This window comes from Phaseolus vulgaris, chromosome 7, assembly GCF_051622355.1.
Source record: "Phaseolus vulgaris cultivar YP4 chromosome 7, ASM5162235v1, whole genome shotgun sequence".
NCBI classification, from domain to species: Eukaryota; Viridiplantae; Streptophyta; class Magnoliopsida; order Fabales; family Fabaceae; genus Phaseolus; species Phaseolus vulgaris.
The window spans coordinates 21,842,841-21,914,929 of NC_143504.1; the positions used below are offsets into that span (position 1 = coordinate 21,842,841).

General features: G+C 46.8%; 1 protein-coding gene across 1 annotated transcript; it reads left to right on the forward strand.

Annotated features, from left to right (window-relative positions):
• The first annotated feature begins 25,052 nt into the window (after window positions 1–25,052).
• LOC137817206 (uncharacterized) lies at window positions 25,053–25,505 on the forward strand. Its single transcript, XM_068620451.2, has one exon. The coding sequence runs from the start codon at window positions 25,053–25,055 to the stop codon at window positions 25,503–25,505; it is 453 nt and encodes a 150-aa protein (XP_068476552.2).
• Window positions 25,506–72,089: the final 46,584 nt, after the last annotated feature.

Genomic DNA, 72,089 nt, shown 5'->3' on the forward strand with positions numbered 1-72,089 from the left:
AAAACACAAACCAAGAATGTTGATCTTGAACCCCTCAATAACACACAACACTTCTTGCCAACACCACAACTTCAAAAACCCTTACTGAAATTGCATTACACAAATTACATAAAATTACAGTGTTCAAAAGAAAGAAATACTTAACACATGGGCTTTACAAAGTAGTAGTACAGAAGTATAGAAAATGCAGTTCCTATTTTCACACACAAGTGATGATAAAATGAAGCATAACAAATATAGGACGCACAAATGAACGTGGCGTATAGGAATGGTAGAAAGGACGAAAGAAATAATGTTTATGGTGGGAATTGAGAATGGACACGCCATTTGGAGTATGGTTTCTCCAAGATGAGTGTAGGAGGGTCGTCACTTGAGAGCTCTCAACTCAATCAAGATAAGACCTAAAGCTAGAGAACCAAGCCTCACAAAAAATGTGCACAGTTTTCCTTCTATATCAAAATTCAACCTGAAAATACAAGAAGTAAGGCACCCTATTTATAGGAGATGGTGCCTTGGTAAACAGGAAGTAAGGGTATGATGGGAAACACTAAAAAGGGGTAGCCTTAGGCATTGAATAAGTCAATGTTGCACCCTAAGTCCTATTCTTCTAGAAGATAGGTCCTAATCTTATGGTTGTGTTCAACCTGGCTCTGATACCACATGATGTAAGTTTATTGGAAGAAGACAAGGTGCAACACAATAAGTAGGCTTAAGGAAACATCAATGGAGTTTAATACCTTCCAAATGATGAACCAAACTCATGAACATGAGTGCCATATCCTTACACAACAATTGAATAGTAAAAACACAAGAACAACAAGCAAACAATGGAATTTGGTGTGGAAGCTTAAAGAAGGCAAGAACAAGACATTGAACCGATTAGAAGCACAACACAAAGCAATTGAACCGATTGAATTAAACAAGAACACAAACTACCGGATAGAAATTATCCTGCCTGTTGACCAGGACGCTGGAAACTGCCTCGTCAAAGGATCGACGTATGCACCGCTTCGAACCTCCGTTCCTCTTCGAGATCCACTTCAAGAACCTGCAAAGAAACAGAGCGGCGCCGCTGCGGCCGATCGCACTCCAACGCTCAAGTCAGTGACGGTATCACCAAATACTAAGAGAACAAGAACCGTGCAAATCCTCTCTCACAGTCAGCTCTAACTCGCAAGCGTAAAGAGTATAAACTGAACGTGCGTACCTCAGAAAGTTCGTTAAGAACTCTTATATACCTGGTAGCTTTCTCTCTCCTGGCAGTTACAGACTTGGACACGTGGCTCGCATCCAACCGTACACGTGCCATCATCTGGAGGCTCCCTGACTTGGCGCTGCTTCTACTCTCATTTTGGCTAAGTTACCTATGCATGGTACTGCCCAGTGCATAGCTAACTTGGGAGTGCGATCTCTACTGGAACTGGCGAGTTAGGGGCCTTCATACACCTTCCCTGTGGTCTCGCCGGCCGCCTTCATAATCTGCTTCTCCTTCATCTTCAGCGATGTGCTTGCTCTGGCGATCTCCAATGACTAGGTCGTCTGAATCTACATCTGGCGACTTCATCTTTAACCTGGTGATCGCCGACTCTGGTAAGCTCGAGATCGGAACACGCCAATTTAACAACTGGCGACTACGCGAGCCCCCCGACTTCCTTCCCTTCTGCCAACCTGGCGCCTTGTCGACACGCCTATACTGTGGCAGGATGCCACGTCATCACTCCCGACCACCAGGGCGGTACACAAGCCCCCCAGTCTTAAGCGAAGACTTGTCTAGCGAAAAGACTGAAAGAGCCACGTCAACACCGATCTACGTGGCACTGACGCAGAATTCCAAGCGATTGTACCTTCTGCTGCTCTGACGCTCCACCAAACCCCTCACTCATCGCTCGACACGTGGCTTCATCAACGGCTCTCTTCATTTGCCGTTTGCGCTTCCTAAATCCATTTCGAAAAACCCTTAAACCCATTTCGCTCCACTGTTCCATCACTTTCTTCGTGCCTGCAAACGCTCTAACTTCTTTCTGTGAAAACTCTCAACGCTCTCCAACGCTCCAGATCACCATCTTCCTCCATCGTCTTCCTGATCATCAAAAGGTACCTACTTTCCTTCATCTGCTGGTTTTTCTTGCATTTTCACCGATTTGCATCATCCTGTAACTGCTTGGTGCATACGCTGTGGGTTGTTTTTCCATTTATCCTTCTGCGTGACTTAGGGCTTCGTCTATCGTCGCAACGAACCTACATTCGTTCGTTTTTCACCTTCCTTCTATGATCGAGTCAGCCTCTGTAACCCCTTGATCATTTTTCCTTTCTTCTTCCTTTGCAGCTGCTACCGTGACTCGCACAAAGATTACCCCGAACCCTCCTCCTTCAGCACGAAACCTTCCTTCACAAGCACACGACCCAACACAAGTTCGTGGCGCTTCATCTTCGCAGGCTGAGAGGCCTGCGTCTTCCCAACCTGTCCTGGCCCAGGCGACTCCACCTAACGCTGGAGGAGCCCCCGTTCCCCTGCCTGACTTCAAAACTTTGTATCCCTGGGCCAACTCGACCCTTCTGAGGGAGACATCCTCCGTGAACACTGCGGGAGCAGTTTTGCGGCTGACTAAGGGGGACGAGATCTATCAATCGTTTCACAAGGAGCACGACGAGAAGATGATGGTGTTGCCTTGCCCCGCCGATCTGCCCGTGTGTGCTGATGACAAAGTAAGCGCCGACGGGCCCTTCTGCTTTGTCTATACGACTCTATTCAAGAAGGTCAAGCTCAGGTTCCCTTTCACCCGATTCGAGAGGGAACTTCTGACCGAGCTCAACATTGCTGCCGCCCAGCTTCACCCCAACAGCTGGGCGTTTGTTCGAGCTTTTCAAGTGATGTGCGACCACCTGGGGTTGCCCGCGTCGGTGGACGTGTTCTTATTCCTTTTCGAAGCCAAGCACCTAGGAGACCGCCTGTGGATCAGCTTGAACGCGATTGCTGGGAGGTCCATCTTCGCTATTTTTCAGCAATCCTACAAGGACTGGAAGGGGAAGTTCGTCCAAGTACGCGCTAATGACAAGGACGCCTCCCTTCTCGATGGCTTCCCCTTGTACTGGGTGGACAAGGGAAAGAAGGAGTCCAAGAGCTGCTTCAGGAGGCCCAGAAGTCCTGACAGCATGGGAGCATTGGACAGAGACCTCTGTCTCTTCTGGAAAAGGGTGGCGGACGCCAATATAACTTTCCTTACCACCACCTTGATATCCTTCGAATTCTATGAAGATCAGCTAGAAATTCGAATAGGTTAGGACATTTAAACTATTGCTTTGATACTGCTTCTGTTTAACTGTTTCTGGGCGTCTTGTGCGTTACGCGCAAGACTTTGGTTTTACCTTTCCTGCACATACCATCTGCTTTGCTGTTTATTACCTTATGCACTTATTTGTTTTCCTCGAGTTAACCCATGCGTTTTCGTTTCATGCAGACGACATGTTGGGCAAAAACATGCTCGCTGAACTAAAGGCGCTCGCCCGAAACCACGGGTTGGCGACAGGTTCCCAAACGGTGCCCAACTCGGTGGTGGAGACTGCCATTGTCCAAGGGCGATCACCACCCAAGGAACCCGCTCAACGCAAGAAGATGGTCCTCAAGCGACCTAAAAGGAAAGCTCCTCAGGTGATCCATGAGGAAGAAGAAGAAGATGATGAGGCCACCGAAGACGGTTTGGTCTCAAAGAGGAAGAGGGTGGCACCTTCCTCGCCGCCAGCTCCACCCCCTCTTCCAACCTCAACACCTCCGTCGACGCCTGCTCCTCCTCCATCATCACCACCGCCACAGGCTCCTGCCTCTCCAGTCCAAGCGGTCCCACTGGCCACTGCTCCACCTGCAGCTGAGGCCCAAGAGCCAAATTTCCTGGAGGACCCCCCAAGCGCTTCAACGCCATATGTGTCAGCTGGAGGGGGTCCCCCTTCAAACGCCTCAGCTGCAGAAGATGCTCCAATCGAGGATGAGGTTGCTCATACCTCTCCGATTCTGATCACCGAATCCCCAATTCCGTCGCCACGCCAGGAAGCAACTACTGAAGAACCTGCTAAGGAGGGTGGCGGCGAGAACCCACAACAAGCCCACCTGGTGCCTCTCCAAGCCGCAAACCTTCCCCTTGAGGTCACAAGGATGTGGGAGCCTCTAACTACCAAGCTGAAAACCATAGCAGAGGATATCCCAGCGATCATAACCAGGGCTGTAGAAGGCTCAACCAGGAGGCTCCAAGACGACCTCTTCAACCTCAAAACCGAAAACAGCACCATGAGAGTCGAGGTGGAGAAGTTGTCTTTCAGCCTGACGCTCGCAGAAATCGAACACTCCCGAGTGGAGGATGCAATGAATACCGAGCTCAGGCTGGCGCGCAAGGAGGCCACTGACCTTCGTCACAAAGTTCACCAACTTGCCCAAGAGAAGGTCGAGCTGGAAAGCAAAATCGTGCCTCTTCGCGCCAGGGCGGTCGACCTGGAGGCTCTCATGAAAGCTGACGCCGCTAAGGTGCAAAAACTGGAGCAGAGGTCGATCGACCGAGAGAAACTACTTGGGCAAGTAGAAAAGGCGAGCGACGATGCCATGGCTGATCTCGTCGAGGCCAACAAAGAGAAAGGAAAGATGGCTGCTGAGTTGGCCCAAGCACGAACGGAATCCAAGAAGGCTACTGAAGACCTTCTCCAGGCTCAAGAGACCAACGAACAACTCAAAAAACAGGTTGAAGAGCTGGAGCAGCAGAATAAAGAGCTGAAAGAGCAAACTGAAGACCTCAAGAAGCGGATTGAGGAACTTCAGGGGAAAATTGAAGAACTCAAGCTAAACTCTGCTCAGATTCTGGCTGCTGGATTCGAAGCTGCTCGGGAACAATTCGCTTGCCTATTCCCCGATCTGGATCTCAGCACGGTGTCGCTGAACAACGAAGTAGTAGATGGAAAAGTCGTTCCTGCTGAAGACTAATCAACTCTTCTTCGTCTACTACCTTCGTGTTTCCCCCTGTATTACTCTGTAATAAACTCGTGCATATGTGCCTTTAACAGATACTTATCTTAACGACAACGTTTGGATATTCCCTCTCCTGACTTCTTTAAGCGCTTTAACCTTCTTTGCATGTTTAAGTTTGTCGGATTTAACTTAATGATTTTGCAAACACGACTTTTGACTTAACTGCTTCGAACAACTTCAAACTTAAGCAATAATTACTTTAACCAACTTGTACTCTTAAGGCACTAACCTTATCGTAAGAATACCTTTCAAGCAACGAACTGTAACTCAGTTATCGGCTCAAACACCGCCCCACTCGACCTGCCTTATCAAACAGGTCTTTCAACCTTCTCGCCGCTGTTTGCCAAAGACTCTTGGTGATATCAGCTTCTTTCCAGCCTCCCGCTTTGGCCATTGTTTCTTTATCTGGGAGTAGAAACGCCCTTTAGGATCTTTCTTTGCCCCCCTGAACTTTAGAACAAAAGACCGGTTAACTAGGCGTTCTCTTCGAACCTACCTTAGTCACCTTCCAAACTTCTTCCACCCTCTACACCATACCTGAACTCGTTCGAGACGAGAAGGATTTTATCTTGCCTAAGCTCGCATGTAAGCGAGAAGGTCTTTAACTCGCCTGAACTCACTCATCGGCGAGAAGGTCTTTAACTGGTGCCTCAACTTGCCCAGGGTGTACATCTCCTCCCCCCTGGATGCACTGAGGACCTTTTCTCTTTCTCGCCTGTGCTCGCTCGACGGCGAGGAAGTCTTTACTTGCCTCTACATTGCCCCAGGGGTTACATCTTCTCGCCCCCAGAAACACGGAGGACTTTTCCTCTTTCTCGCCTGCACTCGCTCGACGGCGAGGAGGTCTTTACTTGCCTCAGGACGCGCGAGGGCGTTGAGGTCTTTTAACTGGTGCCTCAACTTGCCCAGGGTGTACATCTCCTCCCCCCTGGATGCACTGAGGACCTTTTCTCTTTCTCGCCTGCGCTCGCTCGACGGCAAGGAGGTCTTTACTTGCCTCTACAATGCCCCAGGGGTTACATCTTCTCGCCCCCAGAAACATGGAGGACTTTTCCTCTTTCTCGCCTGCACTCGCTTGACGGCGAGGAGGTCTTTACTTGCCTCAGGACGCGCGAGGGCGTTGAGGTCTTTTAACTGGCGCCTCAACTTGCCCAGGGTGTACATCTCCTCCCCCCTGGATGCACTGAGGACCTTTTCTCTTTCTCGCCTGCGCTCGCTCGACGGCGAGGAGGTCTTTACTTGCCTCTACATTGCCCCAGGGGTTACATCTTCTCGCCCCCAGAAACACGGAGGACATTTCCTCTTTCTCGCCTGCACTCGCTCGACGGCGAGGAGGTCTTTACTTGCCTCAGGACGCGCGAGGGCGTTGAGGTCTTTTAATTGGTGCCTCCGATCGCCGAAAGACGATGAGGACTTTAAAAACTTTAACTGATGCCTCCAATCGCCGAAGAACGATGAGGACTTAAAAACCTTTACTGATGCCTCCAATCGCCGAAAAACGATGAGGACTTAAAAAATTTTTAGAAAGCACGCGATATATCTTTACTTGCCTTAAATCACGTACAAGTGACAAGGTCTTTCTTCAAAACTTTTGGAAAATAGCAAACATGCAACCAGAAAACGCCTTATACTTCGAAAACTCTTCTTTTATTGGGTGGCCTCATTAAAAACCCTCCTTAGGGAAAAAAGAGTGCCCCCTTCAAACTGTTTCATCAGAGACATTGTAATATGACATTTGTGTTTGTCTTTACTTACAAAGCTCTTAACTATAGTACAACTTCAGGTGTGTGGCGTTCCAGGTGCGAGGAATCGCCCCTCCTTCCAGCGTCTCTAAGCGGTAGGCGCCGTTCCCGAGCGCCTCGGTTATTCTGAACGGTCCAGTCCACTTGGGTGACAGTTTATTCTCCATCTCGTACTGGTGGGCCTTCCTCATCACCAGATCGCCTTCTCTAAACTGCCTTGGCATCACCTTCGAGTTATATCTTCGTTCAATCCTTCTCTTCACGGCTTCAGCCTTTAGCCTCGCCTCTTCCCTGACCTCATCCAGCAGATCCAGGTTCAGCCTTCTCTCTTCATTCGAGTCTTCCTCTACGAAGTTCTGGAATCTCGGCGAGCTCACCTGGATCTCCACTGGAATCATGGCATCGCACCCATAGACCAAGCTGAAGGAGGTCTCATGGGTTCCTGACTGCTCGGTGGTGTGGTACACCCAAACTATACGGGGCACCTCCTCAGCCCAACTTCCCTTGGCTTTCTCAAGCCTTCTCTTCAAACCTCTCAACAACACCCGATTGGCTGACTCCACCTGGCCATTTGTCTGAGGGTGCTCGACGGATGCAAACACTTGTTGAATTCCCACTCCTTTGCAAAGCTTCTTCAACAGGTGGCTTGCAAACTGCGTCCCGTTATCCGACACCAGGCGTTTAGGCACTCCAAACCGGCACACGATGTTCTTCCATACAAAACCTTCGATCTTGTGTGCGGTGATCTGGGCCACCGGTTCTGCTTCAATCCACTTGGTGAAATACTCAATCGCCACCACCAGGTACTTCATCTGCCTGATCGCCAACGGGAAAGGTCCCAGGATGTCGATTCCCCAAGTATGAAACGGCCAAGGGCTATAGATCGACTTCAACTCCTCGGGAGGTGCCTTGTGCCAATCGGCGTGCTGTTGGCATTGTTTGCAACACTGGGCATACTTCTTGCAATCTTCTCTCATCGATGGCCAGTAGTAGCCTGCACGGAGAGTCCTTGCGGCCAGAGCTCGACCCCCAACGTGGCTTCCGCATATACCCTCGTGGAGCTCTGCCATGATCCTCGTGCACTTCTCGCCGTGTACGCATTCCAGGAGTGGGTGAGTGAACCCAAACCTGTACAGATCGCCATCAATCAATGTGTACTTGCTGGAATTTTTCTTTACCTTCTTAGCCTCAGTCGGATCCAGTGGGAGGAGGCCATCTGCCAGGCATCGCTTGTACTGGGTTATCCAGGTGTCTGGCTCCTGGATGGCACATACCTGCGCCATATTCACCTTCTCTCTTCGACAAGCTCTGATTCTCGGCGATCTCAGAGTTTCTTGTGTCAAGGACTTATGGCTTCTCGCTGCTCTCTCCGTCGACTTGCTTATCTGAAGGACCAGGTGATCTGCTACAAATGCCCTTGGCGTCTTCAGAGTTTCTTGAATCACCGTCCTCTGCCTACCCCCCTTGCCTGAGCTGGCGAGCTTAGCAAGCAAGTCAGCTCGGGCATTCTGCTCTCTGGGCACATGCACTACTTCAAAAGAGGCAAAGGAACTCTTCAATTCCTGCACATACGCCAAGTAAGCCGCCATTTGTGGATCTTTAGCTTGGAACTCGCCTGTTACTTGCCCCGTGACTAGCAGCGAGTCACTCTTAGCCATCAGCACCCTAGCTCCCATCTCCTTGGCCAGCAAAATTCCGGCGATCAGCGCCTCATACTCTGCTTGATTGTTGCTGGCTTTGAAGGTGAACCTCAGAGATTGTTCGATCAGCACGCCGTTGGGCCCTTCCAATATGACTCCAGCACCGCTGCCCTGCTGGTTCGACGATCCATCCACCGAAAGTACCCAACGGAAATCGTCTCCTTCAACCCGCGTCGCCTCTGATGAGAGCTCAACCACGAAATCTGCAAAGATTTGCCCCTTGATCGGGCCTCAGGGCTCATATTTAATATCAAATTCTGACAACTCTACCGCCCACTTCACCATCCTTCCCGCAACGTCGGGTTTCTTCAAGACCTTCTGGATGGGCAGGTCAGTCATCACTAGTATTGTGAAGCTATGGAAGTAGTGGCGCAACCTCCTCGCCGAAAACACCACAGCCAGCGCAGCCTTCTCCAGGGCCTGATATCTCGTTTCGGGGCCCTGCAACACCTTGCTCACAAAATAGATAGGCTTCTGAGCCTGATCTTGATCCTGGGCGAGCACCGCACTTACCGCCCTCTTAGTTACAGCAAAATACAACCTGAGAGGGATTCCCACCAGCGGTTTGCACAGAACCGGCGGGCTCGCCAGATACTCCTTCAGTTTGACGAAAGCTTCCTCGCACTCTTTCGTCCAAACAAACTTATTATTGCGCCGCAGACAGTGAAAATAGGGATGACCCTTTTCTCCGCTAGCTGACACGAAGAGAGATAGGGCTGCCATCCGACCTGTTAGCTGCTGGACTTCTTTCACCGTAGCTGGGCTCCTCATCGCCAAGATGGCGGCGCACTTGTCTGGATTGGCTTCTATTCCCCTTTCAGTCAAGAGGAAACCCAAAAACTTTCCAGCCTCCACGCCGAAAATGCATTTCTCCGGATTGAGCTTTAACTTGAACTTGGCGATCGTCGTAAACAATTCTTCCAAGTCTGCAACATGCTTGCTTTTTTCCTCCGAGGTCACGACCATGTCATCAACGTATGCTTGCACGTTCTTACCCAGCATTGGCGCAAGTACTCGGTCCATCAGCCTCTGGTACGTGGCCCCCGCGTTCTTCAGCCCAAACGACATCACCTTATAGCAGTAGCACGACCTCTCCGTCATGAAGGCTGTCTTCTCTTCATCCATGGGATGCATCTTGATCTGATTATATCCTGAGAAGGCATCCAGGAAACTCAGCAACTTGCACCCTGCAGCACTATCAACCAGGGCATCTATGCTTGGTAAAGGATACGAATCCTTTGGGCAAGCTTTGTTCAGGTCGGTGAAATCGACGCACATGCACCATTTCCCGTTACTCTTCTTCACCAGCACGACATTTGCCAACCATTCAGGGTACTGGACTTCCCTGATGTGGCCTGCAGCGAGGAGTTTCTGTGTTTCGTCCCTGATCGCCTGCCTCCTCTCCTCGTTAAACTTTCTTCTCCTTTGCCGCACTGGTTTCACCAAGTTGTCCATCGCCAGATGATGGCACAAGAAGTCGGGATCAATCCCGGGCATGTCCGAAGCGGACCATGCAAACGCGTCCAGATGCCGCTCAATCACCTTGGCGATCTGGTCCTGGAGCTCAACCTCCAGAGATCTTCCCAGCTTGAAGACCTTTCCTCTGATCTCCTTCTCGAGCCACTGCTCGACAGGTTTTGACCTGGATTCTCGGGCGATCACCGCCCTGGCGATTCCCTACTCCCTTGCTTCCTCAGGGCGATTCCGCTCCTCTTCCTCCTCCAGGCCAGCATTCCTCTCGCCCAGCTCAGCGTCCACCATCTCCACATCTCTTCCGGCGGCCTCCTCTGTTACCGTCGATCTGGGCTTCACACCGGGAGGTGGGGTGGTTGTTACATAACTCACTGATCTTTTGTTTTTCAGGCTATTCTCATAGCACCTTTTCGCTTCTTTCTGATCAGACTTGATCGTGATCACCACCCCTTCCATGGACGGCAACTTTACCTTCATGTGCCGAGTCGACGGAATGGCGCCTATCCTGTTAAGCGTGGGCCTTCCCAACAGGATGTTATATGCTGAAGGAGCGTTTACGATGAGGTACTTGATTTTCTCCGTCCTCGACCCAGCCTCATCAGTAAACGTGGTTCTCAGCTCTATGTACCCCCTGACCTCCACCTGGTCACCAGCGAACCCATATAGGCACCCTCCATAGGGCCTTAGCTGGTCAAGGGGCAACTCCAGCTGCGTGAAAGTCGGCCAGAACATCACGTCTGCCGAGCTTCCTTGGTCCACCAGAACTCTGTGGACCTTCCTTCCCGCCGTAATCAACGAAATGACTATGGGATCGTTGTCATGAGGCACAACGTCCCGAAGATCCTGCTTGGTGAACGTAATGTCCACTTCCGGCGAGTGGTCTTCAAACATATCCACTGTCATCACCGATCGCGCGTACCTCTTCCTCTGCGATGCGGTGCATCCACCACCTGAGAAGCCCCCTGCAATGGTGTGGATCTCCCCGTGGATAGGCATCTCGTGTTGCTGGGCTTCTCCACCTGCTGGCTGGGAACTCGACGCTCCCCCCGTCCTCCTGTCCAGCAGATAGTCATTTAGGAACCCGCTCTTAACCAGATCATCGAGCTGATATCCCAAAGACAAACACGAGTCCAAAGTGTGGACAAAACATTGGTGGAACTCACACCAGGCTTCTGGCTTTGACCCCAGCACCTTGTCGCCCACCTTCTCAGGCGCTTTCAACCTAGCAGATATGTTAGGAATGGCGATCAGGTCTGCCAGTCCCATGACAAATTTGTATTCCCGGCGTGCTGGTTGCTGGCGCGCTTGGCTCCTTCCCTTGTTCCTCCTATCGTAAGGATGGCGAGTCCTCTGGTCCTTCCTGGCCGCCGCCGCCGTCTCCAGCACCCTCTGCGGCTGGATCCTGGTCTGGGCGCGTGGCCTGGCGGGAGCCACGCTTCCTCTCTTCTCGGCGACTTCATTCTCGTCGGCGATGTGAGCCACCGCAAGTCGCCTGACTTCAGCAAACGTCGCAGGGTGAGCCCTGATCAAGGCCTCGCAGAATGGTCCTGGCTGCACGCCCTTCTTGAAGGCATAGACCAGCATTTCTTCATCCTTGGCCGGCGATCTGACCATCTGCGCTCCAAAGCGATTCAGGTAATCTCTGAGGGACTCCCCATGGTACTGCCTTATATCAAACAGATCATAAGACACCCTAGGCGGCGCCTTATTCACGATGTACTGCTCGACAAAAATCTTCGAGAACTGTTGAAAATTGGTTATGTGGCCTTTAGGGAGGCTCACGAACCACTCCATCGCCGTCCCCTGGAGCGTACTCACGAACATCTTGCAGTAGACGGCGTCTGACCCTCCTGACAGCATCATCTTCGTATGGAACGTGGTGAGATGAGCTTCAGGATCCTCCACGCCGGTGAAAACAGCCTTAACCGGAACCACGCTCGCAGGAATGGGCGTGTCAGTAATCGCCTGAACAAAAGGCATAGGGAAAACATGAGGTGGCGTCGACGGCGCCACCTCCTCAGCAGAAGAACGCCCTTGCTGTTCCCGAAGAGCTTGACGCAGCTCCTCAGTCACCTTGCTAAGCTCCTCGTTCCTGGCGCGAGAGGCAACCAGGTCCTCATGTATCCTCGCCTGCTCTACGCGTGAGGCTTCCACAGTTGCCTGCAACGAGCGCATCATCTCCGCCATCTGCGCCATGGTCATGGCGGCGTCGCCTTCAGCAGCGACAGGCGCCACGGGGCTTGAACGATTGCTTCTCATTTTTCTCATGAACTTCAGCGAATCACAGGAATGCAGCGAACAACACTTCAACCACGATCGAACCAGCGATCAATCGAAGAAAACAGTGCGAAACTGTGCAAGAAAACTCAAGAACACCGTAAGCCTTCAAAGAAAACCACAACTTCACCAGAAACCACCGCTTCCCCGCGGACAACCAGACGAACGAAAGAACTCGAACTTCCACCAAACAGATTACGTGTAAACAGCAAGAAACCACACTCCACCGATCGAAAAGACAAACGAACGGTACAAAACGCGACTTCACCGAACGAAACTCGAACAAACAGCGAACGACGGTTGCACCAGCACACAACCACGCAGAAAACTTCGAAAACTTCCAAGAACTTACGCTGTGGATGGGAGCAAGTTTTACACGGCCCCACGGTGGGCGCCTGATGATCCTGCCTGTTGACCAGGACGCTGGAAACTGCCTCGTCAAAGGATCGACGTATGCACCGCTTCGAACCTCCGTTCCTCTTCGAGATCCACTTCAAGAACCTGCAAAGAAACAGAGCGGCGCCGCTGCGGCCGATCGCGCTCGAACGCTCAAGTCAGTGACGGTATCACCAAATACTAAGAGAACAAAAACCGTGCAAATCCTCTCTCACAGTCAGCTCTAACTCGCAAGCGTAAAGAGTATAAACTGAACGTGCGTACCTCAGAAAGTTCGTTAAGAACTCTTATATACCTGGTAGCTTTCTCTCTCCTGGCAGTTACAGACTTGGACACGTGGCTCGCATCCAACCGTACACGTGCCATCATCTGGAGGCTCCCTGACTTGGCGCTGCTTCTACTCTCATTTTGGCTAAGTTACCTATGCATGGTACTGCCCAATGCATAGCTAACTTGGGAGTGCGATCTCTACTGGAACTGGCGAGTTAGGGGCCTTCATACACCTTCCCTGTGGTCTCGCCGGCCGCCTTCATAATCTGCTTCTCCTTCATCTTCGACGATGTGCTTGCTCTGGCGATCTCCAATGACTAGGTCGTCTGAATCTACATCTGGCGACTTCATCTTTAACCTGGTGATCGCCGACTCTGGTAAGCTCGAGATCGGAACACGCCAATTTAACAACTAGCGACTACGCGAGCCCCCCGACTTCCTTCCCTTCTGCCAACCTGGCGCCTTGTCGACACGCCTATACTGTGGCAGGATGCCACGTCATCACTCCCGACCACCAGGGCGGTACAGAAATGAAGAACAAGCACAATTGACTGAATAGAATTTGTAGATTAGGTGCAGAAATGGAAAAATGGAGATGAAGCTAGAAGGAACTTATGTGAATGAAGCAACGGAAGGGCAGAACATGCCACTTGGATGGTGATTGATCCAAGATAAGTACAAGATGCCACCACTTGAGAGCTTCCCCAAACTGACAAGATAAGACTAGTAGAAGGAGAACAAGTCTCACAAATCTCTCTCAATTTGAGTAGAGTAAATTTTCTTCAATTTCCAAATCCGAATTTACATGAGCATAGGACCTCTATTTATAGTGTGAGAGGGATGAAATTAAAGTGGGAAAATTCAAATGAGAAGCATTTGAATTTGGCACCAATTTCATGTCACAAGGGAGGTGTGACTTGGTTTCTTTCTTTGGTACTTCCTAAAACTACACCTACACCTTCTTTTTATGTCACATGGAAAGTGTGACTTATCTTTGTACATTAGCACCTCGTATATCTATATCTACACCTTCCTTTTATGTTCTACATAAAACCTACTCTACTTTTGTTTATTCTTTACTATTTGGACCCTTTATGTGAGCCCACTTATTTACAACATTTTGCTAATTATTTTAAGAAGACTAATAGGAAGAACATCAAGTGTTTAGGCCCTTGTCCATTCCTCCTTGTGATGAATTCATTCTTTGCTTGTTGAGATGACCCTTCAAGTACAACATCCTTGGTTATCTTCATGTATTTTTGGTTTACATCAAGATCCCATTTGGGCTGAATTTTTTGTTGAATCAAGTGTGATCAAAGGCATTGAAGAATCCAAATCCAAGTGTTTCATGGAAGGCTGAAGTTGCTGCTGTGTTTAGGATAGGATCTGGGTAGTTTATCTGTGTAATCCATTCTTTGTTGAATCTAAAGCTAAAGTGTTTTCAAATCTTTTAAGATTAAAGTGTTTTTCAAACTAAGTGAAAAACAACCTGTTGTTTTGTCGAAACAATCGATTGTTTTACTCTTAGGTGTTTTTGAAAAGGTTCAAAATTGTTTTGGTTGGTTGACTTGTTGTCAAACCAAAACAATTGATTGTTTCGTGCTTTCAATCGATTGTTTGTTTGAAAATCCTAACAGAATCCGTTTTGTTAGTTGAGTGTGCTTTAAATGATTTTCAACTGAATACGCTCATGTTTTAAATGCTTTGACCAATCTTTGAAAGCTATAAATAGTTTGTTTATGTTTTATAACAAACAAGAAAAACAGATTTGAGTTTTTCAATTGTGAGAGATTGCTTTCAAGATTTGAACATTCAATATCCAACTTTGGTTTTCTCAAGAGAGAGTGGAATAGGATTACATCTGTATTGATTTCAGTTCATTTTGTAAACAAGTGTAATTCGTTCTGCATACTTTGTATTTTATGGTGTTGTAAGCCAAGGAGTGTTGTGTGCTCTTGAGGTTGTCAAGATCAACATTGTTGGTGTGTGCTGTGCCAAAGGAAATGTGTTTCTTGAGGGGTTCAAGGTCACTTCTTTGGTGGTTTTGTGTGTAATATGTATTTGATTGCTTAGTGGATTGCCCAATGGATTCTGGGGACTGGATGTAGCTCTTGGTTTAAGAGTGAACCAGTATAAACTGTTTGTGTATCTCTTTCTTCCCTTAAACTCATTTAAATTTAGTTGTTATTGATTTTTTGGTATAAACAACCGATTGTTTCGAAGAAACAACTGATTGTTTTTCTGGTGCTTTACTGTTTTGTGCTTTATATATTGGCTAACTGAATTTCTGATTTAGTTTCATTCAAAGGATTTTGTTCTAGCTTAAAAAGTTTTCGAAAACCCCCCTTAAACAATTCACCCCCCCCCCCCCTCTCTTTTAAGGCCATATATTCTAACAATTGGAATCAAGAGCTTGGTACTTGAAAATTACTCAAGTTTGATCCTAAAATCTTTTTTCAATACCTGAAAAACTACCTTCTGGAGAGGGTGCTTCAATTAACAGACCACCTCTGTTCTGTGGTGAATTATCAATTCTGGAAAGTTAGAATGAAAATCTTTGTTGAATCTCTTGACAAAGGAATTCGGGATGCATTGAAAATGGCCTTTTTATTCCTAAATTTGAAAAAGATGGATCTTCCATTGAAAAACCTTGGTCCTAATGAACTGATGCTGAAAATAAAAAGGCTAAGTTTGATTGTATTGCCAAAAATATCATAACTTCTTCTTTGAATTCGGATGAATTTTTCAGGCTATCACAATGTTCATCGGCCAAGGAGATGTGGGACACTTTGGAAGTCACCCATGAAGGAATAAATGATGTGAAGAGAGCAAGGAAACATACTCTAATACAAGAGTATGAGATGTTCAGAATGCTTAAGGGAGAATCTATTGCTGAAGTGCAAAAGAGGTTCATTCACATCATCAACCATCTAATGAGCCTTGGGAAAACCTTTGATAAAGAATAACTAAACATCAAGATTATCAAGTGCCTTGATATATTTTGGCAACCTAAGGAGACAACAATTTCATAATCAAAAGATTTGACATCCTTGACAACAGCTTCATTGTTTGGTAAGCTTAGAGAACATGAGTTAGAAATGAATAGACTCAATGTTCAAGAAAGTGAAGACAAGCATGTGAGAAGCATTGCCTTGAAAGCTGCCAAGCACAACAACAAACAAGATTCAAGTGATGAAAGTGAAGAAGAAAACCTTAGCTTGTTGTCCAAAAAGTTTAGTGGATTCTTGAAGAGAAATCGCAACAAAGAAGCCAACAAGAAAGGTATGGCAACAAGAAAACTAGTGATTTCAATTCTAACAATTATACTTACTTTGGTTGTGGTGAACAAGGTCATATAAAAGCTGATTGCCCAAATAAAGAAAGCAATGAAAAGAAATCAAGCTACAAGGAGAAGAAGGGAAAATCAAGAAGAGCATATATTGCTTAATTGCAGATGAAAAAGCAAACATATGCTTAATTGCAGAAGGAGATGATGAGTCAAGTAGCTCAAGCAATGTAAGTTCATGTGTTTCCCTAAGTGCCGAAAATTATAGTAAATTGCTTGAAGTTTTTCAAGTAACTCATGAAGAAGCTAATCGATTGGTTCTCTCAAACCTACTGCCATAGATGTTGTATATTGCTCAAACTTTGTTTTGCAGGAACTGCTTCAGATTCAAACAAGTCCAACACAAGCAACCAGGGATTTATCTTCATCAAATAGGGGGAGATTATTGAGTCAAGTGTGATCAAAGGCTTTGAAGAATCCAAATCCAAGTGTTTGATGGAAGGCTGAAGTTGCTGCTATATTTAGGATAAGATTGTTAGAATATATGGACTTAAACGAGAGGGGGGTGAATTGTTTAAGAAAGATTTTAGTAAACTATTAACCTTAGAATGAAAATTCTTCAAAAGAACCTTGATTAAGGATTCAGTTTTTCAAAACAAACAGCAAAAGCACAAAGCTGGAAAAAACAATCGGTTAATTTAGCAAAACAATCGATTGTTTATACCAGTTTCAAAATGACAAAACTGAATTTAAAGAGATAGGGATAGAGAAATTGTACACAGTTGTTTATACTGGTTCACTCCAAACTAGAGCTACATCCAGTCTTCTCAGAAACCCTGAGGATATCCACTAAGCAATCACCACTTGATCACTTACACAACAACCAAGAGAATGACCTTGAACACCTAAAGAAACACACTCTCCTTGGCCAACACTAAGATTGCTGATCTTGAACACCTCAAGAACACACAACCAATCTCAGCAAAACACAGAAACGAATTATTCAACAGATTACAAAGATTACACTTGTTACAGATGAATATCTGAAATCAATACAAGTAGAATCCTATTCCAGCACCTTGATCAATCACAAAACTCTTAAGCAATCTCAGCACTTTGAAAAACTCTTTTGAAAAACTTTGTAAAAAAGATTCTTAATTCTCAAATCTGTTTTTCTTAATATATTCAAATATGTAGTTTGTTATCAAATCTTAACAAACTTTTAAATTGCATTAAAAGATTGGTCAAAGCATTTAATGACTGGAGCGTATTCAGTTAAAGCATTTAAAGCTCAGTCAAACACAAAACAGTTTTTCTGTTATGGTTCCAAAACAAACAATCGGTTGTTTCCTCGAATCAATCGGTTGTTTTGGTACTTAACAGTTTCAACCATTTAAAAACAGTTTTCAATCTTTCTCAAAACACCTAAGTATAAACAATCGGTTATTTCGAAAAAACAATCGGTTTTTTCAACTTAGTTTGAAAAACATTTTACTTTCATAAAGATTGAGATGCTAATTGCTTGAGATTTAATGCAAGGGTGGAATCTATTTTACACTCCTGTTTGTGATTCATTTAAGATGACATCAGAAAAACAATCGGTTGTTTTGTCGAAACAATCGGTAGTTTTTATCAGCAGTTAATAAAAACAACTTAAAATAGATATATATGAGATCATGGAAAGAGAAAATCACACAAACAGATTTATACTGGTTCACTCTTACACCAAGAGCTACATCCAGTTCCCAGAAACCACTAGGTAATCCACTATGTAATCAAAACCAGATTACAAACATCACACACCAAAGTAGTGACCTTGAACCCCTCAAGAAACACACTACCTTTGGCAAACCACACCAAGAATGTTGATCTTGAACACCTCAAGAACACACAACACTCCTTGGCAACACAACTACATAAATACAGTAATCAAGGAAGAAGGGAATAGAATACACCTAGGTATTACAAAGCTTAAAGTTCAGAATTACAACCCAATCCTATTCCACACACTTAAGAATGATCCAAAGCTCTTTCAAATCTTTGAAAAACTATTTTGATAAACTCTTTCTGTTACTCCAAGATTAGGAACGTAAAACCACCTTTATATAGACTGTACCGTCCCGTCCCCGGGCGTTGCCCAAAGTCAAAGTCAACATATGGTGGGACCCCTCAAGGGGCCCAAGGGAAGGAAGTCAACAGGTTGACTGCTTAAGGCGTCACCAGGTGTAGGCGTTGGCAAGATAAGGCGTCGCCAAGATGAGGCGTCGCCAAGATGAGGCGTCGCCAAGGTGAGGCGTCACCAAGGTGAGGCGTCGCCAGGTTAAGGCATCGACGGTGCCACCCCCCGATACCCATGGGTAGGAAAGACCGTGGAAGGGGCGACACCACGAGAGACCTCAGTACCTCAGAACAGTACTAAAGAGAAGAGAAAGGTGGCTTCCAGGCCATAGTTCTAGTACTAGTAGGGGGTAACCTGACTCGTGAAGTACCCACGCCACCGCTGGGAGACCCCTGGGACAGATACGACCCATGAGAGGGCCACGCCCAGGGGAGAACCACGTGCATGGTACGAGAGAAAGGTAGATACTCTCCCAGGGCGAGTGACTAGAGGTTGGGGCGCGTGAGTTGGCACCCAGAAAGGCTCCCCTTGCGCAGATGCACGCTTTAATGCGCTTTAAATGTTGGAGGCGTTTAAAAGGGGCTTTAGACGATTCGAGACGGGAATCCAAGTTTTGACCTAATTCTCGCAGTTTTACACACACAGAGAAGCCTAGTTGTCTTGTTTTGTGCACCCACTGTATGCATAAGCAGTTAGCGTAGAAATCACTAGTTACTCAGTTATTTGACCACCTTCAGAGCATCCATTCACGGTGTTTCGATACGGAGGTGTGTCCCTTTGATGTTTCTCGCTAGCTGACTTGATCGTCGAAGTGCAAACGGCCGTGAGGGCGCCCCTTTGTCCACTTCTTTTCAGGTACTCTCAGACGGAGCAGAACGAAGGTGCCCTAGCTCGCGAGGACAAGCCACGCACAAAGACGACCCTGGTCAACCGGCGGGAACATTTGGCACCCACCGTGGGGCCGATTTAAAACACCAGTCTCACCGCAAGAATTCAGTTCCAGTCACGGTTTTCAATCCAATTCCCTCGAGATAATACTAAGAGCCATTGTTCATTGAGAAATTGGTGCAGCTTTCACCGACTACTTTTGGTTGAGTTGTTGTTTGACCGTGTTCGTTCGAGTTCCCTTGGAGTTGCACGACAGCTAGAAGAAGTCCCAGAAACCACAGATGATGAGATCCACGAGACAAGGTACGATGCGCGCTGAGAGTGAAAAGATGACCATCTAGTAGCTTATGGGTATGATGCAGGGGTTGCAAGAAGCAATGGCAGCGTCAAAGGCTGAGCAAGATCGCATGCAGGAGGATCTCGCGGCATCTCAGGCGAGAAACGAGGAGCTCCACCGCGTGAATGAGGAGTTGCGCCGTGGGTGGCGCAAACCCACGGGACAACGCGACGTAGATGAACCCGAGCCCTTCACCCCACCAAGGGAGTTTTCTACGCCATTCTCGCAGCATATCCTAGAGGCGGTGATCCCCAACACATTCACTGGGCCTAAGGTGACGTTCACAGGGATGGAAGACCCTGAGGCGCGGCGCATCTCACCATGTTCCACACGCAGATGGATTGGTTCATTAGCCTCCTAGAAGGTCACGTCACGTCTTTCGCACAGCTTTCGTAGCTATTCAGATAGCAGTATCTAGCAAACAGGGCTCCACCCCCAGTTTCATATGACTTGTTCGACGTGAAGCAATATCAAGGCGAGACCTTGAAGGAATACATAAACCGCTTTGAGGCGCAAGTGGTGAAGGTTGGCACCACAGAAGAGCCCATGATCGTGTACGCCTTCAGAAAGGGGGTGTGCCCCGGGCCTTTCTGCGAGTCACTCATCCGCAACCGCCCCAAGACTTTTGCTGAGATAAGGCGTCGCACGGTGGAACACATCGCCTCTGAGGGTGAAGTATATGAGAAACGCACGAGTGTTGCGCCCGCGCGCTCAACCCGCCAGGGTCCACGAGCCCGCGACAGGGAGAAAGAGCCAGGAGAGGAGACGCCCCTACGAGGCAAGACGCCCCCAGCCCAGGGGTCGAGCAGAGGGAAACAGGCCAGCGAGGGAAGGAAATAGACCCCCGAGGCACAATTTTGTGGTGGAGCTAAAAGACCTCATCGTTGTGCCCAACATAGCTGACAGGTTGAGGCCACCGGTGAAGTCTGACAAGGTGCTAGGACCCCACAAAGAGTCGTGGTGCGAGTTTCATGAGGCGTTCGTGCATCATATCAACAACTTTTTAGCGCTGGGCTATTAGTTGGATGAGCTTGTGAAGAGTGGATTCTTAAAGGATTATCTAGTTGGGGGTCTGTTGCGACCACAACCTTGGCAGTACCAGAGGAGGATTAGGCGCATGAAATATCGATCCATGGAGAGGTGCACACCATTTCTGGTGGCTTCTCCGGAGGAGGGCCCACTGCCTCTCAGCGTAAGAGGTATGTGAGATCAGTGAATTCAATTGCTCAGGCGGAGTCAGACGATCAGTGGGAGTCAGACCTTGTGTTCACCAGGGCTGACCTACGAGATGTCGTCCCACACGACAATGACCCTGTGGTCATTTCAGTTGTCACAGCTGGGAGGAAGGTGCACAGGGTTCTCGTCGACCAGGGCAGTTTTGCAGATGTCATAAATTGGTCGACGTTCGATAAGTTACAATTGTCCCCTAACCTGCTGAGGCCCTACACCGGGTGTTTGTATGGGTTTAGGGAGAATCAAGTAGAGGTACGAGGCTAACTAGAGTTGAGGACGACGTTTACAGATGGAACGGCGTCACGTACCGAGAGCATTCAGTACTTAGTTGTAAACGCCAGTTCAGCCTACAACATCTTGATGGGCAAACCGGCGCTGAATCGACTAAGGGCGGTGTCCTCCACCCGCCACATGAAGATGAAGTTGCCAGATCTAACTGGCAAGGTGATTGTGATCAAATCCGATCAAGAGGAGGCTCGAAAATGCTATGAGAATAGTTTGAAGACGAAGAGAGGCGTGTTCATGGTACTTGAGCAGACGCCCCTTTCATATACGCCCATGGAGTTAGAACCCTTGGAAAAGGCGACGCCCGCGGAGTCCACGCCTATCGAGGCCACACCTGCAAGGGCGACGCCTATAGAAGATGCGCGCAGAGAAGGAAAATTCGGGGACGCCTGGCCCATGGAAGAAGCGTCATGGGAGGGGACGCCTGATGCATCCGATGGGGCGACGCCAATAGAAGAGGATCACATAAATGAGTCTCGCGCAGAGAGCGTGCGGGATAAGCAACCCCAACCAGTAGACAATGTGGTGGAAAGGCAAATAGGGGGTAAGGTGTTCAAATTGGGACGTTTGTTGAGCCTAGAAGAACAAGAGGAAGTGGCGGTCGTGATCTCACGCCACTTAGATGCGTTCGCATGGACCGCCTCGGACATGCTAGGCATCGACCCATATTTTTTGTGCCACCATCTGACCATGGACACCAGGGTTCGCCCTGTGCGACAGAGAAGGAGGAAGTTCAACGAAGAACGATGCCTCGTCGTGAAGGAAGAGACGCAAAAGTTGCTAAGCTCTGGGCATATCAGGGATATACAATACCCTGAGTGGCTGGCCAACGTAGTGCTAGTGAAGAAGGAGAATGGGAAGTGGAGGATGTGCGTTGACGTCACAGATTTGAACAAGGCGTGCCCCAAAGATTCGTACCCGCTGCCCAACATCGACGCGTTGGTGGATAGCGCCTCGGGCTGCAAGATGCTGAGTTTCTTAGATGCGTTCTCAGGTTACAATTAGATCAAGATGCATCCAAGGGATGAGAGTAAAACGACGTTCATGACGGAGACATGCAGCTACTGTTATAAGGTGATGCCAGTTGGGTTGAAGAATGCAGGGGCCACCTACCAAAGGCTAATGGACAAGGTCCTTGCACCTATGCTGGGAAGCAACATGCAGGCCTACGTAGATGACATGGTGGTGACTTCGCACGAGAGAGGGCAGCACGCAGCGGATCTGGAAGAGCTGTTTGCTACCATATCAAAGTACCGCCTCAAATTAAACCCAAAAAAGTGCATTTTTGGCGTCGAGGAAGGGAAGTTCTTGGGATTTATGCTCACTGAGAGGGGGATAGAGGCGAACCCTGATAAGTGTGCAGCTATCATCACCGTGAGGAGCCCAACCTCAGTTAAAGAAGTTCGCAATTGACTGGGAGGATGGCAGCCCTGTCAAGGTTTGTGTTTGTTGGAGGGGAGAAGGTGATGGAAGAGGCCCCAGCACCAACCCTTTGAGAGGCAACCACTAGAGTCATAGTCAAAGAGGGGTCAAGAGGACACATTTTACATGTCATAGACTCTAGTGTGTCATAGTTTTTCTTATTTTCTAGTCAAAGTAGCATAGTTTAAATATTTTTGTAAATGTGTTGAAACATGCAAAGTGGTACCTAAAATGCTAACCTAAGTTTAATTAGAGCTTCCTACTCCTAATTAAACTTAGGTCCAGGCCACAATTAGCCTAAGTGGAGCATAAGGTTCTAGAACTCCTAGCACATGAAAGAATTCTATAACCTACCTCAAATGTGCTGAATTTTGGAAGCCACCATCCCATGTGCTCCGTGTACCTCCATGTGCTCCTTCATTTGCATGTCATTTAGATTACATTTCATTTGTATCTGGCTCTTCAAATTCCAGCCCTCTAAACACTATAAATTGAGGTGCTTGGCTCATGTATTTGCAAGATTGAATAGAGTATTGTTATGCTACCAAATTTGTGCCATACACTACTCTTTGCCTAGCATCTAGGTTTTAATCTTCACTTCATCACCTTCAAAGGGGCTGGCCAAACCTCCCCAATTCCCCACTCCCATGCACCTTCAAGGCACCCATACTTCTTAGAAAGGCCTTGCTCATCTCATCCACTAAGCTTCCGCAACTTTCATCTTCAAAAGCAAAGAAGAGCTCATAGGAATGCCATCAGAAGGGCCACCCCTACTTCCAGTGCCTAAAGAGGAATAGCCGTTTTGCATGGACAGATGTGTGAAGCAACATTCCTCAAGTTGAAGGAGTACCTGGCGACGCCACCTGAGCTTTGCAAGCCACGGGCAGGCGTCCCCCTCCGATTATACTTCGCAGTAACAGAGTAGGCCATCAGCTCTGTGCTGGTCCAGGAGCAAGACCAAGTGCAGAGGCCCATCTACTTCGTAAGCAAGGCCTTGCAAGGTCCAGAGACGAGATACCAATCTCTGGAGAAGGCGGCACTAGCAGTAGTGTTCTCAGCCAGGAGGCTTCGCCATTACTTCCACAGTTTCACAGAGGTGGTGATGACGAATCTCCCCATCCAGAAAGTACTTCAGAAACCAGATGTAGCTGGGAGGATGGTTCGCTGGGCAGTGGAGCTGTTAGAATTTGACATCCAGTATGAACCCAGGGGATCCATCAAGGGGCAAGTCTAAGCAGATTTCGTGGCAGAGCTCTCACCAGGAGGAGACCCTCAAGAGGTGGATAATCTTGGAGGGGCCTAACGGAGTGTTGATCGAGCAAGCCTTACGCTTCGCCTTCAAAGCCAGCAATAACCAAGCTGAGTACGAGGCGCTGATCCCTGGAATGCTCTTGGCCAAGGAGATGGGCGCGCAAAGCCTCTTGGCGAAGAGTGACTCACAATTGGTCATAGGGCAAGTAATAGGGGAGTACCAGGCAAAGGATCCACAGATGGCTGCGTACTTGAGATACGTCGAAGTGTTGAAAGGAGCCTTCGCTACGTTCGAGCTAGTGCATGTCCCTGGAGAACAAAATGCCAGAGCTGACCTACTCGCCAAGCTGGCCAGCTCAGGCAAGGTGGGAAGGCAGAGGACAGTCATCCAAGAGACGCTCAAAACACCACGAAAGTTCGTGGCGGACAACAGGGTGGATGTCCTTCACATTAGCACGGCAAGAGGAAAACCAAGGAGCCAGCGCTCTTTGATTCAAGATACGGCGAGGGCACCCCGCATCAGCACCTACACGGCCTCGCCCAAGGGAGAGAAGGGCGTGCATGTATGCGCCTTGGAGGAAGGCGACACGTGGATGACTCCTTATAGGCGATACATTGCAGATGGAATTCTCCCAACAGAGCCTGGAGAAGGGAAGAAGATAAAGAAGAACTCTGCAAGGTACACCCTCGTTGATGGAGTGCTATTTAGGCATGGGTTCACGCAACCAATCCTGACATGTGTGAGTGGCGATGAGTGTACGAGGATCATGTCAGAGCTTAACGAGGGGATTTGCGGAAGCCACGTGGGGGGGAAGATCATTAGCTTCCAAGGTGATTTGCGCAGGGTTTTATTGGCCATCAGTGAGGGAAGATTGTGTAAGATACGCCCAGCGATGCAAGCAATGCCAAATGCATGCAGACTGGCATAAGGCACCTCCAGAGGAGCTGAGATCGATCTACAGCCCATGGCCTTTCCACACATGGGGAATTGATATTCTGGGGCCTTTCCCTCTGGCTATAAGGCAGATGAAGTATTTGATAGTCGCCATTGAGTACTTCACGTAGTGGATAGAGGCAGAACCAGTTGCACAGATCACTGCACACAAAGTACAACACTTTGTTTGGAAGAACATTGTGTGTCGTTTCGGGGTGCCAAGGCGTCTGATCTCCGACAATGGCACTCAGTTCGCGAGCCAACAGTTGGGGAAGTTGTGTGCAGAAGTGGGAATCAAGCAGGTGTTCGCATCAGTCGAATACCCCCGGACGAATGGACAGGTAGAGTCAGCAAATAGAGTTTTGCTTAGGGGATTGAAGCGAAGGCTTGAGAAGGCTAAAGGGGCGTGGGCAAAGGAAGTACCAGGGATCATGTGGGCTTACCACACCACGCCTCAATCTTCCACTATGGAGACACCATTCAGCCTAGTGTACGGGTCAGATGCCATGATCCCAGTAGAGATCCACGAGAGTTCTCCGCGTTTCCTAAGCTTTGTGGCAGAAGAATCCAATGAGGAAAGAAGGGTAAATCTAGACCTATTGGACGAGGCCAGAGAGGAAGCAGGGATAAAGGCTGAAGCTGTAAAGAGAAGAGTAGAGCATCAGTACAGCTCTAAGGTGAAGCTGCGGCAGTTCCGTGTTGGCGACCTGGTCGTGAGGAAGGCTCATCCTTACGAGTTGGAGAACAAGTTGTCTCCCAAGTGGACCAGACCCTTCAGAGTAACCGAAGCCAACGGAAACGGTTCATACAATCTAGAGACTTTAGAAGGAGGGCCCATTCCACGCAGTTGGAATGCGGCCAATTTAAAATTTTATTTCAGTTGAAAGTTATGTTTGAAAGTTATGAAACACATAATTGTAAAGGGGACACTCTTTTTCACTCTCGGGGGTTTTTTAATGAGGTCACCCAAGTAAAAATGAAAGTTCAAGTAAAGCTTTGTTTCAGTTTTTCCCTCCCACACGATGTAAGAGCAAAGATTAAGAAACGAAAGACAAAGACTCAAGGCGTCGCCTGAGGTAGGCGTCACCAAGATAAGGCGTCGCCCAGACAAGGCGTCACCAGGATAAGGCGTCGCCCAGACAAGGAGTCGCCAAGATGAGGCGTCGCCGGGACGAGGCGTCGCCAGGTGTAGGCGTCGCCAAGAGTAGGCGTCGCCAGGCGTAGGCGTCACCAAGTTGAGACATCGCCAGATAAGGGAGCTAGCGTCAAAATCAGAGCAAGTAAATGGAGCATATACTCGTGTGCAGAGATCAACCCATTAGCAAGGTACGTTCAGTATAAGTTAAAATTCGGGTGTCTAGTCCCTGAGCAGGGGTTAAGGGATTCCTTCAGGGCGCCCCCTCCTCAGGTATGAATAACTAGCCCCGGTGTCTGGTCTTTAGACACCTCGCAAGGAAGTGGCGGGGGGCGTTTCCTTCAAGTGTGGGCATCAGGCAATAAGATGTTTTGGAGCAGTGGAGAACCAGGTCACTTGGTGCAGATACACGCAGTTGAGGAGAAGAGCCATCCTTCGGGAAACCTTCTCCTTGGGCGTAATCGCCAAAACCTCTGGTCATCTTGGTGTTTAGGCGTGGGCACCAAGCGCGCAGAGATAGGGGCTAAGTTGCCTTGGTGTTTGAGACACTCCATGGACGATACGGCGCTGTTGTATAGGCCTCTCCATGGGCGTGGGCACCGAAGCGCGAATTTCGTCCCAAGTGTCTAGACACGCTGAGGACACCCAGAGCAGGTCTCTCCTCGAGCGTGGACACGCAGTACAGGTAAGATAAGCCCTCCACGCCCTCGAGCGATGTCGAGGCCATAGAAGAGATCAAGTCCTCCTTCGCCTTTTGAGTGATGTCGAGGCTAGAGAAGAGATGAAACCCCCTTTTTTCCATCTTGAAGTGATGGAAAAGCCAGCAATGCCTTTGGAAGTGAGTCCTAGAGGGCTCAAAACAAGTAAGTACAATGAAAGTTGAAGACTTTTACGAGTTCAGAAGGCAAGTAAAAACCGACGAGCAAGAAGAAAAAGAAGGATGGAAGCAAGAGTTACCAAAGATAAGAGAGTAAGAGAAGCTAAAATACTCACGCGAAGGCAAAGATAAAGTTCGAATAGGCATTTAAGCAAAATCAAGAGTTGTAATTACAGATAAAGTTCATGACAGTTACAAATTAAGCAAAAGGCAATTATATACACGTCAAATGTTTTGTCGAAGCACAAAGTAAAAGCTATTCTTCAGGGGCCTCCAGGGGCACTATTTTGCCGTCAACCACTTCGTTCAGAGGGCTACACCCAGAGACGTTAATGTTGTGGTTTGCACAGGCCGCTTGCACAAGAGCCTCTGTGAACCCATCGGCGAACCCAGTGGCAGCCTCCTCGTTCAGCTTTTCCTCAGCAACCTTGAAGTTTGCAGCCTGAGTGGTCATCTATTGTTCTTTGGAAGCCAAAGCAGCCGTCAACTCTTGGACTTTGGCTTGGAGGGTGGCGTTCTTGGCGGCTAGCTTGGAGCACTCACTGGTCTTGTCCTCGAGCGCGACCTCAATTTTCCCCAGTGTCTGCTCCCGATCCACGCACTCAAGTTTCTTTTGCTACACCATGGAGGTCTTCAGCGCTGCTTCCAGATCAGCGACCTTTACTCAGAGGGGCACCACCTGATTAAGGAGTTCAGCGTTGGCTTGCGACTCCTCATGCAACCGCTTATTAGCCTCCTCCTTCGCCTTCTGCACCACCCTCAGAGAAGTCTTGTAAGCATCCTCTTGACGCCCCCAGTGAGTGGCCAACCTCTCCTTCTCCTCTTTCAGAGACGCAACCTCTTTCTCCAGCGTTTGGAAGGCAAAGGCTTCGACGCCTTTGGCCTTGGCCTGCACATGCTAGGTGTGGGCACAAGACATGAAGGCGCCCATGTAATAGTAAATGCTTTCCTTCTGGGGCCCTTCAGCCTGGCCGCGCAGGGACATCCTACCTAGGAAACCCCTCAGCGAGTCTTGCATTGGGAGGGGGAGTTCTGGGGCAGGTGGTGGAACTATTGTGGGCTCAGCTTCAATCCCACCCTCCAGGGCCATCGGTTGAGGGGGGGAAATGGCACTTGGAGGGTCCTCCCTCAAGGATTCGGCCGCATGTGAGGAGGAAGTGACAGAGGTGACTATCTGAGGGGCATGTTGGGTTGTCCTTTGTCGCTTGAAGACTTGCCCCTCAGCAGAGTCTTCATCGTCGTCGGAAGTCACCTCCACTACCCTTTTCCCTTTGTCAAGGGGGGGCTGATGAAGTAGCAGTTTTGACCAGCGCAAGGGGCATGGCCGCGACGGGAGGGGGTGAGTTTGGAGGTTGATCAAGAAAGAGTAGTGTTGGTGGAGTTGATGGCGTTGGAAGGTGTTGGGGGCAAGAGTTGGGAGAAGTAGGGGCGGTCGCAGAAGTTGGACGTGTGGAATCTCCAACCCCTTGTGAGGAAGCCCCGCCCTTAGACTTCAGAATTTGAGCAAGCCTCAACCTTCGTTGCTTGTCCATCTTTGAACCTGCACCAAGAAGATAAATGCAGTAGGGGTTAGGCGCAAGTTAAGTACTATACAAAGAAAGCAGATAAGTCATACACAAAGTAAGAACAAGCAAGGGCAGTGAATAGAAGGCTATGAGGGAGGCTCTCATACTTATGTATTTGGCAAGCCTAACCCAAGGCCAGCATTGTACTCAAGGCTTATCAGGGTGGAGATGTTGAAGGCCCCCACGCTGGCCAGAATTTCGCAAGCCTCTCGATCAGTCGAGGGCAGCTCGTCAAGGGATTTGGGCTTCGTGTGCTTCACTTCCTTCACCCAGTACAGGGGGAAGCCATCGAGGGCGGAGGGATCAAAGTCAGAACAACAAACTTTGAAGAATTTGCCCTTCCACCCCTTGAAGGACTGTTGGAATAATGTCAGGAGGACCCTTCCAGATATGCCGCTAAGGCTAACCCAGAGGCTTTTCCCCTGCTTCTTCACTTCGAAGAAATGAAGGAAGATGTCGACAGAGGGGGCCTGTCCGAAAAACCCACACAGGATGTCAAACGCTTTGACAAAAGCCCAGCCGTTGGGGTGTAGCTGGGCTGGGGCAACATTGATTTCGGTCAGAAGTTCTCTTTCGAACCTAGAGAAGGGTAGGCGCATCCCTATGCGTTTGAAGACCACCTGGTAGAAGTAAAAGAAGGGGACTCCATTGTTGGCCCGTCCGTCCCCACATACAGGCTCCCCTAGGGTACACGGGAGCACTGTTATGTCTTCGTCGTGCGTTTTCGCGAAGGTGCGATGGTCGTAGGTGCTTGACTCTCCTACGTGATCCCTCCAGGCCTTTGTGGAGACCAGGCTCGAGTACTCGTCGAGAGCCCAAGGGTAAAGGGCCCTATAGTTGATTTTTGGGGGTGGAGGGTTGGACGTCGTTTTTGTACGCGCCATAGTTTGATGAGAAGAGCTGAAGAATAAAGAAGAGGAAGGGATCAACGAATGAGGTTAAGGCGTAAAAGGGAAAGAAACCCTAGGAAAAACCCCTACCCCCGCGAGAGATTCAGAAAAAAGAAAGTAGAGGAATGGGGAAAAAGAACACAGAAATGCAGAAGATATGAACAGTCCCAGACAGTTATAAGAACAATACAGTAAAGAGAAGGGGCCATTGAAGGAGAAAAATCATACCTTTTGAATGTCTGATTGGATGAAGGTTGGAAGCGCGAAAGAGAGAGCGAAGGGTGCAGAGAAAGTTTGGGAAGATGAACAGTAGAGGGGATGCAAAGAGTGAATGAAATAGTGGTTTGAAGCGCGCGTTTTTGAAAGATGTCACATCTTCAGCACAGAGAATGTCGCGTCAGACGCTCAGAGAGAGTCACGTCAACTGATCAAAGGAATGTCACGTCAGCAGGAATGCCACGTGGATGCTAGGGCGAGGCCTTAGTCTTTTTGCTCAAACAAGTGTCAGCTCAAGACTGGGGGGTTTGTGTACCGTCCCGTCCCCGGGCGTTGACCAAAGTCAAAGTCATCATATGGTGGGACCCCTCAAGGGGCCCAAGGGAAGGAAGTCAACAGGTTGACCGCTTAAGGCGTCGCCAAGGTGAGGCGTGCCACGGTGAGGCGTCGCCAAGGTGAGGCGTCTCCAAGGTGAGGCGTCGCCAAGGTGAGGCGTCGCCAGGTGTAGGCATTGCCAGGTTAAGGCATCGACGGTGCCACCCCCCAATACCCATGGGTAGGAAAGACCGTGGAGGGGGCGACACCGCGAGAGATCTCAGTACCTCAGAACAGTAATAAAGAGAAGAGAAAGGTGGCTTCCAAGCCATAGTTCTAGTATCAATAGGGGGTAACCTTACTCGTGAAGTACTCACGCCACCACTGGGAGACCCCTAGGACAGATACGACCCATGAGAGGGCCACGCCCAAGGGAGAACCACGTTCATGGTACGAGAGAAAGGTAGATACTCTCCCAGGGCGAGTGACTAAAGGTTGGGGCGCATGAGTTAGCACCCAGAAAGTCACCCCTTGCGCAGATGCACTCCAAGAAGGAGGACTTACACGATGGATTATCCCTAAGTTGGGTTACGATGCTGTAAGGCCCTCCACGAAGAGTAGCGATCAAGTCAGAAGAACACATGGCAGAAAGCATTAAAACATCAAGGTATATCAGTTTCCCTGAAAGTTTGCTAAGGTACGCATTAATTTAGTTTACGTTTCGAACGCTTTAAAACACTTTAAATGCTTTAAATGCTTTAAACATTTTAAACGCGTTGAACGTTTTTATATGCTTTAATGCGCTATAAGACGCTTTAAATGCTGGAGGCGTTTAAAAGGGGCTTTAGACGATTCGAGACGGGGATCCGAGTTTTGACCTAATTCTCGCAGTTTTACACACACAGAAAAGCCTAGTTGTCTTGTTTTGCACACCCACTGTACGCACAGGCAGTTAGGGCAGAAATCACTAGTTACTCAGTTATTTGACCACCTTCAGAGCATCCATTCACGGTGTTCCGATACGGAGGTGTGTCCCTTTGATGTTTCTCGCTAGCTGACTTGATCGTCGGAGTGCAAACGGCCGCGGGGGTGCCCCTTTGTCCACTTCTTTTCAGTTACTCTCAGATGGAGCAGAACAAAGGTACCCTAGCTCGTGAGGACAAGCCACACACATAGACGACCCTGGTCAACCGGCAGGAACATAGACCAACCATTTGGTCAAAAGCATTTAATAAAGGAGCCAAGTTAGTTAGGATCATTTAAAACATATTAAAACCACTTAACAGAATTCTATTAAGGTTTTCAGGAAAACAATCGATTGTTTTGTCGAAACAATCGATTGATTTGGTTTGACAGCAAAGTCAACCAAGTCAAACAGCTTTCAACCTTTTTCAAAAACTACTAAGGTAAAACAACCTGTTGAAATTTTGATAGCTTTTTAGAAAACACGTCTTTTCAAAAGGTTAAAGATTCAAATGAACTTGGATCATCTTAAGGAGTGAATTAAAAAGTTTCAAACAACTAGACAACACGCACACACCCAGTAACAAGGTCTTCAAGCTTTCCTCTTGGATTTGGAGACATCAAAGCATCTTGTTCAATAGGTATTAAAGAGATTCAATATGTTGAACTATAATTTTACAACTACTCCTTCAGAAATTGGAATAATACTAAAGAAAGAAGGAATTGGTGAACAAGTTAATGAAAATGTGTATAAGAAATTTGTTGCCTCGTTACGACATCTTTTTTTGTACACAACTTAAAAATTTGTTGTTGGAATGACAGCGAGATACATGTAGAGAGTCTCAATGCATCTCATCTTCTAGCTGTTAAACAAATTCTCGAGAACACATAGAAACCATGGCAAATGGTATTTTGTTTCTACAGAACAAAACACGAACATAGAAAATTGAAGTTATTGGATCACTACACATTTGTGTTCTCTGTAGAAGGAGTCCTAATCCATGGAGTTCAAATTAGGATGAAGTGATTGTGTTGTACAAATGTGAAGTAGAGTACATAGTTATTGTTATGTGTGCATGCCAAGTTGCATGGCTAGACAACTTGTTGATTGAATTACATTTGAAGCATGATGTAGGAACGAAGTTGTTCATTGACAACAAGTCCACAATAAACTTGTCAAAGAACCTCGTAACTCATGATAAGAGTAAGCATATTTGTTCCGATACATCCAATATAGTTACACATCACTTAGGAGTTGAGGTCAAGGACAATTTATACATGTTGAATCAAGTGTGTTCAAAGCTTTGAAGAATACAAATCCTTTGAAGTTTTAAGGAAGGTTGGATGTGCTTGTTGTTGCTAAGGTGTTTTAGAATAGGATATGGGGTAGATTATCTCTGTTAATCTACTCTTGATTGAATCCAAAGCATAAACATTCTCAAACCTTTTTAATTGAAAGTGTTTTTTAAACTAAGTGAAAAACAACTTGTTGTTTTGTCGAAACAACCGATTGTTTTATACTTAGGTGTTTTTAGAAAGGTTGAAAACTGTTTTTGATAAGTTGACTTGCTGTCAAACCAAAACAACCGATTGATTCGAGCATTCAACCAATTGTTTGTTTCGGGACCATAACAAAAAACTGTTTTGTGCTTTTACTGAGCTTTAAATGATTTTATAACTGAATACGCTCCAGTTTTAAATGCTTTGACCAGTCTTTGGAAGCAATAAATAGTTTGTTCAGATTATGTTACAAACAAGAACTGAGTTTAATAAAAAAGAAAAACAGATTTGAGTTTTTCACTGATTTTGCTTTTGAAGAGTTGAAGATTGGTTTGAGATTAATTTGATCAATAGAGTGTAGAATAGGATTTTCATCTTGTATTGATTTCAGATCTTTCTGTAACAAGTGTAATCCTTTTGTACTTTGAGAAAACTTTGTGTGTGAAGCTGAGAAGTGTTGTGTGTCCTTAAGGTTGTGAAGATCAACATTCTTGGTGGTGTTTGTGCTGAGCCAAAGGAAGTGTGTGTCTTGAGGGGATCAAGGTCACTTCTTTGGGGGTGTTGTAAGTAATCTAGGGTTGATTACTTAGTGGATTCCCCAGTGTTTTCTGGGAAGACTGGATGTAGCTCTTTGTTTAAGAGTGAACCAGTATAAACCTGTGTGTGCAATTTCTCTATCCCTTGAACTCTTTAATTTCAATTTATATTTGTGAACTGGTATAAACAACAGATTGTTTTTCTGGTGTTGTGCTAAATTGCTTTGTGTTTTTGGCAAAATGAATTATGAATCAAGTTTTCTAGAAGTAATTTCATTCTAGACTTAAAAGTTTGTGAAAACCCTTTTTAAACCATTCACCCCCCCCCCCTTTAGTTTAAAGCCATACATTCTAACAATTGGCATCAAGAGCTTGGTTCTTGAAATTTATTCAAGTGTGATTCTAAAACTGTTTTTATATGGCTGATAGATTACCTTTTGGGGAAGGTGCTTCAATCAACAGACCACCTCTGTTTTGTGGTTTGGACTACCAATTTTGGAAAGTCAGAATGAAAATCTTTGTGGAATCACTTGACAAAGGTATTTGGGATGCAATTGAAAACAGCCTCTTTGTTCCAAAATTTGAAAAAGATGGATCTTCCATTGAAAAACCTTGGTCTCACTGGACTGATTCTGAAAGCAAGAAGGCCAAATTTGATTGCATTGCTAAAAACATAATAACTTTTGCCTTGAATTCAGATGAATTTTTCAGGGTCTCTCAATGCAAATCAGCAAAAGAAATGTGGGACACCTTGGAGGTAACTCATGAAGGTACCAATGAGGTGAAAAGAGCTAGAAAGCATACTCTAATCCAAGAGTATGAAATGTTCAGAATGCTCAAGGGTGAGACAATTGCTGAAGTTTAGAAGAGGTTCACTCACATCATCAATCACCTCATGAGCCTTGAGAAAACCTTTGAAAAAGAAGAGCTAAACATCAAGATCCTCAAATGTCTTGATAGGTCTTGGCAACCTAAGGTAACTGCTATATCTGAATCAAAAGATCTAACATCATTGAGTATGGCTTCTTTGTTTTGCAAGCTTAGGGAATATGAGTTAGAAATGAATAGACTCAATGTTCAAGAAAGTGAAGATAAGCATGTGAGAAGCATTGTCTTAAAAGCTGTCAAGCACAAAAGCAAGCAAGAATCCAATGATGAAAGTGATGAAGAGAACCTTAGTTTGCTATCTAGAAAGTTTAGCAAATTCTTGAAAAGGAACCGCAACAAAGACACCAACAAAGAAAGGTATGGAAACAAAAAATCCAATGATTTTAATTCCAATAACTATACTTGTTTTGGTTGTGGTGAGCAAGGGCACATAAAGGCAGATTGCCCAAATAAAGAAAGCAAGGAGAAGAAGTCAAGCTACAAAGATTCCTCTTGCAAGTGTAACACTCTCATTTGTGAAAATCTTGAAAAGAAAGTGCATTATCTTGTAAGTACTGTGGATAAGCTTTCAAAAGGAAAATCCAACTTTGAGAATGTCTTGGCATCTCAAAATTGTGTCTTTGGAAGAGCTGGATTAGGTTTTAATCCACAAAACAAGCAAGATAAGTTTTCAAAGAGTTTTTCAAAAAAGCCAGTAAAACAACCGATTGTTAAGTCGAAACAACCGGTTGTTACATGCTTTTATTGCATGAAGAAAGGCCATTCTGTTAGGTTCTGCAAAATAAGGAAATTTTATGTTCCCAGAGGCTTTATGAAATGGATTCCCAAAGGTTGTGAGGTTTCAAATTATAAAAGTAAACCAAATGGACCTACATTTGTAAAGGGACCAAACCTTGTTGCTTGAATTCATGTTCATGCAGGGAATCTAGAGAAACATGAGGCACTGAGTCATCTGATCAGGTTCTTGGAAGGAAAAGATCAACATTGAAGCTGAATCAATGTTATGTATCAGTGCAAGGTACTCAATAGTCAAAAGAAGCTTCTTGATCAAAAGGCATATGACTCATTGAAGGAACATCATAAAGGATAAGACCTTCCTTATCTCTATCTTTAATTCCTTTTTAAATTCATATTCATGCTTAAATATCTCCTTTTAAAAATGTTCAATTACATCTGCTTTGAATCCTTTCTGCTCTTAATTAAAAATTAAAAATTTGTTTTACTGCTGCAGAAAAACAACCGATTGTTTCCTAGAAACAACCGATTACAGCACTGTGAAAGAATGGATTTAATTTCTTTTTAATTTCTTTTTGTTGCAGATATCAATTATGAAAGGATCTGGGTCAATAAAGCTGTGTTGAAAGCCTGTTTATGTTCTGGAGGAAGTTACAACATGTCATAAAGGAATATATTCCAAAATCTTGAAAATTTAAGAGCTTTTATGACTAGTCAAAGATCAAATGTAATGACCATGTGATTTTCTGCTTTTTTTTGACGTTTTCTGTGCAGGTCTTGGTCAAGTCTTTTCTCTCTGAAGACTGAAACCCACTCACATCACTGAATGCAGTTTGGTTCTGTGTTTCTTTAAATTCTATTGTAGTTGTTCACTCTCACAAGATGAGCCATCTCTTGCAACATTTCTTGCTCTCCTTGTGTGAGTCTTCTTTGCCTCTTTTTCTGTTGTCATGGAATCAACTCCTCCCACTTGAAAAAGGATCAAAATCAGAGCTGTGAGGTCTAGAGGGAGATTAGAGGGGTGGTTTTCTGGAGACAATGAGCTCATTGAAAGATATCGCTTTGAAACTAGCACAAAGGTGATCAACAACCCCAAAGTTGTTTCCTTTGATTGGCTGAAAAGCCAAAAGCTAGACAATGTGAGGAAGCTGCTCAAGGACCAATCACTAAGAAGGTTCTTGGAGATGAACGGGAACATATACTCTGATTTGATTCGGGTGTTCTATACCAATCTCAAGTTTGAGGGAAACAATCTTGTTTCTCATGTAAAGGGAGTTCACATGGAGATCACTTATGATGTGTGGACTGTTGTTGTTGGTCTTAAATATGCTGGTCTAAGAATCAACAAGGGAAATCTTGGAGTAGTGGAGGATTTTAACAAAGTCCAATACTACAAGAGTTGCTTGAAGAATCAAAATGCCCAAGTGAGAACTTGTTCGGTTGGAGGCTTAAAGCTAGATGAAAGGGTGCTTGCTCTTATTGTAACTTGGATTCTTACTCCAAGGGGGAGCAACCATTCTGCCTTAACAGAAGAAGACCTTGTATACATCTACTGCATCATGAAGAAGATCAAAATCAACTGGATCCACATCATTAAAGAACACATGCAAAAAGCCATGAGGTTAAGTGATTATCACTATCCCTATGTTGTTTTAATCTCTAAATTCTTGCTTTATTTTGAAGTGAATCTTGAAGATGAGTCATCTGAGTTGGTTAAGTCAACACAAGAGATGAACAATGGCTCTCTTAGCAAGATGGGATTCACCAAAATAAATGGGAAATGGGTGAGCAAAGAAGGTGATCGTGGTGCTTCATCAAGTGCTGCAGCTGCTGATTTTGATGAAGAAAATCAAGTTGCTGACATGCATTTTCACCATGAAGAACAACCTAAAACCAATCTAGGTGCTGGAACCAGTGCAGGAAATCAAGGAGATGAAATGCCATCCATGTCTTCTTTTGAAAGATACATGGTGAATAGGCTTGATGGCTTTGCCGAGAATCAAAGAAATCTTCATGATTTGTGTGTGAGCAACTTTCAGAGTATAGACAACAGATTCAACAGCATGGATACACGGTTCATGACCTTGGATGAACAGATAGAAGCTGTTAAGAATCATATTTTTTGAACTCCAAAATGGCAAGGATGATTAAAGGAAAAACAACCGGTTGAATTCACGAAACAACCGATTGTTTTTGGTCTTGTATCAGTTTAAGAGCTTCTGTTTTAAATTTCTGCATAATCTGGAACAATTATCTTTTTATCTCTTATTTTTGTCTATTTGTGAAGACAAATAGGGAGAGATTTTATGTTGTGTTGTCTTTCATTATCTTTTATTATTTCTGCAAAACTCTATGTTGTGTATGAGTGTTTAAGTAAGCCTTATTTCTGTTGGTTTTAATACTCCTGATATACTGTTTCTGTTTTTGCTCTAACCCTCTATCAGAGATATTGTGCTTTGCTTAAACTTTGTCTTGCAGGAACTGCTTCAGATTCAATCAAGACCAACACAAGCAACCAGGGATTTGTGTTCATCAAATAGCGGGAGATTGTTGAATCAAGTGTGTTAAAAGCTTTGAAGAATCCAAATCCTTTGAAGTTTGATGGAAGGCTGGATGTGTTTGTTGTTGCTGAGGTGTTTTAGAATAGGATCTTGGGTATGATTATCTATGTTAATCCACTCTTGATTGAATCCAAAGAATAAGCATTCTCCAACCTTTTTAATTGAAAGTGTTTTTTAATCTAAGTGAAAAACAACCTGTTGTTTTGTCGAAACAACCGATTGTTTTATACTTAAGTGTTTTTAGAAAGGTTGAAAACTGTTTTTGATGGTTGACTTGCTGTCAAACCAAAACAACCGATTGATTCGAGCATTCAACCAATTGTTTGTTTTGGGACCATAACAAAAAACTGTTTTGTGCTTTTACTGAACTTTAAATGATTTTATAACTGAATACACTCCAGTTTTAAATGTTTTGACCAGTCTTTGGAAGCAATAAATAGTTTGTTCAGATTATGTTACAAACAAGAACTGAGTTTAATAAAAAAGAAAAACAGATTTGAGTTTTTCACTGATTTTGGTTTTGAAGAGTTGAAGATTGCTTTGAGATTAATTTGATCAAGAGAGTGTAGAATAGGATTTTCATCTTGTATTGATTTCAGATCTTTCTGTAACAAGAGTAATCCTTTTGTACTTTGAGAAAACTCTGTGTGTGAAGCTGAGAAGTGTTGTGTGTCCTTAAGGTTGTGAAGATCAACATTCTTGGTGGTGTTTGTGCTGAGCCAAAGGAAGTGTGTGTCTTGAGGGGATCAAGGTCACTTCTTTGGTGGTGTTGTAAGTAATCTAGGGTTGATTGCTTAGTGGATTCCCCAGTGGTTTCTGAGAAGACTGGATGTAGCTCTTTGTTTAAGAGTGAACCAGTATAAACCTGTGTGTGCAATTTCTCTATCCCTTGAACTCTTTAATTTCAGTTTATATTTGTGAACTGGTATAAACAACCAATTGTTTCTACGAAACAACCGATTGTTTTTCTGGTGCTGTGCTAAATTGCTTTGTGTTTTTGGAAAACTGAATTCTAAATCAAGTTTTCTAGAAGTAATTTCATTCTAGACTTAAAAGTTTGCGAAAACCCTCTTTAAACCATTCACCCCCCGCCCCCCCTCTAGTTTAAAGCCATACATTCTAACAATACACACCTTCCTCCTTTAACCCTCTGAGACGCCTTTTAAGGAAAAAGTTGTGATGGAGCTCCGAGCTTCAAAGCGGACAATGCCTCAGATGCAATAACTAACCCTAACGATGCTATAATGGACTTGAGATCGGAACATTGGCGTCGTATATAAGAATAAAAAGCTTGTTCCCTTAGCCTTCGATTGGGGAACTTGTTTCGGTACTCCCAATATAGTCCCACATCGCTTAGGAGACTAGGTTAAGGATAATTTATATACACATTCCTCCTTTAACCCTTTGATGTGCCTTTTAAGGACAAAACATGATGAAACTTCGAGCTTCAAGGTAGACAATACCTCGAATATGGTGATTGACCCTATTCAATGGACTTGAGGTCGGAACAATATTGACACTTAGTTTAATTATTTCAAAGCTCAAGTGATTGAAGAAAAATGGGATCTGGTATACTCAATATCCATAATCAAGTTGTAAATGTTTTCACCAAATTGAGGTAGGTTGAAAGATTTAAATTTTTTAGATTCAATGGATGCAGTATGTTTCTCACAAATTTACTTTATCTTTCTTCCTCCTTTCCATCTTTTAGCGTCCCAACACCCACATTGTCACCACTAGGGGTGGCAATGCGGGCTAGTTCGTGTCGCATAGGCCCGTTCTGCGTTTAACCAACAAAATGCGGGTTAAGTTGGTCCGCCCCACATAAGGAGTACAGACTCATTTCCCTAGCTCGCTCCGCATAAGAGGAAACCTACGAGCCAATGGGCTAGCCCGCATAAGAATTTTTTTTTTTTTCAAAAATTAAAATTTCATTAATTATAAAAAGAACTTATTCCTATTGTTGAGAAATTAAAATTTTTATCCCTCTTTCAATTCATTCAGTTAAGATAAAATATGAATTCAAGTATGAGAGTTGTTAGAAGAGTTGATTAAAAATAGATTAAAAATAGTTAAAGTTTTGCTTTGCATCTATTTTTCTTGTATATGTATGTAAATATATAAGAGTATCTTATCAAAGTTTTGCTACAAATTATTTTAATGAAGATGAATAATTTGTTAAGTATCTTATTGATTTTTTTTTCTATTATTTTTTTATTAATAAATTTTAAATATAAAACTTACTTAAAACTAAATCCACTGTCACTCTTAATATTAACTCCTTTTAGATTATTAAAATGAAACCTTCATTTTTAGTACATTAAATCTAATATTTTTTAAATAAAATAAAATAAAGATCACACTGCAATAATGGGTGAGTGGTATGATTTTTTTTCTAAAAAAAATAAAATAATCACTATTTTATTTATGCGAATCAGTGGGCTAATCCACCTCACACCGTTATTAATCCGCACAGACGATAGATTATGGACCAAAGTGGGTTAGATTAATGAGTTCACCCCACAATTTTTTTAAGGACTGGCATGGCCCGTCCCACCATCCCTAACCACCACAAATTTCAATACAAATTTTGAAAACTTCCATTTTGTCCATGTAAATATATTCCACGATATTTTTGTCTTCAATGAACAATTTTTTAATTTTCTCCTTATCAGCTCCCGAGATAAAATGTGAATTGTTCCCATATTCCACTGAGATTCTTAAACTCATTCATTTTCTTGTATAGAAATACTGATTGTCATTTTCACCCATTTTCTTGATTGATTTTTTTTGTAGTTGCGATCTAACTTGCCACCATTTATTTAGCTGTTTCACATTTTCATTTAACATCCTGTTGGAGATCCCACATCGACTAGAGATTAGAGCCTTTCATTGTATATAAGTGGGTGCAAACCTCACCCCATTGAGCCGGTTTTATGGGGTTGAGTATAGGCTTAAAGTCCACTTCTTAATATGGTATCAGAGCTCTTCGAATGAAGAGTTCTGCTGCGCTTCTCTCTGATTTTTATTTCCCTCTTTGCTGTTCTTGTTTTTTTTTTTTTCTCTGTTCTCTTTCAAAATCTTGATTGGTTTTAAAAATCTTTTAGGCAATGTTTAATGAAAACCCTAGTCTTCATAGTCTTAATAGTAGTCACACTATTACATGCAATTTTTGTGGTAAATATGGTCATACTGAGGCTGTTTGTTTTCACAAAGTGGGTTTTCCTGGTAATGTTAAAACCTCAAAGTTTTCTTTTACTAGAAAAGTCTGCACTTTTTGTAATCGTCTTGGCCACACTGTTGACACCTGTTATAAAAAGCATGGGTTCCCTCCTGGCTACAAATTCACCAATTGGAGATCCCAAGCCAATAATATGATTACTACTGACACTTTTTCTGAGCTTTTTCCTAAAGAACAGGATGTAAAGGGGATTCAACTTACATCACAACAGTGCCAATTCCTTACCAACATTTTGCGTCAGCAAAACCTTGAGGATTCTGCCTCTCACACTCAAATTAATCAAGTCGGCAGCATCTCTACGGATGAAATCCCCAATACTGAGCATTCTTCAACAGGTAAGTTTCTCTTTTCACTATCTTCTATAAAAGAATCTTGGATTATTGATTCTGGTGCCACTGATCATGTTTGTCACAATTTGAACGTTTTTACTACTTATACTAAAATTAAACCTGTCTTAATTAGTCTTCCAAATGGCCAAACTGTTTATGCCACATATTCTGGTTTAGTACGTTTTTCTGATCAGTTTTATTTGTCTGATGTGTTATACGTGCCTCATTTTCAATTAAACTTAATATCTGTTTCTAAACTCACACACCAACTTGAATGCACTTTAACTTTCACTTCAACCCACTGCATTATACAAGACAATCTCACTCAAGAAAGGATTGGTACAGTTAAAGCCACTGCTGGCTTGTATCTTGTCACTACCTTGCCTGCTTCTAGTCAATCTAAACCGCATTGTTTTGCTCCTTTTATTAATTGTAATATCACAGACAAAACACTATGGCATTATAGACTAGGACACCCTTCACATGAAAGATTACATGTCTTAAGCAAACAATACTCTTTTATTACTGTTGATACTCATCATGTATGTGACACTTGTAGTCGTGCAAAACAGAGAAAACTTCCTTTCACTTTAAGTAATACTGTTACCTCTGCTATTTTTGATCTTGTACACTTTGATATTTGGGGACCATGTTCCATAATTTTTATGCAAGGTTTTCGTTATTTCTTGACTATTGTTGATGATTACTCGCGTTATACTTGGGTTATTCTGTTGCATAACAAATCTGAAGTGCGTCAGCACATCATTAACTTCACTGTTTTCGTTCAAAATCATTTCAAAACTAATATCAAAACGATTCGTACTGACAATGGTGTTGAGTTTGCTATGTCAAATTTTTATGCTTCAAAGGGAATTATACATCAAAAATCTTGTGTTGAAACACCACAACAAAATGGCATTGTAGAACGTAAACATCAACACATACTAAATGTAACCCGGGCTTTACTTTTTCAAGCAAATCTTCCTCCTATTTTTTGGGAATTTGCTGTAAATCATGTTGTTTTCTTAATAAATGTTATTCCTACTCCATTACTTGATAACATCACTCCTCATGAAAAGTTGTTTGGAAAACCATATGACATTTCCTTTCTAAAAGTGTTTGGTTGTCTTTGTTATGCTAGTACCATTACTGCACATAGAAAAAAATTAGATGATAGATCTATCAAAGGTATTTTTCTTGGCTTCCCGCAAAATACAAAAGGTTATATTATCTTAAATTTAAAGTTTCATAGCATAGAGATATCAAGACATGTAATCTTTCATGAAAACCACTTTCCATATAAATTGGACAGTGGCTTGCCTAAGGACCCTAACACTTTATCTTTCCCTATTTCTAATGCATATAATTCTGCTTTTGATTTTTTTTCTGATATTGCACCTCCTGTCGAGCCATGTACCTCTACTCCTGCACCCAATACTGTTCCTCCACCAGCCTCATTATCCTATGATCTTCCAACAAATAGTGCCTCTGCTCCTGCATCCAACATTGCACCTCCATCAGAATTATCACCGCCTGCATCTCCAGGAAGCATCTCACCCCAATTTCCAAGAAGATCAGCTCGTCCTCACCGACAACCTGCCTATCTTGCAGATTTCCACACTGCAACCAACACTGTAAGTAGTAGATATCCTATTCATAATTACTTGTCTTACAATTCCTTATCTTCCAATTTTAGAAATGTTATTTCCTCTATCAATTCTCATCCTGAACCTCGGACATATAACGAAGCCTCCAAACATGCTTCTTGGCAATCTGCCATGCAAGATGAGCTTCAAGCTCTTGCTGCTAACAATACTTGGCAACTTACCCCTCTCCCTCCAGGAAAGAAAACTATTGGTTGTAAATGGGTATATAAAATCAAATACCATTCTGATGGCACTGTTGAGCGTCATAAAGCTAGAGTTGTTGCCAAAGGGTTTACCCAACTTGAAGGACTTGATTTCTTAGACACTTTTGCACCTGTTGCTAAACTCACTACCCTCCGCCTTCTGCTTGCTATTGCCACTACCAAAAATTGGATTTTAAAACAACTTGATGTCAATAATGCATTTCTTCATGGTGATCTCCATGAAGAGATATACATGACCCCCCCATCTGGCCTCTCTCTTCCTTCTCCCCAGCATGTTTGCAAGCTTCAACGGTCTTTGTATGGCCTTCGTCAAGCTAGTCGCCAATGGTACGCCAAACTTTCTACTTTTCTTTTATCAAATAATTACTCTATTTCTGTTGCTGATCACTCTTTTTTTCTTAAATATAATAATGATAAACTCACTGTTATTCTTGTTTATGTTGATGACTTGCTCTTAACTGGTGATGACACGGAGGAAATCAATACAATTACTGCATCCCTTCACCATCACTTCAAGATAAAAAATTTAGGTAATCTCACCTACTTTTTGGGACTGGAAATTGCTCGCAACAGTATGCTTGACTCTGCATCAGCAAGCTGTCTCAATACAGAAGACTCCTTGGACGTCTAATTTACTTAACCAACACGCGACCAGACATCGCCTTCGCTGTCCACAATTTAAGCCAATTCATATCTGCACCCACAACTCATCATCAGCAAGCTGTCTCACGTCTTTTCCGTTACCTCAAGGGCACCCCTGGTGAAGGACTATATTTTTCTCACACTAGTTCACATCACCTTTGTGGTTTTAGTGACTCTGACTGGGCAACATGTCCTACCACACGCAAATCTGTCACTGGATATTCCATCTACTTAGGAGACTCCCTAATATCATGGAAATCAAAGAAACAGTCAACTATCTCCCGCAGCTCCTCTGAAGCCGAGTATAGAGCCCTTGCCACCACCACATGTGAGTTACAATGGTTGTCTCTGATACAATATTAAGAAGTGGACTTTAAGCCTAACTCAACCCCATAAAACCGGCTCAATGGGGTGAGGTTTGCACCCACTTATATACAATGAAAGGCTCTAATCTCTAGTCGATGTGGGATCTCCAACACACCCCCCTCACGCCGAGAGTGATAGATAGAAGCTCGTGCGTGGGACTATATATTTTGGGTGGTCCGATAGCGGCCCGATAGCGGGTGGCCTGATAAGCCCAACAATTACTCGCTAGGATAGGCTCGAAATGGCTCTGATACCATATTAAGAAGTGGACTTTAAGCCTAACTCAACCCCATAAAACCGGCTCAATGGGGTGAGGTTTGCACCCACTTATATACAATGAAAGGCTCTAATCTCTAGTCGATGTGGGATCTCCAACACATCCTTTGCAGAAGATCTAACTTCATCTTGGTATTCTTGCTTTTGGCTTTTTTCATCTCTACCCTCTTTGAAAACCATACTTTCTATATTATATCATTTTTTAAACTTTCCATGTTTTGGAATTTTGAGGAACATTATACCTCTATGACTATTATGTGATCAAATTGTCTGTCTAGTCTCCCTTCATTTAATCCTTTAAGTTATTTTAAATTGGACAAAATCCTTCTTCATTATATGAAAAACCTCCCCACCTTTCTCTAGTTAATACAAGGTTTACCGTAACTTTAGCATACCAAAATCATCACTTTTAAGCCCTTTATTCAACATTAATAATGCAGTGTTGCATATTTTATTCAACATTAATTATGGTCTAATATCTGGAAGTGACAGTCATTTTGCATCATGCTCATGCGTACCACGTTTTGTCAAAGTCCGATTTTATTTTGAAGTGAAAAGGGTCCCCACCGACGAGTGTCCAAGTCTGTAACTGCCAGGAGAGAGAAAGCTACCAGGTATATAAGAGTTCTTAACGAACTTTCAGAGGTATGCACGTTCAGATTATACTCTTTACGCTTGCGAGTTATAGAGCTTACTGTGAGAGAGGATTTGCACGGTTCTTGTTCTCTTAGTATTTGGTGATACCGTCACTGACTTGGGCGTTGGAGTGCGATCGGCCGCAGCGGCGCCGCTCTGTTTCTTTGCAGGTTCTTGAGGTGGATCTCGAAGAGGAACGGAGGTTTGAAGCGGTGCACACGTCGATCCTTTGACGAGGCAGTTTCCAGCGTTCCGGTCAACAGGCAGGATCATCAGGCGCCCACCGTGGGGCCGTGTAAAACTTGCTCCCATCCACAGCGTGAGTTCTTGGAAGTTTTCGAAGTTTTCTGCGTGGTTGTGTGCTGGTGCAACCATCGTTCGCTGTTTGCTTGAGTTTTGCTCGGTGAATTCGCATTTTTCCACCGTTCGCTTCGAGTTTTGTTCGGTGGAGTTTGAGTTCTTTCGCTCGATCGGTTGTTCGTGGGGAATTGGTGGTTCCTGGTGAAGTTGTGGTTTTCTTTGAAGATTTACGGTGTTCTTGAGTTTCTTGCGCAGTTTCGCACGGTTTTCTCCGATTGATCGCTGAGTCGATCGTAGCTGAAGCAAGTGTTGTTCGCTGCATTCTGTGATTCGCTGAGTTTCATGAGAAAAATGAGAAGCAATCGCTCAAGTCCAGTTGCGCCCGTCGCTGCCGAAGGCGCCGCTGCCATGACCATGGCGCAGATGGCAGAGATGATGCGTTCGTTGCAGGCAACTGTGGAAGCCTCACGCGTAGAGCAGGCGAGAATGCATGAGGACTTGGTCGCCTCTCGCGCCAGGAACGAGGAGCTCAGCAAGGTGACTGAGGAGCTGCGTCAAGCTCTTCAGGAGCAGCAAGGGCGTTCTTCTGCTGAAGAGGTGGCGCCGTCATCGCCACCTCGTGTTTTTCCTGTGCCTTTTGTTCAGGCGATTACCGACACGCTCATTCCTGCGAGCGTGGTTCCGGTTAAGGCTGTTTTCACCGGCGTGGAGGATCCTGAGGCTCATCTCACCACGTTCCATACGCAGATGATGCTGTCAGGAGGGTCAGACGCCGTCTACTGCAAGATGTTCGTGAGTACGCTCCAGGGGACGGCGATGGAGTGGTTTGTGAGCCTGCCTAACGGCCACGTAACCAATTTTCAACAGTTCTCGAAGATTTTTGTCGAGCAGTACATCGTGAATAAGGCACCGCCTAGGGTGTCTTATGATCTGTTCGATATAAGGCAGTACCATGGAGAGTCCCTCAGAGATTACCTGAATCGTTTTGGGGCGCAGATGGTCAGATCGCCGGCCAAGGATGAAGAAATGCTGGTCTATGCCTTCAAGAAGGGCGTGCAGCCAGGACCATTCTGCGAGGCCTTGATCAGGGCTCACCCCGCGACGTTTGCTGAAGTCAGGCGACTTGCGGTGGCTCACATCGCCGAAGAGAATGAAGTCGCCGAGAAGAGAGGAAGCGTGACTCCCGCCAGGCCACGCGCCCAGACCAGGATCCAGCCGCAGAGGGTGCTGGAGACAGCAGCGGCGGCCAGGAAGGACCAGAGGACTCGCCATCCTTACGATAGGAGGAACAAGGGAAGGAGCCAAGCACACCAGCAACCAGCACGCCGGGAATACAATCGCCCGCCTAAGCACGAGTTTGTCATGGGACTGGCGGATCTGATCGCCATTCCTAACATATCTGCTAGGTTGAAAGCGCCTGAGAAGGTGGGCGACAAGGTGCTGGGGTCAAAGCCCGATGCCTGGTGTGAGTTTCACCAGGGCTTTGGCCACACTTTGGACTCGTGTTTGTCTTTGGGATATCAGCTCGACGATCTGGTTAAGAGCGGGTTCCTAAATGACTATCTGCTGGACAGGAGGACGGGGGGAGCGTCGAGTTCCCAGCCAGCAGGTGGAGAAGCCCAGCAACACGAGATGCCTATCCACGGGGAGATCCACACCATAGCAGGGGGCCTCTCAGGTGGTGGATGCACCGCATCGCAGAGGAAGAAGTACGCGCGAGCGGTGATGACAGTAGATATGTTTGAAGATCACTCGCCGGAAGTGGACATCACGTTCACCAAGCAGGATCTTCGAGACGTTGTGCCTCATGACAACGATCCCATAGTCATTTCGTTGGTTACGGCGGGAAGGAAGGTCCACAGAGTTCTGGTGGACCAAGGAAGCTCGGCAGACGTGATGTTCTGGCCGACTTTCACGCAGCTGGAGTTGCCCCTTGACCAGCTAAGGCCCTATGGAGGGTGCCTATATGGGTTCGCTGGTGACCAGGTGGAGGTCAGAGGGTACATAGAGCTGAGAACCACGTTTACTGATGAGGCTGGGTCGAGGACGGAGAAAATCAAGTACCTCATTGTGAACGCTCCTTCAGCATACAACATCCTGTTGGGAAGGCCCACGCTTAACAGGATAGGCGCAATCCCGTCGACCCGGCACATGAAGGTAAAGTTGCCGTCTATGGAGGGGGTGGTGATCACGATCAAATCTGATCAGAAAGAAGCGAAAAAGTGCTATGAGAATAGCCTGAAAAACAAGAGGTCGGTGAGTTATGTAACAACTACCCCACCTCCCGGTGTGAAGCCCAAATCGACGGTAACAGAGGAGGCCGCCGGAAGAGATGTGGAGATGGTGGACGCTGAGCTGGGCGAGAGGAATGCTGGTCTGGAGGAGGAAGAGGCGCGGAATCGCCCTGAGGAAGCGAGGGAGCAGGGAATCGCCAGGGCGGTGATCGCCAGAGAATCCAAGCCAAAGCCTGTCGAGCAGTGGCTCGAAAAGGAGATCGGAGGAAAGATCTTCAAGCTGGGAAGATCTCTGGAGGTCGAGCTCCAGGACCAGATCGCCGAGGTGATTGAGAGGCATCTGGACGCGTTTGCATGGTCCGCTTCGGACATGCCCGAGATTGATCCCGACTTCTTGTGCCATCATCTGGCGATGGACAATTTGGTGAGGCCGGTGCGACAAAGGAGAAGAAAGTTCAACGAGGAGAGGAGGCAGGCGATCAGGGACGAAACACAGAAACTCCTCGCTGTCGGCCACATCAGGGAAGTCCAGTACCCTGAATGGCTGGCAAATGTCGTGCTGGTGAAGAAAAGTAACGGGAAATGGCGCATGTGCGTCGACTTCACCGACCTGAACAAAGCTTGCCCAAAGGATTCATATCCTTTACCAAGCATAGATGCCCTGGTCGATAGTGTTGCAGGGTGTAAGTTGCTGAGTTTCCTGGATGCCTTCTCAGGATATAATCAGATCAAGATGCATCCCATGGATGAAGAGAAGACAGCCTTCATGACGGAGAGATCGTGCTATTGCTATAAGGTGATGCCGTTTGGGCTGAAGAATGCGGGGGCCACGTACCAGAGGCTGATGGATCGAGTACTTGCACCAATGCTGGGAAGGAACGTGCAAGCGTACGTCGATGACATGGTCGTGACCTCGCCGGAAAAAAGCAAGCACGTTGCAGACTTGGAAGAGTTGTTCACGATGATCGCCAAGTTCAGATTGAAGCTGAATCCGGAGAAATGTATTTTCGGCGTGGAGGCTGGAAAGTTTTTGGGTTTCCTCTTAACTGAAAGAGGAATAGAAGCCAACCCAGACAAGTGTGCCGCCATCTTGGCGATGAGGAGCCCAGCTACGGTGAAAGAAGTCCAGCAGCTAACAGGTCGGATGGCAGCCCTATCTCGCTTCGTGTCGGCTAGCGGTGAAAAGGGGCATCCCCATTTTCAGTGTCTGCGGCGCAATAATAAGTTCGTTTGGACGAAAGAGTGCGAGGAAGCTTTCGTCAAGCTGAAGGAGTATCTGGCGAGCCCGCCGGTTCTGTGCAAACCGCTGGTGGGAATCCCTCTCAGGTTGTATTTTGCTGTAACTGAGAGGGCGGTGAGTGCGGTGCTCGCCCAGGATCAAGATCAGGCTCAGAAGCCTATCTATTTTGTGAGCAAGGTGTTGCAGGGCCCAAAAACGAGATATCAGGCCCTGGAGAAGGCTGCACTGGCTGTGGTATTTTCGACGAGGAGGTTGCGCCACTACTTCCATAGCTTCACAATACTGGTGATGACTGACCTGTCCATCCAGAAGGTCTTGAAGAAACCTGACGTTGCGGAAAGGATGGTGAAGTGGGCTGTAGAGTTGTCAGAGTTTGATATTAAATATGAGCCCCGAGGCCCGATCAAGGGGCAAATCTTTGCAGATTTCGTGGTTGAGCTCTCATCAGAGGCGACGCGAGTTGAAGGAGACGATTTCCGTTGGGTACTCTCGGTGGATGGATCGTCGAACCAGCAGGGTAGCGGTGCTGGAGTCATTTTGGAAGGACCCAACGGCGTGCTGATCGAGCAATCTCTGAGGTTCGCCTTCAAAGCCAGCAACAATCAAGCAGAGTATGAGGCGCTGATCGCCGGGATTCTGCTGGCCAAGGAGATGGGAGCTAGGGTGCTCATGGCTAAGAGTGACTCGCTGCTAGTCACGGGGCAAGTAACAGGCGAGTTCCAGGCTAAAGATCCACAAATGGCGGCTTACTTGGCGTATGTGGCCTTCTTTGCAACACCTGGATAACACAGTACAAGCGGTGCCTGGCAGATGGCCTTCTCCCGCTGGATCCGACTGAGGCTAGGAAGGTAAAGAAGAATTCTAGCAAGTACACCTTGATTGATGGCGATCTGTACAGGTTTGGGTTCACTCACCCACTCCTGGAATGCGTACACGGCGAGAAGTGCACGAGGATCATGGCAGAGCTCCACGAGGGTATATGCGGAAGCCACGTTGGGGGTCGAGCTCTGGCCGCGAGGACTCTTCGTGCAGGCTACTACTGGCCATCTATGAGAGAAGATTGCAAGAAATATGCCCAGTGTTGCAAACAATGCCAACAGCACGCCGATTGGCACAAGGCACCTCCCGAGGAGTTGAAGTCGATCTATAGCCCTTGGCCGTTTCATACTTGGGGAATCGACATCCTGGGACCTTTCCCGCTGGCGATCAGGCAGATGAAGTACTTGGTGGTGGCGATTAAGTATTTCACCAAGTGGATTGAAGCAGAACCAGTGGCCCAGATCACCGCACACAAGATCGAAGGTTTCGTGTGGAAGAACATCGTGTGCCGGTTTGGAGTGCCTAAACGCCTGGTGTCGGATAATGGGACGCAGTTTGCAAGCGACCTGTTGAAGAAGCTTTGCGAAGGAGTGGGAATTCAACAAGTGTTTGCATCCGTCGAGCACCCTCAGACAAATGGCCAGGTGGAGTCAGCTAATCGGGTGTTGTTGAGAGGTTTGAAGAGAAGGCTTGAGAAAGCCAAGGGAAGTTGGGCTGAGGAGGTACCCCGTATAGTCTGGGTGTATCACACCACCGAGCAGTCAGGGACCCATGAGACCCCATTCAGCTTGGTCTATGGGTGTGACGCCATGATTCCAGTAGAAATTCAGGAGAGCTCGCCGAGATTCCAGAACTTCGTAGAGGAAGACTCGAATGAAGAGAGGAGGCTAAACCTGGATCTACTGGATGAGGTCAGGGAAGAGGCGAGACTAAAGGCTGAAGCCGTGAAGAGAAGGATTGAACGAAGATATAACTCGAAGGTGATGCCAAGGCAGTTTAGAGAAGGCGACTTGGTGATGAGGAAGGCCCACCAGTACGAGATGGAGAATAAACTGTCACCCAAGTGGACTGGACCGTTCAGAATAACCGAGGCGCTCGGGAACGGCGCCTACCGCTTAGAGACGCTGGAAGGAGGGGCGATTCCTCGCACCTGGAACGCCACGCACCTGAAGTTGTACTATAGTTAAGAGCTTTGTAAGTAAAGACAAACACAAAGTCATATTACAATGTCTCTGATGAAACAGTTGAAGGGGGCACTCTTTTTTCCCTAAGGAGGGTTTTTAACGAGGCCACCCAATAAAAGAAGAGTTTTCGAACTATAAGGCGTTTTCAGATTGCATGTGTGCTATTTTCCAAAAGTTTTGAAGAAAGACCTTGTCACTTGTAGGTGATTTAAGGCAAGTAAAGATATACCGCGTGCTTTCTAAAAAGTTTTTAAGTCCTCATCGTTTTTCGGCGATTGGAGGCATCAGTTAAAGTTTTTAAGTCCTCATCGTTTTTCGGCGATTGGAGGCACCAGTTAAAGTTTTTAAGTCCTCATCGTTTTTCGGCGATTGGAGGCACCAGTTAAAGTTTTTAAGTCCTCGTCGTTTTTCGGCGATTGGAGGCATCAGTTAAAGTTTTTAAGTCCTCTTCGTTTTTCGGCAATTGGAGGCATCAGTTAAAGTTTTTAAGTCCTCATCGTTTTTCGGCGATTGGAGGCATCAGTTAAAGTTTTTAAGTCCTCATCGTTTTTCGGCGATCGGAGGCACCAGTTAAAAGACCTCAACGCCCTCGCGCGTCCTGAGGCGAGTTAAAGACCTCCTCGCCGTCGAGCGAGTGCAGGCGAGAAAGAGAAAAAGTCCTCCGTGTTTTTGGGGGCGAGAAGATGTAACCCCTGGGGCAATGTAGAGGCACCAGTAAAAATTCCTCCGTGTTTCTGGGGGCGAGAAGATGTAACCCCTGGGGCAATGTAGAGGCAAGTTAAAGACCTCCTCGCCGTCGAGCGAGTGCAGGCGAGAAAGAGAAAAAGTCCTCCGTGTTTCTGGGGGCGAGAAGATGTAACCCCTGGGGCAATGTAGAGGCGCCAGTAAAAAGTCCTCCGTGTTTCTAGGGACGAGAAGATGTAACCCCTGGGGCAATGTAGAGGCGAGTTTAAAGACCTTCTCGCCGATGAGCGAGTTCAGGCGAGTTTAAAGACCTTCTCGCCGATGAGCGAGTTCAGGCGAGTTTAAAGACCTTCTCGCCGATGAGCGAGTTCAGGCGAGTTTAAAGACCTTCTCGCCGATGAGCGAGTTCAGGCGAGTTAAAGACCTTCTCGCCGATGAGCGAGTTCAGGCGAGTTTAAAGACCTTCTCGCCGATGAGCGAGTTCAGGCGAGTTAAAGACCTTCTCGCCGATGAGCGAGTTCAGGCAAGTGAAAGACCTTCTCGCCGATGAGCGAGTTCAGGCAAGATAAAATCCTTCTCGTCTCGAACGAGTTCAGGTATGGTGCAGAGGGTGGAAGAAGTTTGGAAGGTGGCAAAGGTAGGTTCGAAGAGAACGCCTAGTCACCCGGTCTTTCGTTCTGAAGTTCAGGGAGGTAAAGAAGGATCCCAAAAGGCGTTTCTACCCCCAGATAAAGAAACCATGGCCAAAGCGGGAGGCTGGAAAGAAGCTGATATCACCAAGAGTCTTTGGCGATCAGGAAGAGTTCAAACAGCGGCGAGAAGGTTGAAAGACCTGTTTGATAAGGCAGGTCGAGTGGGACGGTGTTTGAGCCAGTAACTGAGTTACAGTTCGCTGCCTGAGGGATATTCTTACGATAAGGTTAGTTGCCTTAAGAGTACAAGTTGGTTAAAGTGATTATTGCTTAAGTTTGAAGTGGTTCGAAGCAGTTAAGTCAAAAGTCGTGTTTGCAAAATCATTAAGTTAAATCCGACAAAGTTAAACATGCAAAGAAGGTTAAAGCGCTTAAAGAAGTCAGGAGAGGGAATACCCAAACTTTGTCATTAAGAAAAGTATCTGTTAAAGGCACATATACACGAGTTTATTACAGAATAATACAAGGGAAAACACGAAGGTAGTAGATGAAGAAGAGTTGATTAGTCTTCAGCAGGAACGACTTTTCCATCTACTACTTCATTGTTCAGCGACACCATGCTGAGATCCAGGTCGGGGAATAGGCAAGCAAATTGTTCCCGCGCAGCTTCAAATCCAGCAGCCAGAATTTGAGCAGAGTTTAGCTTGAGTTCTTCAATTTGCCTCTGAAGTTCCTCAATCTGCTTCTTGAGGTCTTCAGTTTGCTCTTTCAACTCTTTATTCTGTTGCTCCAGCTCTTCAACCTGTTTTTTGAGTTGTTCGTTGGTCTCTTGAGCCTGGAGAAGGTCTTCGGTAACCTTCTTGGTTTCCGCTTGCGCTTGGGCCAGTTCAGCGACTGCCTTTCCTTTCTCTTCGTTGGCCTCGGCAAGATCAGCTATGGCGTCGTCCCTCGCCTTTTCCACTTGCCCAAGTAATTTCTCTCGGTCGACTGACCTCTGCTCCAATTTTTGCATCTGGGCGGCGTCAGCTTTCATGAGAGCCTCCAGGTCAACCACCCTGACGCGAAGAGGCACGATCTTGCTCTCCAGTTCGACCTTCTCTTGGGCAAGTTGATGCACCTTATGGCGGAGATCAGTGGCCTCCTGGCGCGCCAATCTGAGCTCGGTGCTCATTGCGTCTTCCATCTCCGCGAGTGTCAAATTGGCGGACAACTTCTCCACCTCGACTCTGATGGTGCTGTTTTCGGTTTTGAGGTTGAAGAGGTCGTCTTGGAGCCTCCTGGTTGAGCTCTCCACAGCTTTGGTTATGATCGCCGGGATATCCTCTGCTATGGTCTTCAGCTTGGCAGTTAGAGGTTCCCACATCCTTGTGACCTCCAAAGGGAGGTTTGCTGCTTGGAGAGGCACCAGGTGGGCCTGTTGTGGGTTCTCGTCGCCACCTTCCTTAGCAGGTTCTTCAGTAGTTGCTTCCTGGCGTGGCGACGGAATCGGGGATTCGGTGATCAGAATCGGAGAGGTATGAGCAACCTCATCCCCGATTGGAGCATCTTCTGCAGCTGAGGCGTTTGAAGGGGGACCCCCTCCAGCTGACACATAGGGTGTAGATGCGCTTGGGGGGTCCTCCAGGAAGTTTGGCTCTTGGGCCTCAACTGCAGGTGGCGCAGTGGCCAGTGGAACCGCTTGGACTGGAGAGGCAGGAGCCTGTGGGGGCGGCGATGATGGAGGAGGAGCAGGTGTCGATGGTGGTGTTGAGGTGGGAAGAGGGGGTGGAGCAGGTGGTGAAGAAGGTGCCACCCTCTTCCTCTTTGTAACGAGGCCATCCTCGGTGACCTCGTCATCCTCTTCTTCCTCCTCATGGATGACTTGAGGGGCTTTCCTTTTAGGTCTCTTAAGGACCAGTTTCTTGCGTTGGGCAGGTTCCTTGGGTGGCGATCGCCCGTGGACGATGGCAGAATCCACCACCGAGTTGGGCACTGTTTGGGAGCCCGTCGCCAACCCGTGGTTTCGGGCGAGCGCCTTCAATTCGGCGAGCATGCCTTTGCCCAACATGTTGTCTGCATGGAACGAAAATGCATGGGTTAACTCAAGGAAAAAATAAGTGCATAAGGTAGTAAAACAGCAAAGCAGATGATATGTGCAGGAAAGGTAAAACCAAAGTCTTGCGCATAACGCACAAGACGCCCAGAAACAGCTAAACAGGAGCAGTATCAAAACAACAGTTTAATGTCCTAACCTATTCGAATTTATAGCTGGTCTTCATAAAATTCGAAGCAGATCAAGGTGGTGGTAAGGAAAGTAATATTGGCGTCCGCCACCCTCTTCCAGAAGAGACAGAGATCTCTGTCCAATGTTCCCATGCTGTCAGGACTTCTGGGCCTCCTGAAGCAGCTCTTGGACTCCTTCTTCCCGTTGTCCACCCAGTACAAGGGGAAGCCATCGAGAAGGGAGGCGTCCTTGTCGTTCGCACGCACTTGGACGAACTTCCCCTTCCAGTCCTTGCAGGATTGCTGGAAGATAGCAAAGATGGACCTCCCAGCAATCGCGTTCAAGCTGATCCACAGGCGGTCTCCTGGGTGCTTGGCTTCGAAGAGAAATAAGAACACGTCCACCGATGCGGGCAACCCCAGGTGGTCGCACATCACTTGAAAAGCTCGAACAAACGCCCAGCTGTTGGGGTGAAGCTGGGCGGCGGCAATGTTGAGCTCGGTTAGGAGTTCCCTCTCGAATCGGGTGAAAGGGAACTTGAGCTTCACCTTCTTGAATAAAGTCGTGTAGACGAAGCAGAAGGGCCCGTCGACGCTAACTTTGTCATCGGCACAAACAGGCAGATCGGGGGGGCAAGGCAGCACCATCATCTTCTCGTCGTGCTCCTTGTGAAAAGATTGATGAGGCTCATCCCCTTTAGTCAGCCGCAAAACTGCTCCCGCAGTGTTCACAGAGGATGTCTCCCTCAGAAGGGTCGAGTTGGCCCAGGGATACAAGGTTTTGAAGTCTGGCAGGGGAACGGGGGCTCCTCCGGCGATAGGTGGAGTCGCTTGGGCTAGAACAGGACGGGAAGACGCAGGCCTCTCAGCCTGGGAAGATGAAGCGCCACGAACTCGTGGTGGATCGTGTGCTTGTGGAGGGGGGTTTCGTGATGAAGGAGGAGGGTTCGGGGTGATCTTTGAGCGAGTCATGGTTGCAGCTGCAAAGAAAGAAGAAAAGGAAAAAATGATCAGGGGCTACAGAGGCTGACTCGATCATAGAAAGAAGGTGAAAAACGAACGAATGTAGGTTCGTTGCGACGATTGACGAAGCCCTAAGATACGCAGAAGGAGAAATGAAAAAAGCAACCCACAGCGTATGCACCAAGCAGTTACAAGATGATACGAATCGGTGAAAATGCAAGAAAAACCAGCAGATGAAGGAAAGTAGGTACCTTTCGATGATCAGGAAGACGATGGAGGAAGATGGTGATCTAGAGTGTTGGAGAGCGTTGAGAGTTTTCGCAGAAGGAAGTTAGAGCGTTTGCAAGCACGAAGAAAGTGATGGAACAGTGTGAAGTGAAAATGGATTTAAGAGTTTTTTCGAAATGGGTTTAGGAAGCGCAAACGGCAAATGAAGAGAGCCGTTGATGAAGCCACGTGTCGAGCGATGAGTGAGGGGTTTGGTGGAGCGTCAGAGCAGCAGAAGGTACAACCGCTTGGATTTCTGCGTCAGTGCCACGTAGATCGGTGTTGACGTGGCTCTTTCAGTCTTTTCGCTAGACAAGTCTTCGCTTAAGACTGGGGGGCTTGTGTACCACCCTGGTAGTCGGGAGTGATGACGTGGCATCCTGCTACAGTATAGGCGTGTTGACAAGGCGCCAGGTTGGCAGAAGGGAAGGAAGTCGGGGGGCTCGCGTAGTCGCCAGTTGTCAAGTTGGCGTGTTCCGATCTCCAGCTTACTAGAATCGGCGATCACCGGGTTAAAGATGAAGTCGCCAGATGTAGATTCAGGCGACCTAGTCATTGGAGATCGCCAGAGCAAGCACATCGCCAAAGATGAAGGAGAAGCAGATTATGAAGGCGGCCGGCGAGACCACAGGGAAGGTGTATGAAGGCCCCTAACTCGCCAGTTCCAGTAGAGATCGCACTCCCAAATTAGCTATGCATTGGGCAGTACCATGCATAAGTAACTTAGCCAAAATGAGAGTAGAAGCAGCGCCAAGTCAAGGAGCCTCCAGATGATGGCACGTGCACAGTTGGATGCGAGCCACGTGTCCAAGTCTGTAACTGCCAGGAGAGAGAAAGCTACCAGGTATATAAGAGTTCTTAACGAACTTTCTGAGGTACGCACGTTCAGATTATACTCTTTACGCTTGCGAGTGATAGAGCTTACTGTGAGAGAGGATTTGCACGGTTCTTGTTCTCTTAGTATTTGGTGATACCGTCACTGACTTGGGCGTTGGAGTGCGATCGGCCGCAGCGGCGCCGCTCTGTTTCTTTGCAGGTTCTTGAGGTGGATCTCGAAGAGGAACGGAGGTTTGAAGCGGTGCACACGTCGATCCTTTGACGAGGCAGTTTCCAGCGTTCCGATCAACAGGCAGGATCAATATATATATATATGTATGTATGTATATACACACACATTCTTAGAATAACCTTTTTGTTTCGACACTTATATTCCTATTATAATCTACTTAAGTGAATCCATAACGCGGCTTTGTTTTCCTTTTCCTTTTTCTTTGATCACAACTATAAATTCCAATAGTAATAACTTTGAATTACTTTTTAAAATATAACTTTCAAATATAAACTAATTTATTTAATATTTAAGTATCAATTTTATAAAATAATTTTACAAAAATTTAAGTAAGAGAATCCTGGTTTGGATTCTTTAGTTAAAACAGTGAAGTAATCCATTGATCTAATAAATTTTATTTCATTGTGCAAATTTTTTTTCCTTTTTTAATGAATAGAACACCTCCACCAACAATGGCGTTTGTCTAAAGTGATTTTATTAAGCACGCGTTTGTGTTTAATTAGAGGTGTAAATTTTAGAAAGTTCTGGTATTTAAATTTGCTTATGTGTCAATACATGCGTACTTATGTGAATTAATGCATGATCCTGCCTGCTGACCAGAACGTTGAAGCTTGCCTCGTCAAACTTGGATCGATGTGTGCGCCGCTTCAACCTCCGTCCTTCGCCGCGATCCACCTCAAGAACCTGCAAAAGAACAGAGCGGCGCCGCTGCGGCAGATCGCACTCCAACGCCCAAGTCAGTGACTGAACCACCAAATACTTCAAGAGTAACACTCAAGAACTCTCAAGGAACCGTGAACCAGTTCTCTCTCAGTATACTCAAGAACTCGCAAGCGTAAAGAATACAATCTGAACGTGCGTACCTCAGAAGTTCGTTGGGAAACCCTCATATACCTGGGCACTTTCTCTCTCTTGGCAGTTACACATCTGGACACGTGGCTCGCATCCAGCTGTACACGTGCCATCATCTGGAGCCTCCTTGACTTGGGCGCTGCTTCTGACTCTCTTTTGGCTAAGTTACTTATGCATGATACTACTCAGTGCATAGATGTCCTGGAGTGCGATCTCTACTGGATTGGCGAGCTAGGGTGCCTTCGTACACACCTTCCCTGTGGTCTCGCCGGCCGCCTTCATAATCTGCACCACCTTCATCTTCGGCGATGTGCTTGCTCCGGCGATCTCTAATCACTTGGTCGCCTGAGTTTACATCTGGCGACTTCATCTTTAACCCGGTGATCGCCGGTTCTGGTGTGCTGGAGATCGGAACACGCCAACTTAATAACTGGCGAATTCACGAGCCCCCCGACTTCCTTCCCTTCTGCCAGCAAGGCGTCTCGTCAACACGCCTATACAATAGCTTGATGCCGCGTCATCACTTCCGACTACAAGGGCGGTACACAAGCCCCCCAGTCTTAAGCGAAGACTTGTCCAGCGAAAAGACTAAAGGAGTCACGTCAATACCGATCTACGTGGCGCTGGCGTGGAATTCCAAACGGTTGTACTTTCTGCTTTCCTGACGCTCCACCAAACACTCCTCCCATCGCTCGACACGTGGCTTCATCAACGGTTACCTTCAGTTGTCGTTTGCGCTTCCCAAACTTATTCGAAAAACCCTTAAACCCATTTTGCTCCACTGTTCCATCACTTTCTTCGTATCCTCAGACGCTTCAACTTTCTTCTGCAAAGCTCTCAACATTCTTCAACCTCCTGAATCACCAACTTCCTTCATCACTTTTCCGATCATAAAAAGGTACTTCCTTTACTTCTTCTGCTAGTTTTTCCTGCATTTTAACCGATTCGCATCATCCTTTAACTGTCTGGTGCATACGCTGTGGGCTGTTTTCTCTATTTCTCCTTTCTCGTAACTTAGGGCTTCGTCTTCGTTACAACGAACCTTCGTTCGTTCGTTTTTCACCCCTCTTTCACGATCGAGTCAGCCTCTGCGAACCCTGATCACCTTTTCTTTTCTTCTTCCTTTGCAGATGGCTCGCTCAAAGATCACCCCAGATCCTCCTCCCTCGTCTCGAAACCCTTCATCTCAAGCACACAACCAACCGCGAGCACCTGGTGCTTCCTCTTCCCAGGCTGAGAGGCCTGCACCCTCCCGCTCTAACCTGGCTCAGGCCACTCCCCCTGTTGCCGGAGGAGCCTCCGTTCCCTCCCCAGACTTCAAAAAATTGTACCCATGGGCCACCTCGACTTTGTTGAAGGAAACATCTTCTGTAAACTCTGCTGGGGCAGTTCTTCGTTTGAAGAAAGGGGAAGAGCCTCACCTATCGTTCCACAAGGAGCACGGCGAGAAGATGATGGTGCTACCTTGCCCCCCCGACTTGCCAGTGTGCGTCGACGACAAAGGGAACACCGGCGGGTTGTTCTGCTTCATATATACCACCCTGTTCAAGAAGGTGAAACTTAGGTTTTCCTTCACTCGTTTCGAAAGAGAGCTACTTACCGAGCTCGACATCGCCGCCACCCAGCTCCATCCCAACAGCTGGGCGTTCGTGCGGGCATTCCAGATTATGTGCGACCACCTGGGGCTGCCAGCGTCAGTGGACGTCTTTCTTTTTCTCTTCGAAGCCAAACACCCAGGAGATCGCCTATGGGTGAGTTTGAACGGGATTGCTGGGAGGTCGATCCTCTCTATCTTCCAGCAATCCTACAAAGACTGGAAGGGCAAGTTTGTCCAAGTGCGCCCGAACGACAAGGACGCCTCACTGCTCGACGGTTTCCCCTTGTATTGGGTAAACAAGGGGAACAAAGAGTCCAAAGGCAGCTTCAGGAGGCCAAGGAGTCCTGATAGCATGGGTGCTTTGGACAAGGATCTATGCTTCTTCTAGAAGAGTGTGGCAGACGCCAGCATTACTTTCCTCACTACCACACTCATCTCCTACGAGTTCTTCGAAGATCAACTCGAAGTTCGCATAGGTTAGAACTCACCTCAACGTCTAAGTTATTTCCTTAACATTACCTCTGCCAACCGTTTCTGGGCGTCTTGTGTGTTGTGCACAAGACTTTGATTTTACTTTCTGCACCATTTATCTGCTTTGCTGCATACTGACTTATGCGTTTATCTTGCTCTCTGAACTAACCCATGTATCTTTGCATTATGCAGATCGTATGTTGGGCCAGGGCAAACTTGCTGAACTGAGGGCGCTCGCCCGAGCCCACGGGTTGGCATCGGGTTCCCAGACCGTGCCAAACTCAGTGGTGGAGATCGCCGCTACACAGGGCAGATCACCACCTAAGGGCCCAACTTCCTCCGAGGCCCAACCCGCCAATCAGCGCAAAAAAATTATCCTCAGGAAACCCAAGAGGAAAGCCCCCCAAGTAGTCCATGAGGAAGAAGAAGACGATGATGAGGCGACAGAAGATGGCCTTGTCACCAAGAGGAAGAGGGTGGCGCCTTCTTCACCATCTGCTCCACCTCCCCTTCCAACATCAACACCGCCATCCACACCCGCTCCGCCTCCAACATTGCTTCCTCCACCAGCTCCTGCCTCGCCAGTCCAAGCGATTCCATTGGCGTCTGCGCCTCCTGTGGTTGAGGCCGCCGAAGCCAACTTCTTGGAGAACCCCCCGAGTGCCTCCACGCCTTATGTATCAGTGGGACGGGATCCTCCTTCAAACGCTTCAACCGCAGGGGCTGCTCCAGTCGGGGATGAGGGTGCTCACAACTCCCCAATCCTCATCACCGAATCCCCGACGTCGCCACCACGCCAAGAAGCACTCACTGAGCAACCAACTCAAGAGGGTGGCGGCGAAAACCAACAACAAGCCCCCCCGGTGCCTCCACCAGCAAACCTCTCTCTTGAGGTCAAAAGGGTATGGGAGCCCTTTTCAGCAAAACTGAAGATGATGGCGGAGGATTTCCCCTCCATCATCTCTAAAGCTGTGGAGAGTTCTACCAGGAAGCTCCAGGATGACCTCTTCGTACTCCGAACTGAGAACAGCACCATAAGGATTGAGGCGGAGAGGTTATCCTGCAATCTTACACTCGCCGAGATTGAACACTCCCGAGTAGAAGATGCCATGAGCACCGAGCTCCGGGTGGCGCGCAAGGAGGCCACCGATCTACGCCATAAGGTGCAGCTCTTGGCTCAAGAGAAGATTGAGCTGGAGAGCAAGATAGTACCTTATCGCGTCAAAGTGGCTGACCTGGAGGCCTTGATCAAAGCTGACGCCGCCAAGGTGAAGAACCTCGAGAAAAGGTTAGCCGATCGGGAGGTCTTCTTGGGGAAGGTGGAGAAAGAAAGAGATGACACCATGGCCAAGCTCGCTGAAGCAAACAAGGAAAACGGGAAGATCGCCGCTGAACTGGGCCAAGTGCAGGCAGAATCCAAGAAGGTTGCTGAAGACCTTCTTCAAGCTCGGGAAACCGTCGAAGAACTTAATAAACAAGCTGAAGAGCTGAAGCAGCAGAACGAGGGGCTGAAGAAACAGATTGAAGAACTTGACTTGAGCTCTGCCCAGATTCTTGCTGCTGGATTCGAGGCCGCCCGGGAACAGTTCGCCTGCCTGTTCCCCGATCTAGATCTTACCATGGTGTCTCTCAACAACGAGGTGGTGGACGGGAAGGTTGTTCCTGCTGAAGACTGATTGATTCCCTCCATCCACTACCTTTATGCTTTCTCCTTACATATGATTGTAATAAACTTTCTATTTCTCTGTACATGTGCCTTGAACTGATATTCACTTTATGACAAGGTCTTTGTATTTCCTCTTCCAACTCCTTTGTCTGCTTTATCTCTTCTTGCACAATTTTCTTCAAGAAATTAACTTAGCGATTTCGTAAGCGCGATCATATACTTAACTGCTTCGAACCACTGACTTTCGAATAACAATCACTCTAACCACTTGTAATCTCAAGGCAATGAACCTTAGCGTAAAATCGCTCTTCAAATAATGAACTTCAACTCAATCAATGGCTTAAGACACCGCTCACCCGATCTGCTTCATCAAAACGGGTCTTTGACTTTCTTGCCATTGCTTGAATTTCTCCTGGTTGCCAAAGACTCTTGGCGATATCAGCCTCTTCCTGGCTTCATAACTTGGCCATTGTTCCTTCATCTGGGGGTAGAGGCGCCTTTCGGATCCTTCTCTACCTCCCTGATCTTCAGAACAAGAGACCGGGTGGCTAGGCATTCTCTTTGAACCTACCTTAGCCACCCTCAAAACTTCTTCCACCCTTTACACCATACCTGAACTCGTTCGAGACGAGAAGGATTTTATCTTGCCTGAACTCGCTCATCGGCGAGAAGGTCATTAACTCGCCTGAACTCGCTCATAGGCGAGAAGGTCTTTAACTCGCCTGAACTCGCTCATCGGCGAGAAGGTCTTTAACTCGTGCCTCTACATTGCCCCAGGGGTTACATCTCCTCTCCCCCAGAAACACTGAGGACTTTTCGCTGGTGCCTCTACATTGCCCCAGGGGTTACATCTTCTCCCCCCCAGAAACACTGAGGACTTTTTACTGGTGCCTCTACATTGCCCCAGGGGTTACATCTTCTCCCCCCCAGAAACACTGAGGACTTTTCACTCTTCCTCACCTGCACTCGCTCGACGGCGAGGAGGTCTTTATCTCGCCTCAGGACGCGCGAGGGCGTAGAGGTCTTTTAACTGGTGCCTCCGATCGCCGAAAGACGATGAGGACTTTAACTTTAACTGGTGCCTCCGATCGCCGAAAGACGATGAGGACTTAAAAACTTTTTAGAAAGCATGCAATATATCTTTAACTTGCCTTAAATCACATATAAGTGACAAGGTCTTTCTTCAAAACTTTGGAAAACAGCAAGCATGCAATCTAAAACAACCTTAAGCTTCGAAAACTCTTCTTTATTGGGTGGCCTCATTAAAAACCCTCCTTAGGGAAAAAAGAGTGCCCCCTTCAAACTGTTTTAACAGAGACATTGTAGTATAACTTCGTGTTTGTCTTTACTTACAAAGTTCTCAACTGTAATACAACTTGAGGTGCGTGGCGTTCCAAGTGCGAGGAATCGTCGCTCCTTCCAATGTCTCTAAGCGGTAGGCGCCGTTCCCAAGCACCTCGGTTATTCTGAACGGTCCCGTCCACTTAGGCGACAGCTTATTCTCCATCTCGTACTGGTGGGCTTTCCTCATCACCAGGTCGCCTTCTCTGAACTGTCTCGGCATCACCTTCGAGTTATATCTTCGTTCAATCCTTCTCTTCACCGCCTCAGCTTTTAATCTCGCCTCTTCCCTGACCTCATCCAGTAGATCCAGGTTCAACCTTCTCTCCTCATTCGAGTCTTCCTCTACGAAGTTCTGGAATCTCGGCGAGCTCTCCTGGATCTCCACTGGAATCATTGCGTCACACCCATAGACCAAGCGGAACGGGGTCTCATGGGTTCCTGACTGCTCGGTGGTGTGGTACGCCCAGACTATACGGGGTACCTCCTCAGCCCAGCTTCCTTTGGCTTTCTCTAGCCTTCTCTTCAAACCTCTTAGCAACACCCGATTGGCTGACTCTACTTGGCCATTCGTCTGAGGGTGCTCGACGGATGCAAACACTTGCTGAATTCCCACCCTTCGCAAAGCTTCTTCAGCAGCTGACTTGCAAACTGAGTCCCATTGTCCGACACCAGGCGCTTGGGCACACCAAACCGGCACACAATGTTCTTCCACACGAAGCCTTCGATCTTGTGTGCGGTGATCTGGGCCACTGGTTCTGCTTCGATCCACTTGGTGAAATACTCAATCGCCACCACCAAGTACTTCATCTGCCTGATCGCCAGCGGGAAAGGTCCCAGGATGTCGATTCCCCATGTATGAAACGGCCAAGGGCTGTAGATCGACTTGAACTCCTCGGGAGGCGCCTTGTGCCAATCGGCGTGCTGTTGGCATTGTTTGCAACACTGCGCATACCTCTTGCAATCTTCTGTCATCGTTGGCCAGTAGTAACCTGCACGGAGAGTCCTTGCGGCCAGAGCTCGACCCCCGACGTGGCTTCCGCATATCTCTTCATGGAGCTCTGCCATAATTCTCGTGCATTTCTCGCCATGCACACATTCCAGGAGTGGGTGAGTGAACCCAAACCTGTACAACTCGCCATCAATCAATGTGAACTTGCTAGAATTCTTCTTTATCTTCCTAGCCTCTGTCGGATCCAGCGGGAGAAGGCCATCTGCCAGGCACCGCTTGTACTGTGTTATCCAGGTGTCTGGCTCATGGGTAGCGCAGACCTGCGTCATGCTCACCTCTTCTCCTCGACATGCCCTTATTCTTGGCGACCTCAAGGTCTCTTGAGTCAAGGATTTGTGACTCCTCGCCGCTTTCTCCGTCGACTTGCTTATCTGAAGAACCAGGTGATCTGCTACAAATGCTCTCGGCGTCTTCAGAGTTTCTTGAATCACCGTCCTCTGCCTACCCCCCTTGCCTGAGCTGGCGAGCTTAGCTAGCAAGTCAGCTCGGGCATTCTACTCTCTGGGCACATGCACCACTTCAAAGGAGGCAAAGGAACTTTTCAATTCCTGTACATACTCCAGGTAAGCCGCCATTTGTGGATGCTTAGCCTGGAACTCGCCTGTTACTTGCCCCGTGACTAGCAGCGAGTCACTCTTAGCCATCAGGACCCTTGCTCCCATCTCTTTAGCCAGCAAGATCCCGGCGATCAGCGCCTCATATTTTGCTTGATTGTTGCTGGCTTTGAAGGCAAACCTCAAAGATTGTTCGATCATCACGCCGTTGGGTCCCTCCAAGATGACTCCAGCGCCGCTACCCTGCTGGTTCGACGATCCATCCACCGAAAGCACCCAACGAAAGTCGTCCCCTTCAACTCGTGTTGCCTCAGATGAGAGCTCGACCACGAAATCTGCGAAGATCTGTCCCTTAATCGGGCCTCGGGGCTCATACTTAATGTCAAACTCTGACAGCCCACTGCCCACTTCACCATCCTCCCAGCAACGTCAGGCTTCTTCAAGACCTTCTGGATGGGCAGGTCGGTCATCACCAGTATCGTGAAGCTGTGGAAATAGTGGCGCAACCTCCTCGCCGAAAATACCACAGCAAGCGCAGCCTTCTCCAGGGCCTGATATCTCGTTTCGGGGCCCTGCAGCACCTTACTAACAAAATAAATAGGCTTCTGGGCCTGATCTTGGTCCTGGGCGAGCACCGCACTCACCGCCCTCTCAGTTACAGCAAAATACAACCTGAGAGGGGTTCCCACCAGCGGTTTGCACAAAACCGGCGGGCTCGCCAGATACTCCTTAAGCTTGACGAAGGCTTCCTCACACTCCTTCGTCCAGGCAAACTTATTATTGTGCCTTAAACACTGGAAATAGGGATGGCCCTTCTCTCCGCTAGCTGACACGAAACGAGATAGGGCGGCCATCTGACCTGTGAGCTGTTGTACTTCCTTCACAGTGGCCGGGCTCCTCATCGCCAAGATGGCGGCACACTTATCCGGGTTGGCCTCTATTCCTCTTTCAGTTAGGAGAAATCCCAGGAACTTTCCAGCCTCCACGCCAAAGATGCATTTCTCTGGATTCAGCTTCAACCTGAACTTGGCGATCGTCGTGAACAACTCCTCCAAGTCCGCAACGTGCTTGCTTTTCTCTGGCGAGGTCACGACCATGTCATCCACGTACGCTTGCACATTCCTTCCCAGCATCGGTGCAAGTACTCGATCCATCAACCTCTGGTACGTGGCCCCCGCATTCTTCAGCCCGAACGGCATCACCTTGTAGCAGTAGCACGATCTCTCGGTCATGAAGGTAGTCTTCTCTTCATCCATGGGATGCATCTTGATCTTGTTATACCCCGAGAAGGCATCCAGGAAACTCAACAGCTTGCACCCTGCAGCACTATCCACCAGGGCATCTATGTTTGGTAAAGGATATGAGTCCTTTGGACAAGCCTTATTTAGATCAGTGAAATCGACGCACATGCGCCATTTCCCATTACTCTTCTTCACCAGCACGACATTTGCCAGCCATTCAGGGTATTGGACTTCCCTGATGTGGCCTGCAGCGAGGAGCTTCTGGGTTTCGCCCCTGATCGCCTGCCTTCTCTCCTCATTGAACTTTCTTCTCCTCTGCCGCACTGGTCTCACCAAGTTGTCCATTGCCAAATGATGGCACAAGAAGTCGGGATCGATCCCGGGCATGTCCGAAGCGGACCATGCAAACGCATCCAGATGCCGTTCTATCACCTTGGCGATCTGGTCCTGGAGCTCAACCTCCAGGGATCTTCCCAGCTTGAAGATCCTTCCCCCGATCTCTCTCTCGAGCCACTGCTCGACGGGTTTTGGCCTGGTTTCTCTGGCGATCACCGCCCTGGCGATTTCCAGCTCTCTCGCTTCCTCAGGGCGATTCCTCGCCTCTTCTTCCTCCAGACCGGCATTCCCCTCCCCCAGCTCAGCATCCACCATCTCCACGTCTCTTCCGGCGGTCTCTTCTATCGCCGTCGATCTGGGCTTCACACCAGGAGGCGGGGTGGTTGTCAGGTAACTCACAGACCTTTTGTTTTTTAGGTTATTCTCATAGCACTTCTTTGCTTCTTTCTGGTCGGATTTGATGGTGATCACCACCCCCTCCATAGATGGCAACTTCACCTTCATGTGCCGGGTCGACGGTATAGCGCCTATCCTGTTGAGCGTGGGTCTGCCCCGCAGGATGTTGTATGCTGAAGGAGCATTTACGACAAGGTATTTGATTTTCTCCGTTCTCGAACCCGCCTCATCTGTAAACGTAGTCCTCAACTCTATGTACCCCCTGACCTCCACCTGGTCGCCAGCGAAACCATACAAACACCCTCCATAGGGCCTCAGCTGGTCAAGGGGTAGTTCCAACTGTGTGAAAGTCGGCCAGAACATCACGTCTGCCGAGCTTCCTTGGTCCACCAGAACCCTGTGGACCTTTCTTCCCGCTGTGATCAACGAGATGACTATGGGATCGTTGTCATGAGCCACAACGTCCCGAAGATCTTGCTTGGTGAACGTAATGTCCACATCCGGCGAGTGGTCTTCAAACATATCCACCGTCATCACAAACCTCGCATACCTCTTCCTCTGTGATGCGGTGCATCCACCCCCTGAGAAACCCCCTGCAATGGTGTGGATTTCCCCGTGTGTAGGCATCTCGTGCTGCTGAGCCTCAGCACCTGCTGGCTGGGAGCTCGACGCGCCCCCCGTCCTTCTATCCAGCAAATAGTCATTTAGGAACCCGCTCTTGACCAGATCGTTGAGCTGGTATCCTAAAGCCAAGCACGAATCCACAGTGTGGCCAAAGCCCTGGTGAAACTCACACCAGGCGTCTGGCTTTGGTCCCAGCACCTTGTCGCCTACCTTCTCGGGCGCTTTCAACCTAGCTGATATGTTGGGAATGGCGATCAGGTCTGCCAATCCCATGACAAACTTGTGCTTAGGCGGGCGATTGTATTCCCGGCGTGCTGGTTGCGGGCGTCCTTAGCCCCTTCCCTTGTTCTTCCTTGGATCATAAGGATGGCGAGTCCTCTGATCCCTTCTGGCCGCCGCTGTCTCCAACACCCTCTGTAGCTGGATCCTGGTCTGGGCGCGTGGCCTAGCGGGAGCCACGATTCCTCTCTTCTCGGCGACTTCACTCTCGTCGGCGATGTGGGCCACCGCAAGTCGCCTAACCTCAGCAAACGTGGCGGGGTGAGCCCTGATCAATGCCTCGCAGAATGGTCCCGGCAGCACGCCCTTCTTAAATGCGTAGACCAGCATTTCTTCATCTTTGGCCGGCGATCGGACCATCTGCGCCCCAAAACGATTCAGGTAATCCCTGAGGGACTCTCCCTGATACTGCCTGATATCGAACAAATCGTAAGACACCCTGGGCGGTGCTTTATTCACGATGTACTGCTCGACGAAAATCTTCGAGAACTGTTGGAAGTTGGTTATGTGACTTGTAGGCAGGCTCACAAACCATTCCAGCGCCGTTCCTTGGAGTGTGCTCACGAACATCTTGCAGTACACGGCGTCTGATCATCCTGACAGCATCATCTGCGTATGGAACGTGGTGAGATGAGCCTTAGGATCCTCCACGCCAGTGAAAACAGCCTTAATAGGTACCACACTCGCAGGAATAGGCGTGTCAGTAATCGCCTGAGCGAAAGGCATAGGAAAAACACGGGGCGGCGTCGACGGCGCGACCTCTTCAGCAATAGAACGCCCTCGCTGCTTCTGAAGAGCTTGACGCAGCTCTTCAGTCACTTTGCTAAGCTCATCATCCCTGGCCCGAGAGGCGACCAGGTCCTCATGCATTCTCGCCTGTTCTATGCGCGAGGCTTCCACAGTTGCCTGCAACGAACGCATAATCTCCACCATCTGCGCCATGGTCATGGCGCCGGCGCCTTCAGCAGCAACGGGCGCAACTGGACTTGAACGGTTGCTTCTCATTTTTCTCATGAAACTTGACGAATCACAGAGTGCAATGAACAACTCTTCCTTCAGCGACGATCGATTCAGCGATCAATCGGTGAAAACTGCGCGAAACTCCGAAAGAAAACTCAAGAACACAGAAAACTCTCCACAGAAACCTGCGACTCCACCAGAAACCACCGCTTCTTCCACGAAAAACCAAACAAGCCAAAGAACTCAAATCTCTCCGAACAAAACTCGCGCAATCAGCAGAAAACTTCACCTCACCGAACAAAACCCCGCACGAACGGTGGAAAACGCGAGACCACCGAACAAAACTTAGATGATCAGCGAACAGTGGTTGTACCACCGAATAAAATAAAGATCACACTGCAATAATGGGTGAGTGGTATGATTTTTTTTCTAAAAAAAATAAAATAATCACTATTTTATTTATGCGAATCAGTGGGCTAATCCACCTCACACCGTTATTAATCCGCACAGACGATAGATTATGGACCAAAGTGGGTTAGATTAATGAGTTCACCCCACAATTTTTTTAAGGACTGGCATGGCCCGTCCCACCATCCCTAACCACCACAAATTTCAATACAAATTTTGAAAACTTCCATTTTGTCCATGTAAATATATTCCACGATATTTTTGTCTTCAATGAACAATTTTTTAATTTTCTCCTCATCAGCTCCCGAGATAAAATGTGAATTGTTCCCATATTCCACTGAGATTCTTAAACTCATTCATTTTCTTGTATAGAAATACTGATTGTCATTTTCACCCATTTTCTTGATTGATCTTTTTTGTAGTTGCGATCTAACTTGCCACCATTTATTTAGCTGTTTCACATTTTCATTTAACATCCTTTGCAGAAGATCTAACTTCATCTTGGTATTCTTGCTTTTGGGTTTTTTCATCTCTACCCTCTTTGAAAACCATACTTTGTATATTATATCATTTTTTAAACTTTCCATGTTTTGGAATTTTGAGGAACATTATACCTCTATGACTATTATGTGATCAAATTGTCTGTCTAGTCTCCCTTCATTTAATCCTTTAAGTTATTTTAAATTGGACAAAATCCTTCTTCATTATATGAAAAACCTCCCCACCTTTCTCTAGTTAATACAAGGTTTACCGTAACTTTAGCATACCAAAATCATCACTTTTAAGCCCTTTATTCAACATTAATAATGCAGTGTTGCATATTTTATTCAACATTAATTATGGTCTAATATCTGGAAGTGACAGTCATTTTGCATCATGCTCATGCTATATATATATATATGTATATACACACACATTCTTAGAATAACCTTTTTGTTTCGACACTTATATTCCTATTATAATCTACTTAAGTGAATCCATAACGCGGCTTTGTTTTCCTTTTCCTTTTTCTTTGATCACAACTATAAATTCCAATAGTAATAACTTTGAATTATTTTTTAAAATATAACTTTCAAATATAAACTAATTTATTTAATATTTAAGTATCAATTTTATAAAATAATTTTACAAAAATTTAAGTAAGAGAATCCTGGTTTGGATTCTTTAGTTAAAACAGTGAAGTAATCCATTGATCTAATAAATTTTATTTCATTGTGCAAATTTTTTTTCCTTTTTTAATGAATAGAACACCTCCACCAACAATGGCGTTTGTCTAAAGTGATTTTATTAAGCACGCGTTTGTGTTTAATTAGAGGTGTAAATTTTAGAAAGTTCTGGTATTTAAATTTGCTTATGTGTCAATACGTGCATACTTATGTGAATTAATGCATGATCCTGCTTGCTGACCAGAACGTTGAAGCTTGCCTCGTCAAACTTGGATCGACGTGTGCGCCGCTTCAACCTCCGTCCTTCGCCGCGATCCACCTCAAGAACCTGCAAAAGAACAGAGCGGCGCCGCTGCGGCAGATCGCACTCCAATACCCAAGTCAGTGACTGAACCACCAAATACTTCAAGAGTAACACTCAAGAACTCTCAAGGAACCGTGAACCAGTTCTCTCTCAGTATACTCAAGAACTCGCAAGCGTAAAGAATACAATCTGAACGTGCGTACCTCAGAAGTTCGTTGGGAAACCCTCATATACCTGGGCACTTTCTCTCTCTTGGCAGTTACACATCTGGACACGTGGCTCGCATCCAGCTGTACACGTGCCATCATCTGGAGCCTCCTTGACTTGGGCGCTGCTTCTGACTCTCTTTTGGCTAAGTTACTTATGCATGATACTACTCAGTGCATAGCTGTCCTGGAGTGCGATCTCTACTGGATTGGCGAGCTAGGGTGCCTTCGTACACACCTTCCCTGTGGTCTCGCCGGCCGCCTTCATAATCTGCACCACCTTCATCTTCGGCGATGTGCTTGCTCCGGCGATCTCTAATCACTTGGTTGCCTGAGTTTACATCTGGCGACTTCATCTTTAACCCGGTGACCGCCGGTTTTGGTGTGCTGGAGATCGGAGCACGCCAACTTAATAACTGGCGACTTCACGTGCCCCCCGACTTCCTTCCCTTCTGCCAGCAAGGCGTCTCGTCAACACGCCTATACAATAGTTTGATGCCACGTCATCACTTCCGACTACCAGGGCGGTACAATGCGAATAAAGTATGAAAATATGACTATATTATTTACAATTTCTTGTTTAATAATTTTTAAAGTTGTTAACCGTTAAAATTACTTTCATATCATCACCACTATCAGCTATTCCATGAAAAGTGAATAATATCTTATAGTTCATTAATGTATAAAGTGTTTTTTTCAGGTTGACCTCGTTGTTGATTGACTCTGGAAATAGGTTGTGGCTCCGTCTGTCTTTGCAGGAATTTGATCTTTTCCTGAGATGTTGGAACGTGTCTCTGTTTAAAACAAAGGGAGTGTACCGACCCGTCCTCGAGCGTTGATCACAGTCAGCATTTGGTAGGACCCATCAAGGGCGTGATGAGGTGAGGAGAGGAGTCGGCCTCGGGCGTTGACTGACCTCGGACGTTGACCGGCCTCGGGCGTCGACTGGGTTCGGACCAAGAAGCACTTGTGCAAAGTGGCGCCAGCTCCCGATACCCACGGGTAGGAACGACTGTGGAGGAGGCAGCGCCATAGGGCGTGGAGGCCTCGGGCCTCGACACCGGCAGAGGAAGATGAGTCAGAAAGGTGGCTTGAAGGTCACATCCCACCTATCAGTGCAGAGAAGCCCCGGATCGCTGAGACCATGCATGAAGGTGTAGGGAAGCGGTAGTACGCCCCACCGCCAAAGAACCACTGGAGCCGATACGACTCGGTAGAGTCTCGTTCCAGTGGTGATCGGCATGCATGGGACGTGCGAAGGCAATATACGCTCAGCCTGGATAAACCCTCTAATATTGGGCGTATGAGTTGACGCTTGAGGGATCATCCCGCGCAGTTGCACTTCGAGAAGGGAGACTTACATGCTGGGATTTCCCTAAGTTAGGTGGCAGCGTTGTAAGGCCACCCACATAGAGTTACGCTTAAGTCAGGAGGAGACACGTGGCAAAAGTACTGGAAATGTATATAAGCTTTCGCTAGCAGCATACTAAGGTACGTTTTGAGTCACTTAACGTTTTACACATTCTGAGTCATTTGCGCTTACACACTGTACGCACGAGTGACTTGAGAACCAGAGAGAAAACAGTTAGAATTCAGTTATGCACCTTCTGAACATTGCAGTTGTGGTGTTCTGATACGGAGGTGCACGGTGTTTTTTTCCAGTACTGACTTGAGCGTCGGAGTGCAAACGGTCGTGAGGGCGCCCTTTGTTCTTTCTGTTTCAGGTATTCACGGCGACGAAGGGTGAAGGTTTGGAACGAAGAAGAAGGAGTCCTTGATACGCAGGTCTTAGCTACGCACGAAGAACGATTTGGTCAACCGGCAGGAACAGAGAGTCCTACCTATTTATTGCACTCCGACAATCAAGTCAGTTCAGGGTTTATAGAAACAATGAGTAAATAAGCAAGTAGTTTCAGTCTTAGAAATAATGTACCTTTACCAGGGATCTCAAATCCCTTTTATAGACTACTTTTAGGTTACCTCTTGTAACAACCCTTCTCTCACGAGAACCTTATCTCGAGTGAAAGTATGTTTAATGGAGAGAATCTGTTACAATATGCACAATCTTTGTACAACAACCGCACAGAATCTTCCCTCCTTGGAGTGCATAGTTTTAACAGCATGGTCGTCAGGGTACCAACTTGTGTACCAGCTTCATGGGGGCCATCTGTTTACCGTAGGCATACTAGCCTTCATGTATCATGCATGCAGCTTATCCCTAAAAATCCTAACATTTTTAGGCTTAGGCGTCTCTAGGGAATATTTACTTGTGCTAGACCCGAATGTACTATACACACCACATGCACTTTCTCGCTGATAAGATCTTATATATATGAATGAACCTCAATGCACGCATTCCAAGGCCCACTTATATGACCCATTAACTCGACCAGACCACCGAGCTGACCTGCTAGATACAGTGCCAATGTCTGACCACCAATCATTGAGTCTAGCACTCTGGTCGAGGACACAAGCCCCCCAGGCTCAAACTAAAACCTATTTCAGTCAAGAGTCTAATTGCTAGCCTACGGCGACCTACGTGTCTTATGAGTGATGCGACGTGCACAATGCTTTGAGGTGACGTCCCACCATACTCCATCACGAGCGTACACATGGCCATCTAAAAAACTTCTTTTTCGCCTACCCTTATACATTTTTTAGAGAGCCCTCCTCACCGAAATCAATACCGCCCCTGCCCAGCTACACCCAAATAGCTGGGCATTTTTTCAAGGATTTTCCATCCTATGCGACCACTTTGGCCATCTGCCATCAGTGGAAGTATTCCTATATTTCTTTGAAGGCAAACGACCAGGTCGCCAGTTATGGGTGAGCTTCAATGGGGTTGTTTGGAGAGTTTTGTTGACCCTCTTCCAGCAATCTTACAAGGGTTTTAAGGGCAAGTTCTTCAAGGTCCGCTGCA

Coding starts and splice junctions, on each gene's coding strand:
- LOC137817206 (XM_068620451.2), top strand. CDS start 25,053: ATGTGGGCTTACCACACCACGCCTCAATCTTCCACTATGGAGACACCA.